The sequence below is a fragment of the Rhinolophus sinicus genome, chromosome 5, assembly GCF_057876585.1.
Source record: "Rhinolophus sinicus isolate RSI-liver-muscle chromosome 5, RSI-T2T, whole genome shotgun sequence".
Taxonomy (NCBI): Eukaryota; Metazoa; Chordata; class Mammalia; order Chiroptera; family Rhinolophidae; genus Rhinolophus; species Rhinolophus sinicus.
In genome coordinates, this window is record NC_142505.1 from 92,386,060 (window position 1) to 92,448,189 (window position 62,130).

General features: G+C 39.0%; 2 protein-coding genes across 4 annotated transcripts; one reads left to right on the forward strand and one right to left on the reverse strand.

Moving 5' to 3' along the window:
- Positions 1 to 9,600: 9,600 nt before the first annotated feature.
- FAM114A2 (family with sequence similarity 114 member A2) lies at positions 9,601 to 41,209 on the reverse strand. Of its 2 annotated transcripts, none has more exons than XM_019750395.3 (14): positions 41,121 to 41,209; positions 36,456 to 36,700; positions 36,022 to 36,121; positions 35,516 to 35,608; positions 29,770 to 29,861; positions 28,450 to 28,584; positions 27,222 to 27,380; positions 26,465 to 26,588; positions 21,524 to 21,603; positions 18,203 to 18,325; positions 17,585 to 17,724; positions 15,857 to 15,929; positions 12,801 to 12,854; positions 9,601 to 10,961 (listed from the first exon to the last, which is right to left on the reverse strand). In XM_019750395.3, exons 2-14 carry the CDS (start codon positions 36,684 to 36,686, stop codon positions 10,860 to 10,862), a joined length of 1,506 nt encoding a protein of 501 aa, XP_019605954.3. In that variant the 5' UTR covers positions 36,687 to 36,700; positions 41,121 to 41,209; the 3' UTR covers positions 9,601 to 10,859. The 2 variants fall into 2 exon arrangements, with proteins under 2 accessions (XP_019605954.3, XP_019605952.3); XM_019750393.3 differs by having other exon boundaries at positions 40,622 to 41,144.
- A 4-nt stretch (positions 41,210 to 41,213) lies between these two features.
- On the forward strand, positions 41,214 to 59,007 carry MFAP3 (microfibril associated protein 3). Of its 2 annotated transcripts, none has more exons than XM_019750397.3 (3): positions 41,214 to 41,254; positions 51,025 to 51,487; positions 54,618 to 59,007. In XM_019750397.3, exons 2-3 carry the CDS (start codon positions 51,193 to 51,195, stop codon positions 55,412 to 55,414), a joined length of 1,092 nt encoding a protein of 363 aa, XP_019605956.3. In that variant the 5' UTR covers positions 41,214 to 41,254; positions 51,025 to 51,192; the 3' UTR covers positions 55,415 to 59,007. The 2 variants fall into 2 exon arrangements, with proteins under 2 accessions (XP_019605956.3, XP_019605957.3); XM_019750398.3 differs by having other exon boundaries at positions 54,621 to 59,007.
- Positions 59,008 to 62,130: the final 3,123 nt, after the last annotated feature.

Genomic DNA, 62,130 nt, shown 5'->3' on the forward strand with positions numbered 1-62,130 from the left:
GGATGCCTCTAACACAGGGAGCACAGGCTCCAGGGCCCACAGCCCTGGACACCTTGCTTTGAAGAAGAAGCAAGGGTCACCAAGACCTACCCCTCCATTCATGACGCCATCCCCCTGCCCATCAAAGCCTGGAGGAACTGGACTTTCTCTGTGTGGCCTTAGTGGCTAGAACTAGAAACAGTGGGTAAAATTTATACAGAGACAGATTCCGGCTCCAGAGAAGGCAGAACTTTCTTAAAGTCAGAGCTGTCTAAAATGGAATAGGCTGTCTCCTGAAGTGGTGAGCTTCCCAACACTAGGGGCAACCAACCTGCTAGGGATACAATAGAACAGAGTTCCTCAAAGTGTAGCCCACCTACATCAGCATGAATCACCTAGCGGGATTCTTGAAGGGGCAGATTCCTGGGACCCACTCAGGACCCACTGAATCAGACACTGAGTGTGGGCCCAGGAATCTGCCTTTTGAACAAGCCACCAGGTGATTCTGATGTAGGATTCTGACTCACAAATGAATGTTTGAGATTTCTGCTCGAGAATACTGGATGGAATTTGTTCCCTTTCATCTCTGAAACTCTATGATTCTATCCTTCTATGAAATACAAGTCTTCCAGGGTTTATGGATATAAGGGGCATCCTGAAGACAAATTACTTTTAAGTTACAAAGTCACTGCTCCATGATGGAAGACACGTGACAGAGGAGATACTGGGGGCAGGCAGACCTCAAAGGCAGCTGTTAATCCTGCCTGTTCCTCTCCCCAGTGCTGGCCTAAAGTAACAGCCTAATATCCTAGATCCCTGGCTGTTTAAGACTCAGTGGTCCCATCTAATTCCATCTCACTTCCCTTGCATCCCAGCCCCAAATTCCATAGTCGCAGGAATCAAACTAAACAGAGGAAAATATCTATTTAACAACCCAAAGCTGGAGGGCAAACTGCTCTGCCTATGCTGGGCTAGCAAATGCTTTCTGGAGCCCTCTCTAAAGTTTTTGTACTCTCTCCCCTTCAGGTTTCAGCCCTGAAGTGGACAAACTGGTGGCCCAAATGTCCTCAGGCATCACGGTCAGCTCATGGCAAATGTTTCCAGCCAAAGCCTGGGGCTCAATCCCGCCCCACCGCCCATCTTCCTCCCTGATCCCTTGATCCCCCTGTCAGCTTCAGGCCATACTTTCCGAAAACTGTACACATTCTGCCAGCCTTAACAATGCTCTCCCCTCAGACCCAGTAATGCAACTTCTAGAAATAATCATTTATGTATTAAAAGATGTGTATAAAATGGTATCAACTATAGCATTAGCAAAGTCATAGAGAAAACAGAATATTAGCTGACACATAGATAGCACTTATTTGTTTCATTTCCTAAATACTATTCCTATATTAACTTATTAAATTAATTAAATCCTCACAATGACGGATGAGCCAGGTATTATGATTATCCCCAGATTAGAACTTGTACATTGCCTCTCAGTAATTGAAAAATAATTGGAAAAACCCTGAGTGTCTAAAGTTAGGGGATTCATCAAATAAGTTATGGAGCGTCCCTAAAATAGATTATGAAACTCTTATAAATAAGGTTAAAAATATTTAATGAGCCAAAAATATGCTTATAATGTTTGGTAATATAAAAAGCAAAGGAAGGGGGCAGCTGGTTAGCTCAGTTGGTTAGAGCACGATGCTCGTAACACCAGGGTTGCCGGTTCGATCCCCGCATGGGCCAGTGTGAGCTGTGCCCGCCACAACTAGATTGAAATAACTACTTGACTTGGAGCTGATGGGTCCTGGAAAAATACACTTCAGATAAATAAAAGTTTGAAAAAAAAAGCAAAGAAATAAAACTATATTGTATGTAATTAAGTTTTGAGTGAATGGAAATATGAAAGAAAAAATACTATGGGGAGGACCTTGGCAGGAAAGGCTTTTTGGAGGAGGCCGGCATTGAGCCAGGGTTTGAAAAACTAGGTAGGGGACTGGGGCAGGCTGCTCCCCCATGGAAGCTGTAAGAGCTGTTGTCACATTCCCAGGTCATGAGGCCCAGAGGGGGCATCTTGAGATACTCAGCACTGAATAGAAGTCTAAAGATCATTGTTAGCTTCTGACTGTTACAAACTACCGGGTGAACATAGCCAAGTCCTAGCCTCGCTCTGGGCCTGTTTCCCCATCTGTACAAAGATGGTGATAGCACCTTCCCTGACTCTCCCATTAGCTCAGCTGCAGATGCAATGCTGACGTGAAGGCCTGAGCTACGGGACTCCTAAGGGGACCAGTGAGCAAAGCGAGGGCTCTCTACTGACCATTTCCTGAGTCCTTACCACGGGCCAGAGACTATGCTAAAGGCTCCCAAGCACATTCAGGGCCAGCTTCATGGGTGTGCAACCGGTACAGTCACACGAGGCACATACGCAGAATGGCCTACACTTGGGGGTTTAATGCACTGTGGTCACCATCTTGAAACGCTTAATCATTTTATGTTTGAATTTAGCTCCTGTGAGCAAAGTCAGATGGGACAATGAAATGTGCTGGGTGGGGGTTTAGCGTCCCGGCTCACCCATGGCCTGTGCACTTAGACTCGAGGTAGGGGCTCGGGCACCTGTGCGGGTCTGCACTTGCCCACAAGTGTCCCTGGGCCTGAGGGAGCGCACCACTCAATAGCAAATAGAAAAACCAGAGACAGGCCAAGAGAGGGACCGTGGAAGAAGGTGCAAAGCTTTATTCTTGCCTTTTGAACAAGGACTCCACATTCTCGTTTTACACTGGAGTTTGCAAATGAAGTAGCCAACCCTGGGTATGTCTAAAACATCCCTATAAGAAAAAAATGCTCATTTTATTCCATTTCACAGGCAAGAAAGGTGGGCTTTACAGGGTACAGAATTTAAACCCAGATCAATTTGACCCCAGAGCCTGCAGGCAGTGAGGTGGCTGGATGGGTGGGGAGTCCCTCCAGAGCTGTAGCTACTCAACCACAGTCAATGTCACCATGATTCACACATCAAGGTCAGCCTCTTCCCCGGATATAGAAGGCAGATCCCACCTGGGGCTGGGAGGGGATTAGGAAAACCCTCACACTTCAAAACACTCTTCTATCAGCTGAGAGGTGCTTACCTGAGCCTCCAGGTTGAGGGCTTCATTAGGCTGTATGAGATTCCACTGTCTCAAGGAAGCCAAACAGGTCCTCCAAAAAAGCCCACAGGGAACTCATTTCAGTAGCGTCACCTACAAGTTGAGTGACTTTGGACACTCCTCTAGATTCCTCAGACCTCAGGTGCCCCATCTTAAAGTGGGAGTGGAAATATTTCTATGGAAGTTCGTTACAAATGGACGGTGGTACAGTTATCACTAGAGACTGCCCGACTTTGCCTGCATCGGCAAGCACTGGCCAGAAGTTGGCTGTTTTTACTTACTGATGTTTTGTCTATGCTAGAGCTCATGTGTTATGGGCACTGGGGAATAGAAATGTGAGCAACTGCATCTTCTGGGGACGGGGTGAGGGGTGGCCTCCAAATGCTTTGTTCAAGATCCCAGATATCTTCCTACCATTTTCTACACTGTATCTCTAAGCAAAACTTATTATTCACTAACTGGATCGGGGTGGGGCAGGGAACTGAAGTCCAACCAGCAGCTTTGACTCCAGGATGAAGGAAATAAGCAGAACCTGGCAGGTTTGAACTGGCTGGGTAGCCAGAAGGAAGCTTGGCCACAGTTTACTTCACCCGGCAACCATACTCCACTCCCCTTGCTGCCTCTCTCACTCACAAACTAGAAATTTAGGATTTCTTAACTAGGAAGCATGACTACAGATGGGGACATCAAGGGTGTAGGGCAGGAGGGGGACAGATTCTGAACTGGTATTGTTCCAAAGGCTTTCTCACCTTATCCGCACTCTGGAAGGTAGGTGTTACTATTTACACTCTCAGCGGAGCAAATAGTCTAGAGTGGTGATCATTTACTCGAGAGACTACCTTCTGACATTCTAGGCCTTATGGTGCCTATGCCCCTTAAAGTGCCATCATGTACATTATCTTAAGGGACAAACAAGATGTCACGCGGCAAACAGAGCCAGATGTTAGTATTCCCACCTTATGGGTGAGGAAACTGAGAGCCAAAAAGAAAAACTAAAGGACTAAGGCCAGAAGTCCAGTTTCTCCACTCTCAGCCTCCATGAGGTTCCAGAGCCTCCCATGAAGATGGAAACAAACTCAGCTTGCAGATTATCAGGAAGCTGTTTGGGCCTCATAATATCCTCTGACATGTTAGTCATAATCTCAGAGCTCACATTTATGGAGTGGTGACTATGGCCAAGCACATGTGGAAATCAGATCATCCAACTCTGTGAGGCAGGTGCCACCCCCATTTTCAGATTATGAAGCTGGGGTGCAGAGAGGTTAAACAACTCGCCAGGTCATGCAGCCAGTAAGAGGTAGAACCAGGATGTGAACTGAGGCTACCTGGCTTGAGATCTCACCCTCCCTCTTAAACATTTTGCTGTTCTGCTTCCGCAGGTGGAAGGAGTGGGGAAAGGATTGCAAGCCAAAGGGGATTTTAAATGGCCACTGACAGCTGATGGGTCTGCCTACTCTAGGTAGCAATGTTCCCTCACCCCAATTCCATTTGAGTGGCCCCTCTTTTAAGTCATGCCAACCCCAAAGATATAGGAGAACCAAGAACCACTCAAAACGGTCTCCTCCTTAAATTCTGAGGAAATACAAGATGCAGAAGACCTCATCAGCATTTTTTGTGTGTGTTTGTGCTGTTGTGTATTCTCCCTCCTCACGTTGGATCTTGGTCTCTCCCTTCCACCTTGCCATTAGTGCACCCTGTCCGGGATCCCCTCCTAGTTTCTTAACAGTACCAGGTGCTTTTCCAGGTCGGCTTTATGTGCACCTGGATGAGCCAGCACACAGACATTTTATCTATCCCCCTGCCTGTGTTTTAGGTAACCAAAAGAGACAGGTTATATGCATTCAACCAATAGGACTCTTTAGAGACCCAAATGCTATTGGAGAGAAATGGCTTATTTTCCACATTCAGTCAGGATATAATGGGAAGCCTAAGTCACATCCCTTTGAAGGGTGAAAAATCACTCAGTTACTTCTGTGTCCCTCAGCCTGCCCAAGCTTATCTCTTTCCCTGTAAGGTGAAATTGGTAGTTCTTGAATTATTTCTTTACTGCTTCATGTCAAGTTCAGGTCAGAATGAGCTCATTGGAGCCATGGAGAATCCAAACCCATTGTCCTGGTCTCCTCTTTTTATGGCTGAGAACCAAGACACAGGCAGTGCAGTGGTTATGAAAACAGGCAGAGCAGGTAGTGAGTCTGCTTCACTGTCTCACGCTGTGCAACCTCAGGCCAATGTCCTCACCTCTGCAGGCCACACCTGTCCTCATCTGCAGCTAGAGAGAACAGTTCCGACTTCGAGGGCGTGTTGTGAAGATAAATAACACTATGTATTTAAAACCGTCAGCACAGTGGCCTGGCACAAAATAACCACTCAATTAATATTAGTTATTATCATTAAGATTAATAGATTGAACGTGTCTTCATATAAATCCTGTGACGCGCTGAGCCAGAATTGGAACTCAAGCTGTCCTGGGTAGCTGTTGTCAAAACCTTTGTTTATAAATGGCTTTCATTTAATTTCTAATGCTTATTTCACCTGTTTGATACAGGATATGGCTTTAGTTATGCTGGAAACATAATTCTGTAAACATTTTTCCACTAAATTGATACATCTCAATGAAGTATGCTACATCAGAATTGTCCAGGAAATCTTCTCAAACCCCTGCATTCCTCTCATCCCACTTTGAAACCTGCTACCCAAGTACCTGATTATTAAGAGAAGCCAGATAGAGCCACGCTGGCCACCATTCCTGCTTCTGAGTGCCTGGGAAAGGGATATTGACTTGGGAGAGAGGACCCCTAGGTCTTTGTTAAATCCAGGCAGTGGGCAATGTGTCCTGACTCTTTGACTCCCTTGGCCCAAAGCCTTCCTCCATCAACACAAGGGATCTCTCCCGTGGCCCTTTTAAAACCGTATCTACCTACCTCCGCTCCCAGCCCCATTCCTAATCCCTGGCAACTATTAATCAGTTCTCCATTTCTCTAATTTTGTCATTTCACTGTTATATAAATGGACTGACAGTTTGGGATTGGATTTTTTTCACTCAGCATAATTCCTTTGAGTTTCATCCAAGGTCTTCCATGTATCAATAGTTTGTTCCTTCCCATTGCTGCACAGTAATCCACTGTGTGGATGCGCCACAGTTTGTTTAATCATTCACCTAGCTGAAGGACCTCTGCATAGTTTCCACAAAAAAGCTATGAACATTCATGTGCTCCTCTCTCCTTTTGATCACTAACTTATACAGATGCTCTTACTTCACTGAGATCTCTGTTCTCGCGGTTGCAAACATGACTTGTCACCACACTGTCCTTTCTATGCCAACTCCTAGTGGCTTTGGATAATCTGCCCAGATGCTCCCCTACAGATATTTATCACCAGACAGGCACCTCCAAGCTTTTCTCCTAGAAGAAATAAAATAGAACAAACATAAATTTGGAAGCCAGACAACCTCGGTTCACACTAGGTTCTACAGGGGCTCTGCCATTTATAGTTGTGAAATCTCAAGCAAGTCACTAAACTCTCTGAATCTGTTTCATAATCATCATAATAAAGTAGCTAACAGTTAAGTTTTCTTTACTGACAGCTGATGGCGGCAGTGTAATGTAATAGTTAAAAACAGGGAGTCTGATAACAAAGTGCCTGGGTTTGAATCCTGACTCTACTACTTGTTAGGTATGTGACCACAGGCAAGTTATTTAACGTCTCTGTGCCTCAGTCTTTCCATCTGTAAATGGGCATGCTAATAGTTCCTATCTCATGATGAGGGTTAAAGTAATACATGCAAAGTGTTCAGAATAATGCCTGGCACATAGTATCCACTAAGCATTGGCTTATATTGCTATGTGGCAGGCACTATTCTAAGCACTTAACACAGATTATTTTATTTAATCCTATCAATGACTTGATAATACAAGTGCTGTTATGAGATTGATTTTACAGATGACAAAACTGCAATTTAAGGGACTAAGTCACTTGCTCATGACCACTAGACCAGAAAATGAGGGAACTGAGATTCACTTTGAGTCTAGCTTTGCTCCTACTACTACACCATTCTGCAGGCCCATAAACGGGGTGTCATGGTCCTGCCTCACAGAGCACTTTTGAGGATTTACACAGAAAAGTGTATTCCACGGTGCTGGTATTGACATACTACTCCCATTCCAACTTCAAAATGTACTTTAAAAAATTAAGCATATTGTTGCATTCGTAGTCAAGTTATGAAAATGAGTTCCCCTTTAGAACTAGCGTGAGACCATAGCAACGGCCAGTGTGTACAAATAGAGACAAATATATGGGGGCTAACAAGTAAGAACATGATGATTTATCGTCTCTGTATCTGACCTTTACAAGAGTAGGCCAATCAGACACTAAAATGACCAGAAACTTCAACATTGAGATGCAAGGGGAGAGTGATCAGTAACTGTGGTTTTCCCCTTGTCTTTAGCTTAAAGGACAAATGAGTTCAGACAATATCCTGATTTAAAAAACAGGTTTTGTTTTTTTCCTGAAGAATTCATTGGGGACACGATAGTTACACATGAAGGGACTTTGGGATTTGGCCAGACAATGTAATAACAAGAAAGGATGTAATAACAAGGACCGCAAGTAAAACAGGGAGGACTGGGTGGACTGGCTCTTGAGGAACATCAGGGTATCGGTGAAAAGTGACACCAGTGGACAAGTTTTCAAAACGCTCATATATTATTAGCCAGAGACCTTGATGACATGCTAATTAAGAGGCTTGCTATTTTTAGAACTTCCTCGCTTTACACAAGCTTTAAGTCTATTATGAAAATGAGCATCACATTATGTTAAAATATAATCAGAGATTTCAACCTTTGACATTTTTTAAATATCATGCTTATTAAGTGCCCACTGTGGGTATAATTTTATTCTGGGTTTTTCCAACATGAAGAATATTCTCACCTTTAAAATTCAGAACGCATCTAAAAATATTGAAAAATGTCTTTCTCACATGATGCCATTGATATCAACTACTTATAAAAAACCTTTCTCTCAAATAGGTCTTTAGATAAAAACAAGTACAAAAGAGAGGGTCCTCAATTCAGGTGAACGAACCCAAAAGGTCTTGTTTCTTGATTGTAGGTAGGACTGAAAAATTCACATTTGTACATTGGCGCTGATTTCAGATTTGTAGTACTGCCACCTATAAGAATTACTATTTCACATTTCAGAGGCCTGTCAATCTGGGTATCTGTCCCTAAAAAAGGAGAAAATCTATCAAAAACAAGTAAGGAAACTATAGCTTGTCCTGAACGTGTTTCCAAGATACTGTATGAAGAAAAACAGGAACAAGTTCATGGAAGTTTCTATATCTTTTAGATCTAATTAATGAAGTTTCTTTTAATCACAGCCTTTAAAGATCCTGATAATAGGAAGAGGGGCATTTACTCCAGTAATAACTGAACATTTTACCTATCAAGGTGTTCAGTGAATTGGAAAGTAGGGAAGCAGGTATAAGGACATAGCGGTAAATCTTAGACACCAGAAAATTTAAAGGAAATAACACCTAAAGAGTAGGTGTCATCAAGAAACTACATCAACATTATGTACGCGTACCCACCCCAAATGGAATAATGAAGCACTTACCATCCAAAAACCGTCACCATCATCCAATAGGTTCCAAAGTGTCCCCTGAATTTATTTACTTATCTATGAATGAATGTTTATGTTCTTATTTCTCTATCTCTACTCAACCAAAGAACATTTTTTTTTTTTTAGTCTAGGTGAAAGGCAGGCAACTGTTACTCAAAATTAATTGGTCCTTTCATCATTTCACTGGTCATCTTCTAAACCCATTAAAAACCATTTGAGTGGGTGTGAACAAGCTGATGAGAGGAATGAGGGAGAAAGAGAAGAGGCAGTGAGTCACATTCAGCTTTTGTCAGGTCGAATTTTAAACTGGTCTAATTGAGAGCTGCAATCCAGATAGACACATAAGAAGAGTCACTATTCTGTCCCCACTTCTTAAAAGAAAAACCTTAGATATGTTTCTAGATCAAAGAGGAAAAACTGCAAACTGCCACTGTATAAGAGTCTGAGTAGGCAGTAGGCAGTGTGACCGGTTCTTAAACCTTCCTTAAGGAATCCCTTGTTCAGGGGATCCAGGTTCAGACACAACTGAGCTTGAGACAACAAATCAGGACTGGGACACCAGCTTTACCTACCACAAGGCAACCGCTTTTCTGAAATTTCAGAATTACTCACTTTGGGAAGGGAGAAATTTGTCTATAAAAAGAAATATTCAAAAAATTGTCTGATCATAAGCAGAGTACCATTTTAGTGCTGTAGGCATACATATTTAGCCAAATCTATTTATTTTCCTCCTTACAAATTGTCCCCTACCCCAAATAAGGTGAGTACATAGAAATAGTCTTGATATCGATCTATGTTATAGCTTCACTTTGCTCTTTCTTTGGTCTGAGAAAGATATTGGAGCTCATGTTTGGAAAAATAAAAAGATAAATTGACATGATTATTAACTTTTATTTTAAAATTTTAGATGAGTGGCAGAACTCACAAAAGTTAACCTGAATCATTGAAAACCACAAAGTCGGAGAACTTTTTCTAAAAAGAGTGAATACCAAAATAACTTTTCGGACGATGATACACTTTTAGTCTCTTAAACCGCTGAGGAGAGCAAAAAGAATGCTGAAAGATCTGAAGGATAAAAGTTGTATTTACAAATGTGCTAACAAATACACTGAAACAAACAAAAAGGAATGAGGAAAATATACTGTGTCTTACAGGTTAAATCCTGTTATCAATGAACATCTTTTCTATGGGACTCTACAGGCCATCTCAATATTCAAACAACAAAACCCCATTACTAAAAGCGCTTCAACACTCCTCTGGAGCTGGCTATTACAGAATTTATCCTGCACTTGGGGTATGCACGAAAGACATCCTGGAAAGACTCAGCATATCTGCAAACATGCCAACTATTTCTCTAAATTGCACTTACTGGTCTTGAACTCAATTGAGTATGGGTCAACTACAACTTGGAGCTTGTCATTTTGGGGTGGGAGAGCAACTTGAAGCCAAAGGGCACTTTGCTATAGTTAATTCATGTGGCTACAGTATATTCTGTAAGTTTCTCCTCAATGCCAAGTATCTGCTGAGAATTAAAGAGCAGATGAAACTTTCTAACCAATTCCAAGAATTCATGTCATAACGGGTAATCATTACAGAGTTTATATATACTCAGTTTTCTTAGAGCCATCGATTTTATTAGAAAGGAGAAAGTACATGGCATTAATAGATCAAGCATGTGAATTCTAATAGAATACTAAATTAAGTTCTTTTTCTCTTGCTTAACAACCAATTATATCCATGGGCTGCAAAATCATATCCATGACAAAAGTTAGCATTTTGCATCGATCGTCAAAGAAAGACCAATATTTTTGCCTGAGTGTACCACTAATCTTAACTTCGAACTATTATTTTTGAACTTTCTTATAAAAGCTTCCCTTTAAATAATTTATTAATTATAACCACGGGGAAGAGTAGTGTGAGAACCTTGGCTACTTCAGCCAAGCAGCAAAAGCAACAAACAACCTGTAAACCTGCTATCTTGCCTGAATTTTTATATACTAAAATAACCCTCTTCCCTCACTTCTGCAAGGGTACCCAGAATACAGTAGCATTTCCTGGCCATCGCAAGTCTCAGGTTGAATTTTCTCTGTTCTTCAATGTTCTGACAAAGGCCTCCAGACCTGCTGCAGCTCATGCCTTTGGTAGTTCAGACTTGCTCTCGATGAGCGAGATCTCCAGCACGGGTAAGAGTAGCTGAAAGGCATCCTGAATATAGGAAGCACTATTTGATGCCTGTCAGGATTGAGAAAAAAGAAAAACAAAACACCACAGTCACTTAAAAGAGAAAATGTAAGACGACAACAACAAAAAAAACAGATTAATTTTTAAAATCTAATTGAATCTGTAGCCTGGCAAATAAGGGTAAACTTAATAATTTTGGTAAAGTTATAGGGAAAAGAATGATCGAGCTCTTAAGATGATATGATAGCACCAAAACAGAATGTCAGTACTTTTGTTCAACTTGCCCATCAGAAATAAAAGCCATTCTTTGGCATCCTGCTCAAATTTGGCTTTCAAAACTTATTTATTCCTTGATTGAGTGGGTAGATCCTGTCACAGCATTTTAGTCAATTACTCAAAATGGATTTCAGAAGGATATGATCCTACACCAACAGGACTTCCTGTCATTGTGATAGATTTTCTTCCATAGACTTAATACAATCGGTGAACATGGGTACTCACAAATATGAACAAGGAATACTGCTGTCAAAGATTATACGGTATAGATATATTTCTATCTAGTACAACAAACATATTAATGAGGAGCGTTATGGAATTATGATGCTCGAGAGTTTGCCAGACTTCATTTATACTTCATACGTTCTGATTTCCAGAAGAACAACAGAGTTCATTACATTAAGATAAAAATTTATAATTTCAAGGACAAGTGTCTCAAATCTGTAAGCATGAACAACCACTAAGCAACAGGGATCCCTTATCAAGTGAGTTTACCTTCTTTGGATTTACCAAGGGTAAGTACGCAGTCTACATATTTAAACTTCCGTGTGACATTTGATACAGAATTTTCCAGCCAAAAGAGATCTCAGAGAGCATCTAGTTAATCTCGTATTTTGTACATAAAGAAAATGAGATTGCCAAGAAGATAAATGCCTGGTCTAGGGTCATAGAACAAGCCAGGGAAGATCCAGGACAGGACTGGCTCCTGGCTTGCAAATTTCTTTCACCGATACCACTTGCCATCTACTAAATCACAAACTAACTTTAAAAAAAAAAGTTTGCTTAAGTGATCAAAATAATTTCTCTGACTATTCAAGGAAAGCTGCGCATTTAAGGAATTAACAGCATTTCATTGGTGGTGATTTTAAAAGAATCTAAAACTAAAGAAGTAAGTCTACTAGCAAAACATTTTTTTCAAATCATTAAGAACCTAACCAATTACCAAATATATTTTCTGACCCCCAAACTTACGTAAATGTTTTAAACAGATCATCAAACATCTAAATTATTTGCACAATTAATTTACAAGGTGAGTTCTTAAAACATGGAATCCCGAGAGCATCACACCTGGAGGCAATATAATCCATCACGGGATCCTCTTGTAGCCCTCTTTTCCATGGACTTAAACCACCCATCCCTCCTTAAATCTAATGGACTAATGAGCATTACATAAACACAGGTACCTCTTTGACAAAACAAAGCAAATTGCTTGGCAAGGAAATGACAAAATGTTTTGTTTTGTAACAAATCTCTGCATACACGATAGTCCTTTAAGAAGCAGTGCTCGGCCTGGTTGTAATTTCCAACCCTTCATGTTTACTCACTGGTATCCAGAAGGTGTTTCATTACTGAGAATTGACCATTAACTGCTAAGGGTACTACTAAGTAATGACAGCCTACTGCTTCTTCCTTTGCACTTTAACCAGCAGCTTCATCTTTTATGTTTTCTACTTAATGAATAGGAATATGCATCAAACACACACCATTTTGTTCATGTATGCATCAACATGGCTAACCTACCAATCTGGTGATAAAAACAAAAGAGCCAATAAAGACTTAAGAAGAATTAATACAAAACACCTAGAAGGTAGAAACTTAAAAACAATTACTAACCTCTAAAAATACTGCAGTAATTAACGGATTAAGGATGTCTGCCTTTTCTTTGACCTAGAATAAAGGATACAGTGTTAAATGTGCACAGATTAAAAAAACCATAAGCATGGTACGATCCTACTTTGAAACACACACACACACACACACATACACACACACAGAGAGAGAGCATAGAAAAAGTCTGCACTGAGAGATAGCAAAATGTCATCTCTGGAAGTGCTTTAAATTTCTGTGCTATACAAACTAAGATTGTACTCCTTTGCAGTTTTTTATTGACTTTAAAAAGTATCTTCATTTTGGAAGAGGGAGATGGGTAGTAATAGTACACTTGACCAAAAAATTTTAGAAAAGTTTTAAAACAAAATATTGAGATAGGGAACATTTGCTCAAAACATTCAATGGTTTTTAAGATGGGAAGTTTGGAAAACATGGAACTAAATAATGCAAATGTAATACTCGCATATGTTAGCATCTTATAATTGACTTATTGGGTTAAAGTATCTTTATGAAACACATGAAAAGATTTGGCCTCAGAAGATTTACTTCAAGAAACCCAGAAGCTCTTTCAAAGAAAACATAAGAGGAAAAGAAAAGCTATATCACAGGATTATCCCTTTCAGGTACGATCTAAATTGAAAAGAAAAAGTAATTTGGGCCACACTCTTAAATAAACTTAAAGTCCCAGAATAATTTTGCTGCCACATTGATACTTACATACTTAATACAAAGTAATTTTTATTTTAATTGAGGCATAATTGACATATAACACTATAGTAGTTTCAAGTATATAACATAGTGGTTCGATATGTGCATATATTGCAAAATGATCACCACAATAAGTCTAGTTAACCTCCATCACCATACATAGCTAAAAAGATTTTTTCTGTGATGAGAACTTTTAAGATCTACTCTCATAGCAACTTTAAATGTGCAAATACGGTATTAGTCACCACGCTATACATTACATCCCCATGATTTATTTTACAACTGGAACTTTGTACCTTTTGACCCTCTTTACCCATTTTGTCCACCCCCCACCCTCTACCTCTGGTAACCACCCATCTGTTCTCTGTATCTATAAGCTTGGTTTACTACAAAGTAATTTTTTATCTGTTCATTAAAAACGTCCTTGATTTTATTTTATCCTAATTCATGATTACTGATTTCTGAATCATCTTCCATAGTTCACACACCTTCAGTAAATTTTTACAATTCCTTAAAAAAAAAAAAAAATCTTTAGCTTTAGCTACAACCTCCCTACTGGTTGGCAAGTACAAAATATCAGTTGCCAGAATCTGTAAGTAAGGTGGTACTCCTTAAAAATACGTCAAACTTTGGAGTTCTTATTTTATCAAGGTCTACATTTCTAACACAGGTCTTAGAGGACCGCACAAAATATACTGCAGACTTCATTAAAAAGAGAGAACAAAAATAAGTTGCAAAAATCAGATATAAACAAAGTGATCCTAAAATTCATATGGAAATGAATAGGGCCCCAAATAAACAAAAAAGCTTTGGAAAAATGTTGGAAGACTTACACTTCTTGATTTTAAAATTTACTACAAAGATACATTAATCAAGACAATATGGTACTGGCATAAGGCTAGAGATCAATGAAATAGAAATAAGAGCCTCCAAATAAACCCATGTCTATGGTCAATTGATTTTTGACAAAAAGGACAAGGCAATCCAATAGGGGAAAGCTTTCAACAAATGGTGCTGAGATATCCACATGCAAAAGAATGAAATTGGGCCCCCACTTAATACTCCATACAAAAACTAACTCAAAATGGATTATAGACATAAATGTAAGAGCGACAATATAAAACTATTAGAAAAAAACATAGGAGTAAATCTTCACAATCTTAGGTTAGGCAATAATTCTTTAGATATGATACCTAAAGTACAAGTGACTAAAAAAATATATTGACAATATGGACTTCGTCATTATGAAAAACTTTTGTGCAGAGACACTATCAAGAAAATGAAAAGATAACCCATGGACTGGTAGAAAAGACATGCACATCATATATTAATATCTGATAAGGAACTTGTATCCAAACTATATAAAAAACTCCTACAACTCAATAATAAACGGCAAATAGTAAAAAGTCAAATATTAAAATAATAATAAATAAATAAAATAACCCAATTTATAAAATAATGATAAAAAGATAAGTGACCCAGTTTAAAAACAGGCAAAGGATTCTAAAAAAGACATACAAATGGTCAACAAGCATATGAAAAGATGCTCAACATCTTTAGACATCAGGAAAAAGCAAATCAAAAAACACAATGAGATACCATGTTACAACTACTAGGATGGCTAAAATTTTTTTAAAAAATAGACAATAACAAGTGTGAGCAAGGATGTGGAGAAATTAGAACCCTCATCGCTGGCAAGAATGTGAAACAGTGCAGCCACTGTGGAAAAGTCTGGCAGTTCCTCAATGGTCCATATTAGCCATATGATCCAGCAATTCCACTCCTATCTATCCACCCAAGAGAAATGAAAACATACATGCATGTTCATAGTAACATTATTCATTAGAGCCAAAAAGTGGAAACAATCCAAGTATCTATCAACTGATGAACAGATAAATACAATATGATATACAAATATATGTATATCCATAAAAGAGTATTAGTTAGTAATAAAAAGGAAGTACTGATACAATGTGGATCTCAAAAACATTATACTATGTGAAAGAAATCAAACACAAAATACTACATATTATTGTACGATCCATATTAAAGATCCAGAATAAACAAATCTATAGACAGAAAGTAGGTTAGTGTTGCTTAGGGTTAGAAGAGTGTGAAGGAGAAGAGAATGGGGAGTGACTGCTAAGGTATGAGATTTTCTGGAGAATGATGAAAATGGTCTAAAATTGGATTACGGTGATGGTTGCACAACTCTGTAAATATACTAAAAAACCATTGAATTGTACACTTTAAATGGGCAAATTTTATGGTATATAAACTATATCTTAATAAAGCTGTTTTAAAAACAAAACAAAACCTACGTTAGCCCAATAAGAGGCATGAATTCTTACCCCGGCAGTTGTTAGGCAGGTGGTGAACTCTTTAGACAGAGAGGACAACTCTTTACACAATACAATTGTCATCCTAGAAAAGAAGGGAGAAAAGTCAGGAGGGTTCCTTTGTTTTTCTTTCTCTCTAGTTTTTAAAAATAAGCTATACTTAACAATTGTCAGAAGAAAATTAAATGTGAAACAAAGCTTTAAAAGGGAGTACATATGCCTAAGTCAACTACTTAATGTATTTGGGGACCCATCTGAGTAGGCATTCATGCTACAGGAAGAGGAGGTTCACTCCTTGGAAAAACATTATTCTACGAAATCCTCTAGAAAGCAATATACCTTCCAGTTAAATCAAAGGAAATAACTAAAATATATTTTAAGGGGGCAAGACAGTACTTAAAAGATATTACATTCCATTTAGAAATACTATAGTTAAAATAAATATGCATTCATTCATTCATTAAACAAATATGTACTGAAAGTCTCCTATGTGCCAGGTTCTAAGCACTGGGGTATCAGTAAACAAGCAAAGTCCCAGTTTTCATGGAGTCTATCTAACTTACGTATCAATTAAGGGAGAGCCTATATATGTATATATAGATGGATATGTGTATATGTGTTTACATACACATACATACATATATATTGTACATGTAGGCATATATGTACATTTATATACACAGATATATAAACATACAAACATACATACATCCATATCCATACATATACACTAGGTGGTGATATGAGCTAAGAAAATAAAGCAAGTAAAGGATTAGGAAATAGAAGATACTATTGTAGATTGGGAGGTGAAAGAAGGCAGCAGCATTTGGGAGGAAACCTGAATTCAGTGCGGGAGTGAGCCATAACTGGAAGAGCATTTCAAGCAATAGAAACAGCCACTTTCCCACAGAACGGGCTACTTTGGGGTTCTGAATCCTTCATCCTAAGGAAGTTCAAGACAAAATCAAATGCCCCTTGTGGAATGTTATAAAGGGCAGAGAAACTGTAGATGAAGAGGTCTGGAGAACATCGAAGGCCCCTCCCAATCCTAACACGCTGGACACTCTCACACATAATTTTTTCCAATGAAAATTCTCATTATTTAACTAAGAGATTTATTTCTAAAGTAATAGGTCTTTTTTTTTCCTCCTGTGACTACCTACATTCTATTATTTTTCAAACTTCTGTTCAAAATCAACAATATTATGGAAAAAAGGGATTTGGGGGCTCAGCCAGACCTAGGTTTAAATCCCAGTCTATACAACCTGGGTAGATTACTTAACTTCTCTTGAGTCTGTGTCTCCTCATTTTTAAAGCTGTACTAATCATTTACCTTTAGGGCTATTGTAAAAATTAGAAAGGATTCATGTAAATCCCTTAATGTGATGCCTGGCATATAACTATTATTAACAATTGAGGTTCTTAGAAGGATCTTCTGTTTTTACTTATGCAAAATTCTATTCCTATTAAGACCAATAACCGCTGAAGAACTAATTTTCAGAGTATGAGGTGGTTAATAAAAAAGGGCAGATTTATACTATAGACTTATGGCTCAATGAAAAGAAATACCACCCTTGGCTACTTATTAACTAAAAACTCCAAATGAAAAAGCCTCTAATATGTGATTGGTGCAGTATGAATAGCATCTTGCTGACAGGAAAGTTTCTAAAACTTTGGAAATAAGCCAAAAAAACCCTTTCAGCAATTCGCGTCACTTAGAGGGATACTCATTACACTTACTGGGAAAGGGTTCTGCTCCTCTCTATGGCTGTCACTTCCTCCTTCTCACCATGCAGAACCAGAGCAGCTGTTTTGTGAAACAGTTCAATTGAGCAGGCAGTCAGTTCTGCTAGGCTCCGGATTGCAAATGCATGGATATCCTGGAGGGAAAAACAAAACAAAGCATAACAAAACAAAGCACTGGCTGTTTTGTTGTTGTTTTTTTATCTCAGATGAAATGATACCACCTTGCTTCTCGCATACTGAAGGATTCAATATCTTGAAAGCAACAGAGACTAACAGCTCCCCTTCGGTAAACTTCTTCTTCCATGGTAGTAAAACAACTTTACAGCTAGACTCAAAGCTGCAAAAACAGAGGCTGCCCTGAAGTTAGGTGTGACCATGTAACTAACTTTTAGCCAAAAGATTTAAAGTGTCTTGTAGCATGACACCACACATGTACCTTCTGTCTCTATTTCTTCACTCCTTTCATCCTCTAGTCTGGAACTAAGATGTCACTCACAATCTTGGAACACAAGTAAAAATTATGGATGGCAGTGAAACAAAATACAAGGCACTTAAGGTCCCTGATTAGAAAGAAAGAAAAGGGAAAAAAAAAGCCTTATTTGCTTGGGTTACCTCTATTGAATGTTTATTGATTTGCTCCGTTTTTTCTCCTTCCAAATGGTTTTCTCCTTCTTCCTTCTCTTCTAATGGCTTGGCCAGAGATGTCCTGATCCATTCATAGGCTGTATTTCTTGCCTAAATAAGAAAAATATTACTGTCCATCAACAATTCAATTCAGCTCACCAGGGTTACTCTGCACCTACCCAGAACGTGTCAGCATCACAGAAGTTGGTGCTTTTGTTCTCGTCCGAATACAGTATGTACTGTTTTAGCATTTAACTCACTAGATTTCTCTACAACACTTAACACTGCTGCCCACTCATTCCCTCTTGAATTCTCTAATCCTTTGGTTTTCTTTAAACTGAGGTGTAATTTACATACAGTAAAGTGCACAGTCTTCCGAACACAATGCAAGAAATGGGTATGTTAACATTCGTATAAAAAGAAGAAAATATATCTGCTTATCTTTAAAATATATCTGCCTATCTAAAAATTAAACACAGGGAGGATGTGCAAGAAAATAAGAAAGTTTAATACTTAAAAGGAGCGGGGAGAATGGAATAAATGGGAACTGGGAGGGAGTGACCATTCTCTGAGTATGTTTTTTGTAGTTTTTATTTTTGGAAACATGCTAATATTCTATATATTCAAAAATTAACATAGAGAAACACCACATGAATCACAAATTCTTTTTGTAGGTTGGTTTTATAGTACTATGGGCAAAGCAATGCATTACAGGACTGAGAAAATAAGGAAATGTTCTAATGTTGGGAGACAGGGTTCTTATTATGGAAGAATAGAGATACAAACAGGTAATAGGGAAAGGCAAAAAAAAGCCCTGTAGGAGTGAACTGAAATTGAAGTTATCAGTGTGAACCCATGATCTCTAAATATGAATATGTGTACATGTACACATACATATATACATACTATATACACACATTTATATGTATATACATATAGGTATATGTATGGGTATATGTATGTGTTCCTGAATATATTCTCTGGCTCTGCCAATAGGGCCTAGAAGCAGAAATACCACAGAAGCAATGACCACATGTAACATCCAGGTTTTGGGCTATAATATCAAAAAGGAACCATGGTTCCTCAAACAAATGGCTGATTCCAGGGCTACAATATGGAAGGTACAAGATGAGTCTAGAATATCTTGTTATGACAGAAAATAACGAAATATTCAAAAAATGATGGGGGCATGTCACATAGAAGTCAGTTTGAAATAATTTGAACACAAAAATTATTAACAACAGTAATGAATTATAAACTAATGGGGAGAAAACAGAAATCCATGAAATCATACTAATAACAAATAGATAATAAATACAGAAATAGGGGAGAAAAGAGAGCTTGTCTTAACTACTGTAGAATGCGGACAACCAACTGGTAAATGTGGAGCATGAGTGGGGGTTAAAACAACTCATTCTGCAACCCTCACAGTAAAGACTGGTACAGCAAGAATCCCGAGTAGATGCTAAACCTAGGAGGGAAATTATAATGCGGAGCATGGTATTTGTACAGTTTTAAAATGTCTCCCCACAGAAAGCCTATTAGTAGCACAGGAAAAAGTCGTAACTATATGGTGAGAAGTCAGACAGCATCACCAACATGGGACCGAGGGACATCATGTGCCTCTAGGTGTGATACCCTGGGCAGGAGACATCCCTGATGAGATCTTTAGGCTGAATGTATAACCTGACTTTACGAGTAAACATCAGACAAACCCCAAATAAGAAATCCTCTGTTTTTATAAAGGAAGAAAGGAGCTCGTATTTCTCCAAAATGTAATACGGTTTCCTAAAAGACAAAGAAAAGCTGAGGAACTACTAATACCGGATTAAAAGAGACTAAAAGTATACAACTAAGTACAATCCATGATCCAGCTCTAATGTTAGAGGACAAAATTTAATATAAAGGACATTAGTGGGTCAGCTGACAAAACTGGAATGTGGACAAAACAAATTAAACAAAGTCTAGTATCAATATTCAATTTACTTCAGTTGGTTAACGACTGTGATAATGTAAGGGAATATCCATATTCTTAGGAGATACATATGCGTATTAAAATACTGAGGTGTAAAGTGCTGTGTTTATCATTTACTCTCAAAAATAGTCCCATTAATAATAATAATAATAATTGTGTGTGTGTGTGTGTGTGTGTGTGTGTGTGTGTGTGTGTAGTAGGGAAATGAGGGAGAAGGGACAGGGAGAGGGAAAGGGAATACATGGGCACGCATGAAAGATTAAGCAAGTGAAGTAAAGTATTAATAACAGGTACATTTCCATAAAAGGTATATGAATGTTGTTTGTCCTACTCTTGCTACTTTTCTCTAAGTTTGATATTATTTCCACAACAAAAAATTACTATGATACAAGCTAGAAAGTGCTGTAGTCAAGTGTTACAGCTGAGATGAGGGAGATAAACTGCAGGGAGGTGCTCTGAGAAGTTTCCGTGGAGAACGCAGCATTTTCACTGGGCGTGGGAGAACAGGCTAACACCACTGACGGAGCAGATTCCTTACCCTGGGGAACGCAGGGGAAGGTGATCACTGTGATGACTACACACGAGCTTTCAGCTCTCCCTGACTAGGAAGCAATGTGAGTCTGCTAACTGGCTCTGAAATGGTTCTCGAGATTGGGAGAGGAGAATGAAGAGGCAGCAAGCAGCCCAAGACCAGTGAATAGTGAGTGTCCCCTGAGCTGGCACTGGCATGTACGCTCTGTGGGTGTTTCACTAGAAACAGGCTCTCTCTACCCACTCTGAGCTTTCACTAAAGTCCGTCCATGTTCCAGATGTGTAAAGACACCTCAGGCATCACCACCTAAGACCAAGGCCTAGGCCATGGGACTGTCATTTCTACAAGCTAAACAAACGCTCATTATCGGAATCACTGGGCTCTAGGAAATGGCACCCTCCAGCTTCCTAAGATGGGGCCGCATCCTATTATCTCTGAAACATTCAGAGCCCTTAGAACAGTAGGACCTCAATAGAGGCGAGCCCACTGGTATGAAGGCTGGTGAGCACGTCCGACTTTAGTCGACCAACTCTGTGGCCTAATTTAAGCTTTCAGACAAGCAAAGCATTCCAAATGAAAACAGGTGAGGATGGCAGATGTGTGTGTTCCAGGAAAGGGTGAGGGGTGCAGATGTGAGTTTAGCATGTCAACCAGTGAGAGCAGGAGGCAGGCAGAAGGTGTGGAACCCAGAATATATCCTCAATTCTGGTGACATCACTGTCAGGAATTTACAATCTTACCTTCTTTATCCACTAAATCCAACTAAAAAAAACATGAAAATCACCAAGAAGTAATAACTTACTCTGGCAAGTTTCCCTGGTTTGGAGGAGACATGCAGCTGGGAAAAGAGCTCTGTTATCTCTTTGATAAAGTCTTCATCCCCTAAAAAAAAACAAGTCCAATGTAAAACACTACAGAAAGACCGCTGAGGATCATGGGGGCAGGAGGGGAGGGGGCAAGAGGAGGACAAGGGGAGGAGTGGCAGTAGCAGTGGCCGTAGTAATAGTAACAGCAGCAGCAAGTTATATGAGTATGGTGCTTTAGTGCTTACAGAACCATGTTAGGTGTATCAATGAATTCTTTCAATGGGCTTATAAAAAGAGGGTCATTATCTCATTTTAGAGATGAAGACACTAGGGCTTGAAGAGGTTAGTTCATTTCCCCCAAATCTCGTAACAAATTAGGAGTCAAGCCTTGGCCTTTCCACCTCCAGTCCAAATCCTGTGCTCTTTGTATTACATCCCAGAAGTATAAATGGAGAACTGGTAGCGTCCTAAGCTGATACTATGCATGTACTTCCAAGAAGAATTTAAGTTGGGACATACATGAATATAAGACAGTCAGGAGAATGGGAAGAGTTTCAGGCAGAGAAAACAAGTACAAAGATCCAAGGTGAAAGAAAGCATGGCAAGAAATTTAATATGGTTGGGAGTGTCTGACTATAAGGGAAAGAAGAGGGGTAAAATGAAGCTAGGAAGGTAAGTAGGATCCAGGTAATACAGGGCCTTGTAAACCATGGTGAGGCATTCAAACTTTTTATTAAGGGAATGAGGAACTGTTGAATGATTTTAAACAGAGACAGCTATGTCCGATTTCAATTTTAGAAATATCACTTTGGCTCCTGGGTGGGGTGGATGGAAATGGGAACAAGAAGGGAGGGAGGAAGGCGAAGGCAACAATCCAGGATCCAGGTAAAATATAATGGTGGATAAGAAGAAAGAGGACAAGGGATTCCAGAATGTTGGAAGGATGATACGGAATAAGCCTGGTGTGAAGCAATAGGGAAAACGAATACTCATACTTGAGAAACATACATGCAAACAGGTGAGTCAAGATCAAAAAAACAATCAACACATATAAACAAATGGCAGAAAATGCTCTCTCTTCCTCTCGACTCATCTAAATCCTATCCAACATCCCCTTTGAAGCCCAGCCCAAGGCCGGCTTCTCTGCACCACAGAAGGCAGGGAGAACTTGTACACGGAAATCTTTGTAGCACTAACAATCTGTATGAGTACTTCTTAGTCACCACTTCATGGTTTATGAGGGCAAATCGTTATTGCTTCATACCTGCTTTCTCCCCAAAATCGTTAGAAAAAGATTCTATCTGGGCTGTTCTCTCTCCATCTGCTATTTTTTGTCCTTCTCTTTTGGTATTCAAGGCAGAGAATTCAAATAGTTTAGTGACCCCAGGTATCCTATGGTTTGGGGAAAGCTGATCTCACTAAATGATACAACTGTAACTGATACAACTCATCTAAACAACTCCTAATCATAGCCTACTGTCTATAAATCTAAAACCTGACTCTTAGGCAGGCATTTTGCTTTCCCAGCTAAGCTCAAAATTATGTGGGTGCAAGGGATGAATCTGAATGAATCCATACTGGGATGCATGCACCCCAAGGGGTTCACAAAATAATCCAATAGAGTGTGGGGGGGGAATGGAACTTTAATTTACATTTATCTCATTCTTTAAAAAATTCTATTTTACGGTATATTTTATAAAGTAAGTATTATTATAGTAGTGAATGTGTATAATTTACAAATATTCAAATATAGATAAACTAGGCCTAAGTGCTCAAAAACTCTTACTGCTAAAGGTTGACCGAAACATGTGTGGAAATTGCTGTCATGTATTCCCCACAGACCTGAGTATAAAAGTAGTTGCTGCATAAAAGTGTGTGAGGATGGAAAGGAGACATGGCTGGTGCCTTGGAGGGACTCAGTAGAGAGCCTGGCATCTCCCCAACTAGAAAGTCTCCTTCCAAAGCAAAGGGATCACATAGAGGAGCAAGGGCTAAGGATGCTGATAGAAAATGAAGATGACCAATGTCACCAGAACCAGGTTCTGTGGTTTTTCTCTCCCCTTTGCTACGGTACCACCACATTTTTTTTCACCAAGATTCTTGAGATATAATTAAATACCAAGGTCAGTATTGCATTCTCAACCGAAATCACTGGGGAGGGCTGTTAGGAAGGGGGGCATGCAGCACTCCAGTGCTGTATTTGCAGAGTCCTGATCTCTGGCAAACAGCAGAGAGAAATATCACAGACACTAATCCATGTGTTTAGAATCTCCCTTAGAATCTTCTGAATAGAATTTAAAGATCAGGATTTTTGATTACTATCCAAAGCCAGATGTTGACTAAATTGAACAAATACTGTTAATGGCATTATGTACAAATAAGTTAAATTAAGTTTATAAATAACTGGGGATTGTCACACCAGGGCGTGGTTAGGAACAACAGAGCAACTTAAGCAAATCAAAACTAATTTATGGATTTCCTGCTAAGTGAGACTTTTTTTTTTAATTAAAGTTTATTGGGGTGCCAATTGCTAGTAAAGTTACATGTGCTTTTAGGTGTACAATTCTGTAATACATCATCTATAAATCACATTGTGTGTTCACCACCCAGAGTCAGTTCTCCTTCCATCACCATATATTGGATCCCTTTTACCCTCATCTACCACCCTCCTCCCCACTTGCCCTCTGGTGACCACTAAACTATTGTCTGTGTCTATGAGTTTTTGTTTCTTCATTTGTTAAAATGCGGATCTTTATCTATTTACTTTCTCCATTCTAATAATGAAAATAATAGTTGAGTGCTTAGTGTGTGCCACAAATTACATGTATTATTTCATTTAGTCCCTAAAACCACCTGAGAGGAATTAGCATGCTCTTCTCATAGTTAAGGAAACAGAAGCTCAGTGTTAACTTCCCAACGTAGGAAGCATGGCTTAGTAAATGGCAGGAAGATCTGGATTCTGAACTCAGGTCTAACTCCAAAATCCATCCTTTTATCCACCATGCTACACTGCCTTCTCAATACCTCAAGACAGCTTTAAAAACTTACATTCAAGAATCATTTCATCTCAGGACTCTTTATATAGAGTTAAGATGTCATTTAGCAAGATGTTATATAACCAGCCAATTTGACTTCTTAGATCACAGTGCAGAACACAAATGAGAACAAAACAGAAAAATCCATCTCAGTCCAGAATCCATATTCAACTTTACTTCCTTCTCTCACAAGAAAGACTCGCCGATTCTCATTCAGAGCACTCAATTTAAATAAGATGAGTTATCTGGTTTTCCACCCATAGCAGGTTAGAAATAGAAAATAAGATGCAGAGAATATGGGAAGCAAGCTCAATGACAGTGAAGAGAATTTCAAAATGGGCAGATAAATGCACAAAAGGAAATAAAGATGCACAACTGTAAAAAGAGACATTTCTAAAAGTACAACAGTTTAGGATAACTTAATCTAGCAGTTCTCGAACATTTTGGTCTCAGGACCCCTTTACACTCTTGAAACTTTTTGAGAACCCCAAAGAGTCTTTTTTTAATGTAAGTTATATATCAATCAATTTTACATTAAAAATTAAAACTGAAATGTTTGAGGTATTTATTAATTCATTAAAAACAATAATAAACCCACTAAACATAAATAACATACGTTTAAAAAAAACCACAGTAGTTTCCAAAAATGAAAAATATTAGTGATACAAGTGCCATTGTTTTAGATCTTTGCAAAACTCGTTAATGCCTAGCTTAAAGACAGCTGGATGATTTTATCTGTTTTTACATTCTATCTGTTATGACACGTTGTTTTGTTTAAGTACATGAAGAAAATCCAAGCTCACAAAGATATATAGTTGAAAAAGGGAGAACTATTTTAATAGCCTTTTCAAAGGATCTGCAGACCACATTTTTCAAACCACTGATTTAATGTACCACATGGGTGATTGTTCCTACGGTGTTTCCCAGAAAATAAGACCTAGCCGGACAATCAGCTCTAGTGCATCTTTTGGAGCAAAAATTAATGTAAGACTCGGTCTTATTTTACTATAAGACCCAGTTTATAACATAACACAACATAACATAACACCGCGTCTTACATTAATTTTTGCTCCAAAAGACACATTAGAGCTTACTGTCCAGCTAGGTCTTATTTTCAGGGAAACACGATCTATATCTTGATGGACTTTGACAAAATTTTTCAATTCACTTTTAATGTTTACAACTGACTGTTTCATCAAAAAAAAAAAAAAGCAAAGCTGTATTCACTATGTTCTACTAAAAAAAAAAAAATTCCAGTTAGTGTGTTTATATTAGAAATATTTCTGTTAAAATGTTAACATAAAATAACTCACAGCTTAAGATCCAGTTATTATTCAGAAATTAAGCTTCATGTGAACTACCTCATTCCTGATAACTTTGCAAAAATGAGTAGTTACTACTTACATTTTCTGAGGGATGCAGATATTAAAAACATGGCATTAAAAAAAAAGTTTTGAAAATGAAGAAAGATCACCTATCACCCACATTTTGGATAACTGCCACCCTGCTTGCTTCAATACAAGATGAGGACGGGGTCACCGGAGCCAGAGAGGCATGGGAGCAGTATCCAGGGATACAGAAGCTCACAGGGATGACCAGCCAGACAGAGGCAGGAATCTGTCAAGGGCTGCTCTCTAACTGAAACAGCAAGCAGAGATGGAGGTTGCAAGATTAGACTTTGACAAGCCACAAAGAGAGTGGGGGACGGGAGAGAAGACATGCACATAAGGCCAACTGTTCACACCTAGTTAGGTGGAAGGCCACAGAGAATTGTGCATGAACATCCTCAATGAAAAAAGTAAAATCAGGCTAGTGTATTTGGAGAGAAAATAATTTAAAGGGCAATACACTGCGTATAAACACACTACATCTTCCCACTCAGATGCTGGGTTGTCATATTACCTTTTGCCTCTTCTTCCTCTTCCTCACAGAACTCTGCTAGTGAAAATGCTTCTTTCAGTTGCTCCAATTCAAGTTTTAGAGTCTCTAATTCTTCTCCACTTAGAGAATTAAGGATGGATTTCACCTATATCAACATAATATAAAATAATTTTTAGAAGTTGTGGGAGTATAAAAGAAAACAAAAAACATTCTCACATGGAGAAAGGCTATATAGATCCAATTAAAAACAAAATTACGAGCTCACCAGCCAACACAAGCTACTCTTAAGAACCTTAACACAACAGGTTGCTCATTACAGAAAGGTAGAATTTTTACATCTAAAAATAATACGAGCCAGAAATGTCTGGAAATTATTAGCGCTTAACAACAGCTTAGAAATTAAGGGGGAAATGAAGTAGTCTTGAATCTATTAAAAGCTAACAGGTAACTGTATCTAAATTGAAAGGTTAAGCCAAAGAAACTATTAATAAAAAAATACCAAGGTGAAGAAAAAATAACAAATGTGCTATTAGGCTCTCTTTGTTACTTGCTCCTTTTGTGTTTAAATTTAGAGAAGTAACACCTGTCTCATTCTATTTCTACCAATTAGTTCAAACATTAGTTTCTCTGTTTGTTTGTTTTGGCATAGTATTTTCAGAGTCTCACACCTTCATCTGAAATGCATTTCACCTTTCAACTGTACAAAAAGAAAAGAAAGTAGGCAGCATTCCTTTGCTTACAGACTGTTCCAGTTGAAATTTTTTTTTTTTGGAATCACCTTTATTTCACTTTCTCGGGAAAGCATCTCCAGAGCTTCTAGATGTGAAAGGCCTTGAAATTCATCAAAGAGTAGTCCATAATGATTTTTCTTGTCCCTTTCCATGGTGACCTCATTGGAGGTCCACTGCTCTTCTTTCTCCTTCGCCTCTCGTAAAACCTGAAAAAGAGATGGAGGCATTACACTGCAGCAAGTAATGAGAGCTCAAGGGTGAATTTTGAAAGTTGAGGGAAGCAAAGCTGAGATGGATAACAGTACAGAGCTTTGCCGTTTAATTCTTGGCATTGCAATTCAAATGTGATAGGCTCAGGAGCCTCAGGAAAAAAATGATCAGACATATTTTGATCCTAGACAGGGTAAATAACACACAAGGAACTGAAAGTTGTTTAAACATCAATCTAATAAACAACTCTGAAGGGGCTTGGCATCTTGTCCTGTACTTACAGGAGGCTCCTGCAGAAATGAAAACAGAGAGAAAAAAGAACTGGCATTTTTATAAATATTAGAGCTCTCACTGCTCCTCCCCTACCCCATACCCCTCAAAAAACCCCTTGGTTAAAAAAATCATTTGAGCCGGCCCGGTGGCTCAGGTGGTTGGAGCGCTGTGCTCCTATCACCGAGGTCGTCAGTTCGATTCCCACATGGGCCAGTGAGCTGCGCCCTCTACAGCTAAGATTGTGAACAAAGCTCTCCCTGGAGCTGGGCTTCCGAAAAGAGCAGGAGGTTGGCGTGAGCTGCTGTGTGCTGCCATGGGCTACCGTGTGCTGCTGTGGACTACCATGTGCCGCCATGAGCAGCCAGCAACCAGTGTGAGTGGCCGGCAACCATCGTGAGCTGCCGTATGCTGCTATGGGCTGCTGTGTGCTGCCGTGTGCTGCCATGAGCAGCCGGTGGCCAGGGTGAGTGGCCGGCAGCCAGCGTGAGTGGCTGGCAGCTGGCGAGAGCTGCCCTGACCTGCTGTGAGCGGCCGACCCACAACTGGTGACCAACTGCCTCAGACGGGGGAGCGCAAGGCTCATAATACCAGAATGAGCCAGGGAGCTGTGTCCTACACAACTAGACTGAGAAACAATGGTTTGAACCGGAGTGGGAAGGGGAGGCAGAAGAAAGCAGGGGGAAATCATTTAAAAATGTTCAAAAGGAAATAATAACAAGGTCCAAAGTTACAACAGGCAAAAATAAAGATCAAACCAGAAATAGGAAGTAAACAGGAAAAGATAAACAGTACCTGTGACAGCGTAGAATTCCGGTTCATCAGACCCTTGGTTCTTTTAAATCCAGGATCCCCTTCTGCTATTACATCCATTGTCTTTTTCCCAATGAATTCTAAGGCATCCAAACCCCCACTGATAACGCTCTTTCCCTAGGAAACACATGCAACCTCATTACAATAATATTGAAAAAAGACACCTGCATGTTTTGATTATACAAAATAGTGGCTTATAATACCAAGCACTGGCAAGAATGTGCAGCAACTGAAACAATTACACACTGCTTGTGAGCATGTAAACTGGTATAACCACTTTGGAAAACTGTCAGTATCTACGACAGCTGAATGAACCTAGGAATATCTTACAATCCAGCAACTCCACAAATGGTTACATACTCAACAGGAATTTGTACTGAGGTTTCATCAGAAGATGTACAAGAATGCTCATAGCAGCACTATTTGTAAAAGCTCAAAACTGCAAACTACCCCAGCACTTACAAACTGTGGAATGCATTTACCTATTTTAAATTGACACAGTCATGCAATGGAATACAGAAAAAAATAAAAAGGAATACACCACACAAATTTCACCATGGATAAATCATAAAAACATAATGTTGAGTGAAAGAAGCTAGACACAAGAGAGTACATTCTGTATGAGTGCATTTATATAAAGTTCAACAGCAGGTGAAGTTAATCTATGATGGTAGAAGTCAGGATGGTGGCTATCTTGGTAGGCAAGAAGCGGAGGCACAGATGACTGGGAGATGGCACGGGGAGACATCTGATGTACCATCAGGTTGTTTCTTAGTCTGAATGTGTTCACAATGTGAAAATTCAAACTGAGCACTTAGGATTTTACTTTTCTGTGTATATGTTATACTACAATAAAAAAGTTAAAAGTACTAGCTATCTATCCTCATATAGGAAATGTATTAAGCTTTGTATAACACTTTTTAAAATGTTTCTAATCATCCAGTTTTACAAGCATCTATCATTTATATCATATTTCCCCTTTGCCTAAAAAATGAAATTATGAGAAAAATATTTTTATAAAGCAAAAGTTTTCTAGAGTCACCAAACTAAGAACTCCTAGTCCATAAAATATTATGTACACTGCCTCTGTTACTCTTCACCTCCTGTTCCCTCCTTCACTTCTTTAAAGAAAGTTTTCAAGTAGCTCTCACTCTACTCCTAAGATTAAAGTGATTGATCTTCAGTGATCTGGACTGCCATAAGAGTCATCAGTCTCCATGGCTTTTCAAAGAAAAGAGAGAAAGAGACAAAAAACCATAATAATCATGGAAGGGAACAGGCCACCTTAGACATTTTACTCACTGTGCTATGAACAGCAGTAGAGATGGTTGAGAATACACCAAACGGTCCAGTCATCGGGGAGGAGTTTTCATTCTCTTTGGCATTTGTCTCTCCTACAGGAGGGAGGGGAAGTGTAAACATGAAGAGATGGTCCATAAATAACTTTGCATTATTAACATCTATGTGAATTTTTAAAAAATGAGACCATGCTTCCCACACACAAAGCCTTAGCTCTTTTTATTTTAAACTGTTGAACAAACTACTGATATATATTAAAACAGACTATACATATACTATATGATTCCATTTCCATGATCTTCTGGACAAAGTATACGGTCAAGAACTGAGAGTAGGTAAAGGGGAGTAACTACAAAGGGGCATGAAGAGACTTTTGGAGGGATAATGAAAATATTTTTGTATCTTGATTGTCTATATAGTAGATACTGGAAATAGTCTCTATTTGTATAATCACAATGGACTGTGATTACACAATGTAAACAGGACTGTGTATTTGTCAAAACATGTAAAACTATATTTACCTGAAAAGTGTAAACTTTACTGTATGTAAATTATACCTCAATAAACCTGACTTTAAAATCCAGCCTATTTTCAATTTTATCCTTAAAAAATTACGCTTATTCGTAGGAATCAGACATGCATTACAAAGATGAGTATGTTTCATCGAAAAAAGTCTGTTCTATTTTATTAACTTTGAAATCTCTTATGGGAGATCAACAAAGAAATCTCTCATAGGAGATCAACAAATAATTAATTATTATTGGAAGGACTTCTACTTCCAGCTATGACGAATTAAATGGTATTGGACTTACCCTTCCACCATAGAAAAACTGGGCAAAATGTAAGAAACAACTGCCTTCAGGCATTGGTCAACAGATAGCACAGGACTATGATCCAGGAGAGAAGAGAAACAAATCAAGGGAACCCTATGATTGGCTTGGCTTTCCAGCCACAGCACAAGCAGAGCATGGCAGTTTACTGAGGGAAGAGACAAGAGACCGGAGTCCAGGAACGATGAAGCACCTGGAATTTGCAGGTAAGAGTACTAGAGAGGAGGGAGCTACAGAGGTAAAGAGTTCCAGGTATCTACATGGAAGTGCCCTTGAGTCTTTGGCTTATTACTAAACTGCTCATGCACTGGGAGATGATACTGGACAAAGAACTACCATGGAGCTGTAAACTAAACAATGCCCAAAGCTCATGCTAGGCTGAAAGACATTTGACTTCAGACCAGTCAAGTAGAGAAACCTAGTTAAACACCTGGGAATTAGGTGGAAACTTTAGAAGGGTCAGAGGCCTTAGTAGTAGGGCTAAACTAGCACTTGAGAGTAAAGGCTCTTCTAGATTCACCCTAATGACGCTTAAAAATAAGCCTTAAAAGGATCAATCTAAGCTACCAATATCTTAATTGTCTGCCGAACAAAACTCACGATCTTTAATAGACAACAATATCCACTCAACAGTGTAATGTTCTTAATGTCCAGCATCCAAGTAAAGAAATGAAAAATGTGACCTATAACCAAGAAAAAAATTGGTCAATAGAAACAGATTCAAGTAACAAAGATGATTGATAGAATTAGCAGACAGGACACTAAAATACGTGCATAGATAGGTGAGAAATGTAAGATATGAAAAAGAAACAAATGGAATTTCTAGAGTTGAAAAATACAATATCTGATATTAAAAAGTCATTGAATGGACTTAACAGGATAAGGCACAGCAGAAGAAAAGACCAGTGAACTTGAAGATACAACAATAAAAACTATCTAAACTGAAGCACAGAGAAAATAGGCTTAAAAATGCACCAAACCTCAGTGACTATGGGACACCACCAAGCTGTTTAAGACACGTGTAACTGGAATACCAGGGGGGAAAGGGGGGAAGACAGAAAAACTATATGAAGAAACAATAGCTGAACATTTTCATATTTGATTAAACCCATGAAGTCCAATGAATCTCCAGTATAAAAAACACAAGGAAGACTACATCAGAATCAAAACTTCTGAAGAGCAGTAACAACAAGAAATTGTAAAAGCAGACAGTTCCCAACAGAAAGAATCCAACCCAGAACACAAAGGGATAAAATTCTTAAAGTAATAAAAGGGGGAGAAATTTGTCATTCTGGAATTCTATATCCAAAAAAATATCTTCAAAAATGAAAATAAAAACATTTCCAAACAAACAAAATCTGAGAGAATTCACTGTCACCAAATCTGAACTAACAAAAAATATTAAAGGAAATTCTTAAGGCTGAAGGAAAATTGTATCAGCGGAAAACTTAGATCTACACAAAAGAATGGTGAGCATCAGAAATGGTACTTCTGTGGATAAACATAAAACACATCTCCCCTACACACATTTTAACACTCATGGAGTAGAAATGGGAGACAGGTCTTCCTTTTTCTCTCTTCAAAGAATGTTGTTTAGACAGTAATTTGGCAAGTTGTATCTGTGAGTACCCCCTAACTCAGCAATTCCATGTTTAGGATTTTCTATTAAAGAAATAATTTCACAAAGACATGTGAATTTCACATAAGAATGTTAAGTATAACATTGTTCATGATGCTTAAAAAAAAGTGATTAACTAAACATATATTTAAAATATTTAAATATATTTAAAACATACCTACATGAATGGAATTCCCTGCAGCCATTAAAAATGATGATGTAGGCATATTACTGACATAGAATGTGATGGTTTTAAACAAAGGTAGGTTATAAAAAAATAGAAAGTACGATTAGTTTTCTAAATATATATGGTCATAGTCACAGAAAAATATGGAATAATATATACCAAAATATTATTTCTGGATGGAATCAGAAGATTTCTCACTTACTTATTTATAGCTTTCTATTTTTTCGCTAAGTTTTCCTATAGTGAGCATTATTATTTTCCAAACAAAAAAAAATAAAGTGGTTTTTTGCTTTGAAAACAAAAATCTCAATGACATGTAACCCACAGGCATATCTCTCCCTTTATCACTACAGAAATCTCTCTTCCCTAAACACCCTCACGCCCTCTCACTTTGTTTTAGTTCCTCCTATTAACCTTAACCTCAAAATCCCTGCACCACAGCTTTTCCTTTTGTCAAAACCATACCCATTCTCAAGATCTAACTCAAGATCTAACTTAAAAAAATATTTTCCTTCATGAAAACATAAATTAATTGCTCAAAGTTACCACAGTCCTTTGCTTGAACCTCCACCAAAACATTTGACTTCACCTGATTTGTGCTCTGGTTAGTTCTTTCAATAATGGGTTTATCCATTAGATTCAAAAGAGAGGGTAGGTTCTATGTCTAACTCATTCCAAATTCTCGCAACACCAAGCACAGTGCTTTGCCCAACAGGCACTCTTCCCCTCACCTTATTTTTCTTCATTTCACTTTAGCATTGAGGTATAGATCTTGTTTGTTCACTGATATCTCCCCAGCACTTAGAACAGTGCCTGCCACTGAATAGCCACTCAATAAATTTTTGTTGAATGAATTAATCTGTGGAGGGAGTTTAGAAAAATAATCTTCCTATTATATCTAATGTCTGAAGCCAGAGACAACGCTTAACAACACTAATAAGGAAATGAGCATTTGATGCAAATGCAAGCATAAAACATGCTTTATTCCTCAACCCCCGATGTAAGCATTTGGCATTTTCCCCCAGGTTTACAAATAGCAAAGGACTGGGGGGCTTAAAAGCATAAAAGAACAAACATAAGACACTTGCAGGGTACACCCTCAACCAATACTTCTGTGTAGTACCCGCCTGAATCTTGGTTCACACCATTTATTTCTTCTTATTCCCTCAATTACTGGTCTTTCCTGTCACTATCAAGCACATTCAAACACAGTCTTTGGATCAAACACCCCACCCCTGCCCCATCCCTAAGAGATGACTGAAAATGATTTCCATTGCTGGTGGCCTCTTGCTGACTTCAAAGTTCTGAAAAGACACGTTCCAGCTACAACATCCTTGGCAGAAGAATTAACCCCCCTCCTCAGGAACTTTAGAAGATGGGAGGAGTTTATTATCATAAGGCTTTCCAATCCAATTTTGGAAAGTTCTCTTTATTAACTTTTAACCCTTTCAAAACTCTGTATTAAACTAAAATCTAAGTGCATGTAACTTGCAATGTTCTCTCTTCATGAACCACAAATAAACCTACGCCTTCTTCTCCATGGTGGTTTGCAGAGACCTGAAAAGAACCAACATATTCTCCCAATCTCCTTTTCCCAGATTTCCAGATTTAATATCCATGATGCCTTCAACTTTCCCTTGTAAAACATTAATTCTTGGTATTTCACTATCTAGCTGACTCTTTTCAGGATTCACTCCAGTTTTTCAATGCCCTTCTTAAAATATGGCTTGTGTGGTAGACATCTTTTAGGTCTTGGGGGAGACACTGCTGTTTACCTATTCAAAGCCACTTCTAATCCCTTTTTCCTTGCCTGCTAAACCCACTTCCTGATAAAGAGGTTTATCATAATGCCCCAAATTCACTCTCCCAGCATCTCTTGCTGCTATAGCATGAACAAAACCTCGCTCTAACAATGAAATTTGAGAGATCTGTGGGGGGCTGCTGGGAAAACTTTTCCTCACTTTAAAGGGTGAGAGATACCTGAGGAGAAATGACACTTCCCATCCACTTAATTCCTGACTTTGAGCACAGCTGCATCACTCGTAAAACACTATACTTGGAGCTGCAGAATTATTTGGCCACCATCAAGAGACGACTAAGAAGACTGCAGTGAAGCCAACACAGAACTCTGACATCAATGAGCCACTAAACTAACTCTGGAACCGTCTCCTTCTGGAGTTCCTCTAAGTGAGAAGAATAAACTCACTTTTAGTCACATGCTCTGTTACTTGCAGCCAAAGTAGTCTGATGCAGCTATCACTAAGAAGAGTGTTCCCAACTCATTCATATGGTCCTTTACAGTCATGTTACATAATGTCATCTTGTCTCCTGGCCATAGCTGACCCAAGTTTAGGCTGATATAATTCTCTCTCTGGGGAATTTAAAAGTGGAAATAACCGACACCAAATAGTCTCTGATGGGTTCTTATACTAGAACTCGATATAAAGCTGGAGCAGTGGGCAAGAAGCAGAGACTCCAAGTCAGCCTGATTCAAGAGAAAAATGATGCAGATGAGCAGAGAGAAGCAAGAGTGGGAGACAATAAAGCCCCTGAAAGATGGAGAAAGCAAACTCAGGCCCTGAAAAGCTTTCTATTTTGTGGTCCAGGCTCTCTTGATCCCTTATTATAGCTCTGTCCTTTATGGCTTAAGTGAGAGAAGGTTTCTACTAGATCAAGGCAGGTCTCCAGAATTAAACTTCACTTTCATAAAAATCCAAATACAAAAAAAATACATTCCCAAAACTAACACATTAAAATAGTTTTTCTTACCATGACAGATTCAAATTCATCTAACTCTTACTGGACTCTTACACAATTATGCCAAGCAAAATGATAGGCAATTTTTACATGCTACGTTCATGGTCTTATTTATTTAATGTTTATAATAGTCATTTGAGATATAAAATATCATCCCATTTCATAAATGAGAAAAATGGAGAGATACATGAGTGTTTAAAGGACACAGACCTCTGTCAGCCAAAGATTCTAAACTTCCTTTCTCACCAGTCCCATCATGCCCTGAGTATCACACATTCAATAAATATCTACTGAAAAATGAACTCACCCTTTCCATTTGGTCCATAATTCTAGGTCTTAATGTTTCCATATACTAACCTGTTGCATATTGGACTTCCGTTGAAATTTCAGTAGGACTAGGGATTCCAAGGGAAGTCTCTGCCTTCTCAATGACATTTGAAATACCTTGTCCTAATGAGAAAAATAACATTTTTACATTTGAATATTATTTGCTATTAGTCACCAAAATTGGAGGAAAAAAACAAAAATCAAACCCACAGATTTTTTATTTCATTACAGCCACAGGACATGTTATTTTGACCATACATAATCTTTGGGAATGCATCCTTACCAAAAGAAAAAAAAAAAAAGATTCATTATCACTAAAGAATAGTTTTATATTACCAATTCCTAAATATCAACCTTCTAAGGAGGAAATGCTGTGAACTCTAGTGGCAGGATAAATCATCCTCTCATTACTAATGCATCCTCAAACGATAAAGTCTTTGAGTAAATATGGAAGTTGAATTATTAACAAAATCACTTTTAACACATATCTGTAGCAAAATACACATAAAAATTAATAAAATACCTGACGACCTTACCTACTGTGGCGACTGTAGCTGAAGCTGAAGAGAGTAAGGACTTGCCCCAGCTGCCCCAATAGCCCCATCCGGTCTGGGGTTCATCTTTGGAAACAGTCTCCTATTTTTCCCAGTAGCCAGAAAACCAAAAAGCAAAGGAAAAATTAAAAAATTAGAGAAAAATAAGAGTATATGGACAAGGTATCTAATTATTAGCCAAAAATATGGGTGAACAAATACATATGATTTAGCTAATTGCTTGACTGATATACGTATGTAAACTACATGTAAGCACCATATAGCAAAGGCAACTACTCATAAAAGCATTTACAGAACTGAGAAAATTAAGTTTTGTGGTTATGAAAGAAAGAAATAGGTACAATCCTAAACTGGTATTGATTCCAAATTCTTTTCAACGCTAACTTTTTAATCTCAATTTTTAACAGATACTCTACTTTGTCTGCAGCCTGTGATGCCTGAACAGGGGGAACTTCTGAAGTCTCAAGGTCACTGGAAGGTTTGGTCTCTGGTCTTTTCCGAGTAGAAACTACAGGTTCTGGTTTATTCTCCGGCTTGGCACTTTGGTCAACACACTCAGAATTCTTGGCTGGCTCAGAGTTCCCATTTTCAAGGGTGGGGGTTGCTTCCGTTATCACTGGAGTCTCAATATCATCTTTATCCGACATGATTAGATCATCACCTGGTAAAATAAAAGCCCCCAAAAAAAATTTATTGTATAGGCTCTTTGGTATGTTATTTGTTTCAACTTTTCATTTTGAGATTATCATAGCTTCACACGCAGGTGTAAGAAATAAAAGAAACAACACAGAGAAATCTGATATATCCTTCACTTCAGTTTCCCCAATGGTAACAATCTGTATAACTATAGTAATAATATCACAACCAGGATATTGATATTAGGTTGGTGCAAAAGTAATTGCAGTTTTTACAATTACTTTTAACCTTTAAATCACATTTACTTTTGCACCAACCTAATACAATCCACCGACCCCATTCTGATTTCATCCGTTTTCCACGCGCTCAGTTGTTATGCGTGTAGTTAGTTCTATGAAAATGTATCGTATGTGTAGGTTTCTGTGACCATTACCACAGTCAGGATACAGAACACTTCAATCACAAGGATCCCGAGTTATCCTTTCTGGAGTTGCATCCTATCCTCCTCCCAACCCATGGCAACCACTGATCTGTCCTCCATCTCTATAATTTTGTCATTTTAAGATGTTAGGGGCCAGCCCAGTAGCTCAGGAGGTTGGAGCACCGTGCTCCTAACGCCAAGGTTGCCAGTTCGATTCCTACATGGGCCAGTGAGCTGTGCCCTCTACAGTTAAGATTGTGAACAACAGCTCTCCCTGGAGCTGGGCTGCCATGGGCTACCGTGTGCTGCCAGGAGTGGCCGGTGGCCAGCAGCCGGCAAGGGCTACCATGAGCTGCTGTGAGCGGCCGACCGAGGACTGGCTGGCAACCAACTGCCTCGGCCGGGGAAAGCGCAAGGCTCATAATACCAGCATGGGCCAGGGAGCTGTGTCCTACACAACTAGACAACTAGACTGAGAAACAACAGCTTGAACCTAAAGACAGGGGTGGGGGGGGGGGTGAGAAAGTTACTTAGTATATAAGACCATTGAAAGCAAAATAAATATTAAAAAAAAAGATGTTAGATAACTGCAATCAGAGTATGTAACCTTTGAGATCGACTCTTTTCACTCAGCATAAGTCCCTCACGATCCATCCAAGTTGTATGTATCAATAGCTTCTCTTTTTTCATTGCTGAGTATTATAGTATTCCTTGGTATGGATGTATCTGTTTGTTTAACTATTTAGCTGTTGAAGAATCCCGAGCTGTTTCCAGTTTGGGCTATTACAAATAAAACAGCTATGAACACTCATGTGCAAGTTTTAATGGGAACATAAACTTTCCTTTATCTGGAATAAATGACCAAGTGTACAATCACTGGTACTTATTTGTTGTACTTTGTAAGAAACTGCCATGCTCTTTTCCAAAGTAGCTATACCATTTTACATTCCAACCAGCAATGAGTGATTAAGTTTCTCTGTATTCTTAGCAGCATTTGGTGGTGTTATTTTTTATTTGAGCCATTCAGATAGGTGTGTGATATTTCATTGTGGCTTTAAGTTTCATTTCTCTAATGGCTAATGATACTGAACATCTTTTCATGTGCTCATTTGCCATCTGTATATCCACTTCAGTGAAATACCTATTTGTATCTCTTGCTCATTTTCTAATTGAATTTTTTTACTGTTGAGTTTTGACAGCTCCTTTTACATTCTAGATTCGAGTCCTTTGTCAGATATGTGGTTTGCAAATATTTTATCCCAGTTTGTAGTTTATCTTTTTATGCTCTTCATTGGGTCTTTCACAGAGCAAACGTTTTTAATTTCAATGAGGTCCATCTTATCAATTTTTCCTTTTATTGGCTGTCATTTTAAAAAATCTTATTAGTCATTAATCATTTCTACCTCAATTTTTCAGAGATTATGAAATTTAAGCCATCAGGCAGAATTTATATCAGACTAGCTTTTGAAAAGCAATGTTAACCAATTCGATTTCTTCCAGATGTACCACAATTAAAGCTAAGATACTATTGGTGTTTTTACAGAGCAGATACTGGTTTCCAGGATAACCAATCACCAGGGGAGAAATAAATGTACCTTATACATACACACAGATACACACAGTGAGACCTTAGGTATGTATAAGCAAGTATTTTGTACTGATCTATACTAAGTGCAGAATTACACCCAATCCATGACATCAAGACATTTCTAAACTACTAGAGAAAATTTATATTAACAACTAAGGCAGCTTGGAAGGAGCACTATAATTGAGGTATACACAAAATGCTGAAAGAACAGAGAAGAAGTCTGCCAGAAACGGAATAATATTCATGGACAAAGTATCTGAAATAAGCATAAAATAGTGGCCACAAACTGGGGTTTTGAGTGCCAAATCCAGCCTACAGATGTTTTATTTGATCTGCACAGTGTTTAAACATTTTAAAATATTAATTGCTAACATTAAAAAACCTAAAATTCAGATTTAATCTACAAATATAGATTTTCAAATTCCCTTGTAAAATTGAAAGATCTTGCAACACTGGGCCCACATTTGACTTGATAATAACTAGCTCATGCCAAATAGTTGCTGGGCTATTTTAGACAGGCTAGTGTTCTCTAGTTTCCCACCATCTCCACCAAAATCAACTTGACTGCTTATGTTACCTGATTAGCCCCTATAAGCATCTGAGCTTGTAACCCCTGTCTTAAAGGGCACTTAGGATTTTGACAGATGAAGATGCCAATTAGAGAATTCAAGGGTGTGGAAACAACACACGGGGAAGCTCAAAGGCCTGAGGTGTGACGGTATGGAATATGGATACTAGCAGTAGTACGTAAGGCAGGGAGAAGAATGGCGTGAAGGCATAGGCTAGAAAGGTGGATTTGTACAATACCATGGATATAGGTCATATGGTTATATGACATACGTACATCATACATTCCCAAAACTCAGAAAAAAACAATCTAGAGATAACTACTCATAGACATACAAACCAACTCTGAAATATCCATTAATTCATTCACTTGCAAACATTTTTTGAGTACCTACTGGATACCAAGCTCTGGAGATTGAGAACTAATTTAAGATACAATTTCTGCCCCACATACTCCAAGAACCTATCTAATAGGAAAGACTACACAGTTCTTATACAAAGTTTAATCTACATTTGTGTAGTTGAATTTGTATTTTTTTTACTATCTTTTTACTCTCCTATGCTCTCTCCAAGTTACAACTCATAGTAATGTGTATGCATTTTATATATAGCATACCTACTACATAAATAACATATAATTTTATAAAAGACTGGAAGGGCATACTCTAAAATACTAAACACTGGTTATCTCTATTCTTTCATTTGCGTAACAAAGATTTAATGAGCAACTAGAACGCGCTAGACATGTGAGCTAGGTGGGAAGAGAATTTTTTGTGGTGGTGGCTATTTATATTATCATTACCATCATTATCATTACTGTCATTGTTCAAATGTCTGTACCATCCCTGTTCTCAACAGATTCTTAATCTAGCAGGAAAAGCAAAAAAAAAAAAAAAAAAAGGAATAAATACCAAATACGTGGACAAGTACACAGATTTACACTATTTAATATTTTGTAAATTTTCCAGGTATCCTGTATAAGTGTGTGTTATTTTTATAACTGGAGGAGAAAGACTCCACGAACTGGACCATTACACACAAAACTAAATGGCTAAGTAATATTTTTAAAAAATAAAATTGTATACACTAAACAAATATATATATAGATATATAGATATATATATATGCACGCACGCACACACACACACACACACACACACACACACACTCTTTCCCTTATTTTCTTTGGGAACTTCCAGCCACAGTTACCAAAATGGAAGGCGGTGTAGTTTAGCTACTAAGAGCAGGGCCTCTGGAGTTAAAATGACTTTCTTCCAACTCTGTCTGTACTGCAGTGATTGTGGGAAGTTAGTTCACTGCCATCTGCGTCTCCGTTTCCTCATCTGTAAAATGGGGCTAGCGATACCTACTTGACGAGGTTCCTATGAAGATGAAACGACACGATGCACGTGAGGGGCTTGGAAAAGAGAATGGCACAGAACTGCTCTTGGGTAACAGCTGCTGATCGTACTCGTGGCGGTGGTTGTTTATGTCATTACTATTGTTATTAATACGGCTATCTCGTATTAATAAGGTTATTAATACGGCTAATATGTTATCTAGACGGACAAACATGCGCTCTCACTTCTCCCCACATACAAGAACAGGTCCCAAACAGGAGATCTAGTGTAAACATGCGCTCCTAAGTTGTCAACAACGAGAATGCCTCACACAAACGTAGCGCTTCCATAACCAAAGCACTTTTACAGCCTCAGCCCCCAGCCGTGAGGTGTCAGCCGCCCCACCGCAGACCGCTTCCTCCCCCATCCACTCCCCAGCGGCCCGGGCCGTCGGGGTCTGGCCCCGGGACCCCGCACCCAGCCAGCCTCCTCCCTGGAAGCCCCGCAGCCAGCAGGCTGCCACCCTCACCGCCGCCACAGCCGCCGCCGAGCTGCTCCTACAATCCCGGAAGTGCTCCTTCACCGTAGAGGTGGTGGCGTCTGCCCGAGAGAACTTCCGGGTCAAGCTGCGGCTCCGGCCGGAAGAAGCTCGGCGCGGCTCTGGTGAGTGAGGGTTCGGTGAGGGTCGCTGCTTGGGAGGTCCTGGGGGGCTGCCAAGCCTTGGGTTCGCGCCGGTGGGTTGGGGTACGACATGTAGGAAGCTAGAGTATCGTGGTTTGTTTGAACCCTGGCCTGGGCTGCAGGAGTTCGGCCATCGTATGTTTACTGAGCGCCAGCTACCTGCCAGGCACTACTCTGGGTGCTGGGGACGGACACTGCTTTACGAGCCAACTATGGCCTTGCTCAAGTAGTTGACATCCTACTGTACAAGGCCGACCATAAACATGTCAACAAACAAACACGATTATCTAAGATGGTAGTGAGTGCTTTAAAAAAAACATTTAAACAGGATGCTATGACTGAACGAAGTGAGGGAGTGAGCCTTATGAAGTTCTGGAGAAGAGCATTTGACGTGCAAGAAATAATAGCAAATGGAAAGGCCTTCTAGTGGGAACAAGTTTAGCGAGGTCAAGGAAAAGAAAAAAAGCTGCTGTGATGGAAGCAAAAAGAGGAAGATGCAGCTAGAGACCTCAACGGGTCTATGAGCCAAGACAAAGATTTTCACTATTTATTTGGAAAGCAGTGGAAAATGATCGAAGGTTTATGCAGAATAGTGACATGCTCTGATTTGTGACAAGTGACCCCTCCTCAGAAAGATGCCTCTCCCATTGCCCTTGAGCAGTGTGAATGCATGAAACCCAGACTGACAGCCAGAAAGACATTGGAGACACTCTCCTTGTACAGATGTGAAAAACCAAGTCCCAGAGACATAAAAGGACTTGGCCTTTCAAGTCTCCAACTCCATGTAATGTCTTAAGAATCATCTTTTTAATGTCCTTATATGTAATTGTCACTTCCTAAAACCCTTCAGATAGTTCCTTCTGCTTTTCAGGGTAGTTCTCTAAATTTAGGGGCATCAGTATCACCTGGGAGCTTGTTAAAAATGCCTATTACAAAAAAACAAAACGACTGTTTAGGTGTAAAATAGGTAATTTCCTCTGATTTTCTGTTGTAATGGAAAGTGCCTAGAATTTGGGGTTTAAGTATGGAATCTCAGTGAGCAACTTAATTGTGTCTTAATCTTATCTGTAAAGTGCTGTAGATAATATAGGAAAAAGTTGTCAAACTTTTCGGTTTTAGGATCCTTTTATACTTTTGAAACTTATTGAGAACGTCAAGGAGTTTTTGCTTATGTGGGTTATAGCTATCAATATTTACCATTTTAGGTATCAAAACTGAGCTTTCAGAAAAGTTACGGATTTATTTAAAATAGTAGGATCATTATATGTTAAGGTAAATAGCATTTCTATGAAGAATAATTTCCAAAACACACAAAATTATTGACAAGAATGGGATTGCTTCACATTTTTACTAGTCTTAATGCTTAATAGAAGACAGTTAGATTCTCATCTTCTGCATTCGTTCTCTTGTGATTGTCACTCATCATGTAGCCTCTGGGAAAATTGCACCATGTGTGAGAATGAGAGTGAAAAAGGCAAATAATGTCCTAGTATTATTATGAAAATTGTTTTGAAAAATTGTTTTGAAAAAGTCTCAGGGACCACTAGAGGCCTCTGTACCACACTTTGAGAATCGCCAAATTACAATATTGATATACAGTTAAAAGAAATATGGACTTGATTTGTAAGTCATTAAAACTATATGCACATTAAAAATGCTAATGCCCAGGCCTCACCCTTAGAGATGCCAAATCAGTAAGTCTGAGTGGGGCCAAGAAATCTGTATCTTTAACAAGCACCACAAATTAATTTGAGGTAAATGGTCTAAGAACTGCAGTTTGAGAAAACCAGTTATAGATCAGGTTCACTCTAGAGTGTTCTGCCCCCTAGAGAGCAAAGAAAACTATGTTTGTATATCTTCAAATCTCTCCATTAAGAGTTACGAGAAATATTTTCAAATCTCTCCATTAAGAGTTACGAGAACCTGAGATGCAAAGTCAGTGAAGTTTGTAGCAAGTACCTTTCTGACTACCAAGTTACTGAATGTCTGAACTTAGAATGTTGAATCCATTCCTATGCCAAGAACTGACAAGGTTTTTAACTCATCTGTAAGCTTACAGATGTTTGGACAGATCGATCACTGATAGAAGAGGGAAAGTGATGTCTTGCAGTCGAGTGCTCTCAGTGAACTAGGAGACTGACAGAGCAAAGGAAATCTATCTAAAATTAGGAGGATGGAGGTGAGAGTATAGGTGAGAAGGCTTCTTGAATAAGGTGAAATTAGAAATGGCTATAGTAAAGTGAGTTGAATTTCCACAGGAGGATATTGGTGGGTAGGGGCTGGAAGTTTCAAGCAAAAGGAACAACTAGAACCAGAACTTTAAAGTGAAAAGTTATTTGGAGAGAATAGAGAGTAAAACAAAAGTGTATTTAAGGCTGAACCATACCAGGGAGACTGGGAAGATTATAGGATTTAAGCAAAGTAAGGAATGATAATGATAATCAGCTTTTAGATGAGGAAACGAAGACCACTGGAGATTATAGCTAACTAGTGACAGGTGTAACTAAAAACCAGAGTTGATTTCTACATTCATTCCTTCAACAAGCAATTACTTTGCGTGCAGGTACTGCTGGGTTTATTCTAGCTACTTCTATTCTGCCACCTGAATCTATTACTGGGGAATTAATGGGTGCCAGACTAGAATTTGAAGCTTATCGCATGGGCCATGAAAAATCACCAATACATTTAAAATTTTCCTTGACTTACCTGGATTTGTGTTTAGAAGCAATTCTGAGAGGGGCAGTGTTTGGGACATCAAAGGGGTATAGTTGGAATTAAGGAGACCCACTTAGAAATTGAAAGACTTTTGTGGTACCCAGGTAAGGTAAAAGAACTATGACCTAGGTTGAGGACAGAGGATTTAATTGAAAATCATCTAGGAGGTGAAATAATAACAATAGCATGTATTTATAATGTACCCACATTAGTTTACCTCGGAGGGTAGCTCACAACTACCTTATGAGGTGGTTACTGTTAGCAACCTTATTCAATAAATGTGAAAACTAAGGCCTCGAAAGCCCATAGCTTCACCCAAGGATAGGGTCAGGCACTCTTAACTCCAGAGCCCGTGCTCCTAACCACTGGGCCATGACGGTCCTGTAACTTTGATGTTGCAAAACTGGAAGAATTATATTGTGTAGCTATCATTCAAGCTATATACAGATCCAAGGGTGAGAGTGAGGAGTTCTGTTTCAGTCTGTCTGAGTTTGAAATACTGGGGGATTTTTCAGACTCTAGAGAAAAGAAAATTGGATAAGGAGATCATAAATCTAAGCCTATAACATCAATGACTTTGTCATTTGTATCCAATATCTTCAGCAAATGCTTTCAGCAAAAAGGATAAAAGTCATATGTATAACAAATAATCCTCGGTTTAAAGCGAAGTTCAAATAAATACAGAAGATGTTTCTCAGTGTGCCAGAAAATATGTAGAAGTTTCAGCTGAGTGCCCAAATGCCATGTATGAGGTATGTGATGTCTCCAAGATGCTGGGAGCATAAGGGCTATTTTAATCAGTAACTTTTTAGAAAGTGGCTCTCAAAATGGTGATTTCTGTGTGAATATTACTAACCCTTTTATGTTACAGATCCCTAAAATGATGTTTCACTATAAACAGAACAGCTTTCTGTTTGTTCTTTGCAAAGGATAGAGGAGTGCTAACAATCTGCTCTTCCTTTGCTTTTTCTACCCTTTGCCAATTCAGAATGCCACTTGGACCATTTGTGTGCCAGGGGTAGGGAGACCTCCATTTTTCAAGTGCAGCAGTGCAGGCAGAAAAGAGTGGATGAGCTGTAAACACAGCCTAGAACGCATTTCATTACGGAGAATGAGGCATTAATATCCCAGTACACATGGAGCCAAAGCCAGTACCATCTGGGCATCAGTTTTTTTCCTCCCTTTGAGTTATCCCAGAACTATTTCTGCAAACAGCAATTTCCTCAGCCAACTTAATATTGAGCCACAAGAAACGGAAATCAGCCACGTTACTTCCTTATTTACTTCTGTTGAGAATTGGAACAGAATGGAAATATTTCATAGAAGTTGGCAGGAACAGCAACAAGGCAATCTGTTAGGGATGGCAGTTTAGGCACATTTCTTTCATTCCTTTTTTTTTCTTTCTTTCTGTTTTTAATGATAAGCCAATATTCAGAATGGTTCTGTAGGTTAAAATCATCTATATTTCTGATGATCCTAGAAAAACTTACATTTTACTGTACCTAAAAGATGAAAAAGGACTTGGGTTAAACTTGAGTATTACACTTTGCTGTTTTCCTTGTTCATGTTGAAACAAGGTAATAAAAAATTCTGCCAAGTAACTTCATCCACAAGCATAGCATAGCCCTTTTTAGCTGTTTATAGGAAGGTGGCACTTTGATTTTTCCTTTTTGAACTCTTTCTTCTTTGCCTCCAAATGTCCGCTGCTGCATTGAGATAGCAGACATGATATTATGGGAAGTCCCTAACTTACAAGTGCTTTGCATTCCTATGATTCGTGAAGTCCTCCTTTCTCTTTTGTGTTCACAGCACAATTATACTTCTCTTCAGTATTTCTCACACTGTCTTGTATCTAGTCAGCTGTTTGTGCCCCTGCCCTCCAGACGAGTTTGTAAATTCCTGAGGGTCTGGGACAGTATCCTAATTCACCTGAGCATCCCTTGCAGCACCCAGGACTTCGTCTTGTGCATGATCAGCCCCTGATTTAGCTGAGCTGTTCTAAAATCATTACTCCAGACTGAATAGAATGGTTTTAGTCAATGTAGTTTTTGTTGCAAGTAGCAGAAACCAATTCACACAGACTTAAGTAAAAGGAAATTTAGTATGAGGAGATAAGTCAAGGGTATCCTGATCCCAAGGGTGATTTTCTGCTGTGTAACCTTGGACACACACTTTGCCAGTGTTTTCTCTCCCAACTGCTCACCAGCCTCATGTCTCCAAATGGGTTGTGACTCTTAGTAGGTGAGAAGAGAAGTGCTTTGTGTTCAGGATAACCATGCTATGAGTATGAAGTGCCCAGACTAAGCCCGTCTTTACTGACTGGACATATGAGGATGTTATGGGACTTATTGCTCTCCTGGCATAAAATCAGTGCACGAGGTTCCTTCTGCCACCCTTGACCTAAGAGCAAAGTTTAAGGGTGTTCATAGTATTTTTTTAGACCTTGTCTTGTAGGTTTCTCTAAATGTCCAGTAGAGGCAAATGGCTGGACAGGAACCACAACTCTTGAGAGCCTGGGCAGTTTGTGTTGCACACTCCAGTGTGTAAGGAGGAGATCCATGATGGAGATTGCCTGGTAGCTGTAGCCGCCGTTTAGTTACTTTTGCTGAACTTACTTTTCTCCTACCTTGCTATTTATCCATTTCTGTACTTGTTTTCACATTCAGTCTTTATTTTTGTGCTTTTAATTTTGAATAAAATTGAATAAAGATGTATATTTCTTTGGGGGGGGGCAGTCATATTGGAACCAGGAGGTAGAATTCTGTCAGGAGCCAGAGCAGTACGTGTGTGTCTTTCTCTTCTCCTCTGCTCCTCTCTGACCACTCTCTTTCCCTTCTCCATTCCTGTTGTCCTTCCTCTCTGCTTCTCTGTATGTGGCCCAAGCTTGCCTACCTCCGCTCCCTATACTAATCTTCCTCAAACAGCCCTAACCCACAGTATCTCAATTCCAAATGCAAAGAACGAAGATTCTATTAGGTTGGTGCAAAAATAATTGCAGTTTAGAAGGTTGAAGATAATTGCAAAACCACAATTACTGTTGCACCAACCTAATAATTAGTTCAGTGAGCCAATAGGTTGGCTTCCTCCTGGGCCTGAGAGGGTGGGGCTCAAAAAGGGGAAACATAGTCTCCCTTGCTCACAACAAAAGTTGTCTACCACAAACTCAGGACACATAAAAACAATGTAATAGATCATGGTTGGGGTCCAAGCTCAGTTTACAATGCCTGTTTGATCCATATTATTGCAAAATATTTACTTGTAATGAGAAAAGAAAAATGTGAAATGTAAAAATTAAAGATTGAAATTACATAATGGAATTCTCCCTCTCCTCCCCAAGGTTTTTAAATGGTTGTATAGTATTCTGAGTAAAAGTATTGTATTTATCTTAAATAATGATTTTGCTATAAGGTGTAGATTTAAGCACAGTATCTAAAAGGACCATCGACAATAATAATAACTAGAGCTTATTCAGTGATTACTGTTGCTAGACTTTGTGTTTTATATATACTCTTTCATTCAGAACTTGCAATAGTCCTGTGAGACTAGGTACTATTATTTTTCCTATTTTAAAGATGAGAAGATTGAGGCACAGCGAGAGTGTCACAGAATCTGGGAAATCTGGTTCCAGAGCCTGTACTCTGAACCTCTCTGCTACCCTGTCTTTGTCAGAGGCCTGCAATTACGATATTCCAGGGTAATCTTACTCCAGAATGGAATGTGAGTGTAGTTCTCTCATATTAGAAGTGTTCAAACAGTCTGGAGCACCGTGAGACAGGGCTGTTGCAGAGGAAATGAGGAAGTTTATTAGTGATCTCTGGGTGAAGTCCATGGACCCTCAGCCTCAGAATCTCCCAGGGAGCTAATTAAAAACAGTCAGTTCCAAGGTCCAAACCAGAGATTCTTAGTAGGTCTAGGCTGGGTACCAGTAATCTACATTTTAACAAGCTCTCTAGGTGTTTGTGATATTCTACGTGGTTTGGAAACTCTGGACTTGGTAAACTTTTATTGCCACCGTTATCTTCTAGGACAAGATGGTAAATGAAGACTGGCGGTTGGTTCAAAGAATTCTTTGTGGTCATTATGCCTTTAAGTTCTTTCAAGATTGTCTGCATTGGCTCTTTTTTATGTGTCAGAATATAAGTACTAGTAAATGCGTGTCAGTTTGAATAATTATGATTCCTGTTGCATAACATACTTGATGAAATTTAAACTAATCTCTGTCAATAAATATTTATTGAGCGTGTGCTATTTATGAAGCATGGTAATGCAGAACATAGTCCCTGTGCTTCCAGGGCTCATGGGTGAGATGGGTAGACTGCCTAGCAGGACAGGGCAGCATGTAGTAGAGCCAGGGGAGTGGTGTAACGATGAGGGCTGTAGGGGATCTGGGAAGAGCCAGCCTGCATCCAGATACACGCTGGATCCAAGTGGGAGGAAAAGCCAGGCCTTGAGAGGAGGCTCAAGGAGGCTGCATGAAGAAAGGATTCCGCACAGCAGTGACACTGCCAGGACACTGCTGGGCCCACAGTCCTCTCCTGTGCAGGCTGTTCATTCCTCCAAAGCTTCTGCAGGGAGAGTGAGTCCTTTTCTTCTGTTTCCAGTGTCTTCTACCCTAACTGCCTTGACCTGGGGGGACATCATTGTTCGCACAGGTGATCTACCCCACTCTTGAGCCTCTCAATTCTTTGGCCTCTTCACCTTGGACACGTGTCTTTTTCACTCACTTCAGCCTCCCACTCCAGTTCCCAGAGTCCACCTCTAATTTTGCTGTTGTCTCAGACTGCTCCCCTCCAGAATCAGGAACCCAACCCAGTACTCTCCAGCCCCCGCCTCTCATTACCACACCTTGTAGCTCATTTCCTGAATACCTCCTAACCAGTGGTCCTTCTGCTTTTTCCCTGCCCCGTCCCTTTACCTACACACTTCTCTTCCGTTCTCAAATCCTGGCTATCCTTCAGGTCCTATTGCACATATCACTTTCTCAGAGAGGCTTCTGGAATGAGGTTAGCTCCCTGTGTTGGATGCTCCTTTAGCATCCTGTACTTTCCCTTGGGTAGTGTTTAGCATATTTTATATGTATTTAGTTAGTGTCTATGGCTTCTAGCAGACTGAGCTCCATGACGGCAGAGACAGTGTACCATAGGTTGTCATATAGTAGGTGCTCAATAGATGCTGTTGAATAGATGAAAATGTATATCTCTAGTCTCAAATATTTTAGTTTTATATCATTTCCAAAACTAAAGTAGTGGTTCTAAATTCAGTGATGGGCAAGACTGTGGAGAAAGGGAAAGGCTAGATAAGAAATGCAGTGATAGTAGAATAAAACAGAGTTGTGGGGGGGTTATTTGTTTTTGTTTTCCCCACAGAAAGGGCAGGCCTGCAGCTCAGCAGACGGCAATATCTCTGACAGTTAATAATACTGCTTTGCTTTCAGTGTGTTTATGTGTACAGTTACTTTCAGCCACAGATGGGGTACACACTTTCCTTCTGAAATAAATTATGAAAGTAAAATAATGAATTGATTTAAAGGAAAAGCATAAATAATAATAATTTGGTACACGGATATAGCAAAAAAAAAATTATGATAGTAGTAGAATAAATGAAATTTGGAAAGTGCTTACTTGGATGAAGCCACAGGAACTCCTTATCAAAGTCCTGGGGAACACCTGAGCCCAAGTACTTTAGTGTCGTTTTAGTGGAGTTTGGAGAGGAAATGGAAGTGAGCACATGTGTTCAATTATTATGTATAACAGTGTGAAGTTCTTTGTTTTACTCATAATTACCCATCCTTAAGTTTGAAATATATAGAAACTAGATATAGAAAATTATTGTCATCGTTCAGCTATCCTTTCAAGGGCTAAGGAAAATTAAATGACATTTACAGCTTATTATAATTCAGACTTTGAGGAGCTTAATGGCAAAATACAATGATCCATTGCTTTTTATATTACGTTATTAAGCAACTCTCATGTAAGTATAAAGGGAAGTAAATGTCATTTCAAAAACTAATTATTTTGGGCCCTTCTCAGAAATAAAGCTAGGGGTTTCATTTCATATTTTATAGAAATAAAAGTTGAAATTTTTCTTTGAGAGTCAGTGATTTCAAAGAGGAATCAAATTACCAGGAAGATGATCGTAATTATAAGACTCTTAGACTGGGATATCATTATGCTTTTTAGTCATGATATTTTACTCTTCTTTTAAATATGTCTGGTAATAATCCCTGTAGCTTATATTTGCATTTCTACCAACTAGACATTTAGGATGTCATTTCCTCCCTTAGCTGATTTTGTAGACTTTGAGCTAGAAATTTGGTATTCTTACAAAACTGTTAAACGTATTGTATTTTGTCTCTTGATATTGAAGAAACTATTAAAGGAAAATTATTTTTTCTAACAATTTTGCCCAAAACGGAGGTTCTGTAGCCTCAGAAGTTAGTATACGTATATTTATGTATATTTATCTATATGCAATAGTGCAATTTTCTTTCTGATGTTAAAACAAGAGAACTACTTCATCTATCTCTGCATTATTTATATCTACTATGTCTGTGTGCTTGAACTACTCAAATTTTGAGCATGATTATGATTACAATGTACCAGTTGATTTACATTATTGATATAACAACAGATGATGTTGGTGCAGGTTGAAATAAAAGATCATTAAGCTAAATATTTTAACCTTCCTTGGCTCCCTGTTGCATATAATTCAAAGTGAAATAGAATCATAGAATTTCAGAACCAGAATAGTCCTTAAAAATTGCCTTATCCAGTCCCTCAATTGACAGATGATTAAACAAACCCAGCTACTTGCCAAGGTCATACAGCCAGTTAGTAGCAAAGCTAGGACCAGAATCTAGGTCTGCCATTTCCCAATTCAGTGCTCTTTCTACCATCTTGTGTGAGATTTTTAGGTGGTGTTCTATTTCACTCCCTGATGTTTGTGCCAATTAGTCTAATTAATTTTATGTCATTTCTAGAACATAGAGTTTCTCCCCATTATGAGTTATTTAATCTTCCTATCTGGCTTTCTTTTAGGTTGGTCTCCACTCACAACTTTTAATCTTGAAGACTTCAAAATACACGTGGACCTACCACTTTTTTGGAAAACTCCAGTACCAAGCAGTAAATTACCCACTGTAATCTTGTTATAGTATAGAAGCTTTGAGTTCTCCAAATCTAAACAAGATTTCCTCCCATTTTTCCATGAAGCCATATTGTTTTTTATTCACTTTAGCGGTGAATGTTATTATGCCAGCTGCTCTTGTTTTGGAAGATGCAGGCTTCAAGCAAATAGACCCACTGGGAGCAAATCATAGTTCCTTCAATGTATCATTGCCCCCAAGCTCTGAACTCTCAGCAGGCTCCCACTCAGGTGATGGTGTCATCATAGCCAAAGAGGGAGCTAGTGTTTCAATCGAGTGTCTTCTCACTGTCGACCACTATGAAGATGTCAGTTGGTACAACTCAAAAGGACAGCAGCTGGATGACAGAGGCAGAGGTAACTATCCCAGGGTAAAATGAATCAAAATTACTCATTTCCTATTACTTCTCTCTTCTTGGTTTTATGGCATATTCCACCAGAAATCTCAAAGATGAGGTACCAGGGTAAATAGTCAAAACTTTTGAAAGGCCTGGAGTATTACACCTATCAGAAAAAGCAAAATAATTATAATTACTTAACCAGAAGAAATGAAAAATAAGGAATAGTTATAAACTTAAAAGGTGTTCACGTGATGACTGAGCTATTTCATCTCCTCTTAGTGAGTTGGTTTCCTTTTTCATTGACGGTGGACTACATCAGGGCTGCTGCGTGCAGCTGTGCAGGTCATACACAATTCCAGGGGCACTGTCCCCCTAGCCTGTGATGTGAGTAGTACAGTGTGGTGCTCCTGTGTGGGCATAGCAAGAAGGATTCAGGCTAGACTGGAGGAAATATGTCATAAGTAAAAAGCTGTTTGCTCAGAAAGGAGTTACTGAAAATGTTAGAGGAAATCAGGGTGTTCTTTAAAATGATGACAGATCTGCATAAAACTTTTAATACCTCTGAGAATTAGAAGGGTGCTGAGGAGGAGCTCTGTAAGCCCTTCCAGCTCCTTTTTTTTTTTTTTTTTTTTTTTTCTATTCTATACCTTAATTTACTTGAAAACAGGAGAGTTTCTCTTTTTTTGCGCTCAGTCTTAAAAATCACAAAGCTATAATAATGTGGCCATGGTCTACTTTTTGACAGGCTTTTATTTGATTTTTCTGTTTGTGGACCTGTGAACACATCTTAATCAGAATTAATGTTCTGTTAGAAAGTGTTGTGTTTTTTTTTGATGACTACTTGTGTTAAAGCACCTCAAAAAGAAATCAATAGAAAATATCAACGGGATAAAGATTAAATTCTGGGATCCTCACAAGCTACACTTTCAGAAAAGTCCCCTTGTTATTATTTAATTATTTATTTGTTGCTAGAAAGATAGTCTAATCTCTTGAAATATAAAGGATATTTAGTTATCCATATTAGAGTAGAAAACAGGAAAGGAGACAGATGGTGTTTCCTTCTAAAGTGTATGCTAAACATTTTAACCTTCTACGAACTGAGTAACTGGTCTCCAAGGGATTGAAGAGTTTGAATTGTTAGAATAGTGTTTTTTAATTAGCTTCTTAAAACTATAGAGCTATTAAAGCAAAATCTGTAGAATGATGCCCAGAGTGTGTGTTTTGAACATGATACAGAATTCCACATTTGGACCCACTGAACTAGACTCTTACCACCTTTGGGCTATAAGATCTGGACCAAACACATCTAAGATTTCAATTATGCAATTAATGTGATCATTACAGACTGACTGCATAAATAAAGCTTAGGTTAGGTTGAGACCAGCCAATTGGAGTGGTAGTTTCATTTTCCTATTTGCCTTTACTTTGAAAACCACTAACATCTACCATTGATGCTTTCAACAGCAGGGCACTTGTATTAAATTTTATGACTCTCAAGTGAGAGGAGTTTAAAGAGCATGTCAGTCTAGTATAAGGTTCATAAATCTTGAGCTATTATCGGCAAGTGAGCTAGAGTTTAGATTGTGGTCGTAACATAGTGGTTGATGAATGGAGTCTATGTAGTTCATCATACCTTAGATCCATAGGGTATCCTTTTCATAGCTCCAAGTTCGTAGGACAGAAGCTTGTGGAATAATGACTGTATTCATAGCTTCATATTTTTCTTCTCTTTTTACATTGGTGAAGTGGTGATGGCTCTTAAATATAACTATAGAACTTGGATAGATTTTGATGATGATGAAAATGGGCACAATCCAGAGAGCTTACTAATTGATATGCCACTAAAGTAATCCAGAACCACAGAATCTCAGGGATGAAAAAGGTCTTGAAAAGTAGGCATTCAAAGTGGTGCTTAAGAAGCAGTCACCCAGCCTCCTTGGACACCATCTCTAGTCATTGGGCCTCACACTTACACCGCCCGTTGGCCCATTCATCCCATCTTTGAATGGCTGCCATAGTTAAAGCACTGAGTACACCGAGAATTTACCACAATGTGGGAATTATGCAGACAGAGCCAAGTTTTTAAAGGATGATGCTGAATCAAGGTGGGTGGTCAGTATGCTTTGCTTTTCATACTCTTTTATACTTTTGTATACATGTTTCCTGAATGAAGGTACCTTCATGTACGGGAGAGAATTGGCATGTTTTAGGTTAAAAACAGAAGCCTAGGCATCTTAAAGGGAACTTTATTCTGTTTACCAAGCTGTTCATTTACTTGATTTGTGAGCTATGTCTTTTGGCTTGTGCTTCAGTTACTCTTGCCAGAAAAATCAAGATGTGATCATCTACAAACGTTTTCTAACAAAACAAATTAACATGTGCAAGACAGGCCAGATTAGCTAGTTAGTAATTGAACAAATTCATTAAATCGTTAGAGTTTTTTTAAAAAAACAACTTTTTCTCTAGTTTTATGTCATTCTCAAAAGTAAACACAGTTAAATAAAAAGAAAATAAAAATTACTCATAACCCATCACCCCAGAAATGATCATTGTTTTATGTTTCTGAGGCAGATTTTAGTGTATGAAAATGGATAGCTAGAGATTGTGGTGTAGACACACATACAGACATACCTTGTTTTATCACTCTTCACTTTATTGCACTTCATAAATGTTGCCTTTTTTTTTTTTTAACAAATTAAAGGCAAGACTGTCCACCAGCAAAAAGCTTATGACTTGCTTCACTGCAATACTCACTTTGTCGAGGTAGTCTGTAATCAAACCCGTAATATTTCTGAGGTATGCCTGTATACATACATTCTTTTAAAGATTCATCATTTAGCATTAGATAAACAGACCTGTCTCCCTGAAAGGCTTGTTACATTTGGTAGTGAAAAAATTGATATGATAATCATTACTGTCTGAAAAGAAGATCTTGATTCTTCTTTTTAAGTGCCAGGCTACTTAAATTCTGGCTCGACATAACAGCCTGCCCTTTTTTTATATGATTTGAACAAATCGCAGAACCTCATAGATGAGTTGAGTTAAAGTACTCTCATGAAGAAGTAGAATATGGATAAGGCAGTCGGCATATTTAGTGATAATATTCTTTATGCTGTAATTTTTTATTTTTTTTTCTGTTGGGTTAGCAGGCGGAAAATGGTTGGTTTCTGATAACTTCCTGAATATCACCAACGTAGCCTTTGATGACCGTGGGCTCTATACATGTATCGTCAACTCTCCAATTCGTGCCTCCTACTCTGTCACTCTGCGCGTTATCTTCACCTCGGGAGACATGAGTATCTACTACATGGTTGTCTGCCTCATTGCCTTTACAATCACTCTCATTTTGAATGTCACACGGCTGTGCATGATGAGCAGCCATCTTCGTAAGACCGAGAAGGCTATCAATGAATTCTTCAGAACTGAAGGGGCTGAGAAACTTCAGAAGGCCTTTGAGATTGCAAAACGCATCCCCATCATCACCTCGGCCAAGACTCTGGAGCTCGCCAAGGTCACACAATTTAAGACCATGGAGTTTGCTCGTTATATTGAAGAACTGGCAAGAAGTGTCCCTCTTCCACCCCTGATTCTAAACTGCAGGGCCTTTGTTGAGGAGATGTTTGAGGCTGTGCGAATGGATGACCCCGATGACATGGGAGAAAGAATTAAAGAGAGACCTGCCTTGAATGCTCAAGGTGGCATCTATGTCATTAACCCAGAGATGGGGCGGAGTCACTCACCAGGAGGCGATTCGGATGATGCTTCTCTGAATGAACAAGGCCAGGAGATAGCAGTTCAAGTTTCTGTCCACCTTCAGTCAGAGACCAAAAGTATTGGTACAGATTCTCAAGACAGCAGTCATTTCAGCCCGCCTGACGATATGGGATCTACCGAGTTGAACTCTAACTACAAAGATGAGGCATATGAAAACTGCCAGCTGTGAGGTATCCCAGTACCTACAGAAACAATTCTCAGAAAAGGAACCTGTGTCATGCAGGAAATAACATTTTTACCAAAAGATGACTGGCATCTTCCCCTTGTTAATATTAAGCACATCAGAACATGGATTATTGCCAAAATCTGTAAACATGCAGCATTTGTTCCTATCTGATAGTTCTCAGCCATTTTCCTCAAGCTTGATTAGATGACACACGTTAAGATTTAAAGGAGCCTGACAGATAAACATAATGGACACAGTACAGGACTGAGAGCTCCATGGCTTCTCATTCTGATCATGGTTTTATCATGGCTTAGGACTGACACTTATCTTGAGGACTCAGTTTTCCCACCAACAAGATGAGGGATTTGTACTAAATGATATCTAAAGTTGTTAGCCCTATAACATCTTACTGGTCACTTTTAAACCGCCAAGATCTTCAGCATATCACTAAATAAGCCCTTTCCTAGACTTTTAGTCCATTTTTGTTGAGAGGACCAAACTGAGACTTTATCCCGTTTTTAGATTTCTGCATCAATGCCATAGTGCGTGAAAGTGTGGGTATTTTTTGGGCATTTTACCTTGTGGTATGTGCTAGGTTGAATCTTTTCTGTGTAGTCCATGTCTGTATTGTTATACAGACATCAGGGAGCCAACTGCTCATTAGTAAACTCCTTCCCATGAGTACACTGGTCCTTTGAGGGATATATCATGTCTTTTTAACTTACTGAGGTGTCATTTAGTTCATTGAGTCGGCAGTGATTTCTCAACTAATCTCCATAAGTGAGTAATTTGTTCCTAAGGAATGATGTCTTCAGTGCTTTTAGAATAAGAAATAATGTCAAATCAGCTGTCTCTGGTAAACATAGATTTTGACATTCCTGTTAATAGAGTTTCTCAGGCTTTCTCTTCTTAAAAGTACTGGACTCTACAATAGGGTTCTGTGTTTGGGTTCCCATTCCTGGGAGAAACCCAAAGCTGGATTCCTCTTTAGACCTCTGTCAACCCTCTTGCCCTCTGTGGTCTTAAATATGGTGCTAAAAGTTGCATGACTCCTTATCTTGTTTGTTTTGTTTATATTTTATTGTTAAGGTTTTTATTTTTGTGTACTTCAGATATAGAATTCTGATCTAGGGCTGATTTTGTGGCCTTTCTGAGAAGCACTAACCTGAAATAAGATGAGATAATGCTGTGTGGTGTGTTACTGTATTAAACATATGAAATAGACAGATTTACTATATTAACTATATTAGATAGATACATAGATATATACACATACATACAAATTATCTCGATGTAAAGAGGGAGAAAAATTATGGATGATGCCACCTGATTCAACTGTGTATAATAAACACTTAAGACAGTATATCTTGCCTGGCTGAGATCTGATATAATGGAATTGTAAATACTCTTCAGAATAATTTCTTCAGCTACAAGAAGCTTGATGTCATATAATTTTAAGAACTTGGCAGTGGAGCTCCATTTGCTACTTCATGTTTCTTCACTTGGCTTCTGATTATTGAAGCATTACTTGGACTGGCGGGTCCTAAGGGAAATGTTCAGAGGGAGTTTTCTCAGGATTTTAACTTAAGGTTTCAGATGAGGGCAGTAGGAAATTCAAAGTGTGACCAGCTGGAACTCTCGCCTCCCTTTGTCCAGGCTAATCAGAAATAACAGATCTGCTCTGGATCGCATAAATGAGTCAATATGCAGTTTTATCAGATGGCATTATGGATAAAGATGATAATGATCCCTTTTCTGTCTCTCAGGCTGTTTCTATGGAAACCTCCAGAGCCAAACAGAAGCTACCAATCGTTTAGCCAAAGCTTACCTTGGCTCATAGACCTGTGTTTCTTTAAGGAAAACTGTTTTCATACATTGGGTTATGAGAGCAATGGCTCTTGAACATACCCTAGACCACAGAACACTTTTTCCTTTCCCAGAATGTTTCTCTTGGAAAATTAAAACTTCTAAAAATCCATTGTCTGAGGCCTGTCCCCTGAACATTCCTCAGAACTTCAGATAGTACCTCCAACCCTGTCCCAAAGTAGCATCTCTGGGGTCATTTCTTAGAATGTAGCTTGTCACAGTAAAGAGAATGGATTTACCCGTACATGTTCTCATAATGCCATGAGTGTTTGGACCCCTAAGGTAGACATATTTAATGATCAAAGTCATGGGAAACAGGACTTTGGAAAAATATAGGAAATATTGAAAACAAAACAAAAACTAAGTTTACACAGTGCTATATAGTAACTATAGGCTACTCCAGTCTATCCTAGATAAATTATTTTAGAAGCATGATGGTGACTTAATTTGGTGGCCAGCGTAACTGGATTACTTTGACTATTCCAGGTTATGGTGCCATCGATAAGGAATTAAAGTAGGCCAAATTTACTCAGAATTGGTATTACTTTCTAAAGCTAATTTTCAAGAAGAAAATTGTTCTTGCTGATATTTTCTGTATTTAATCAAATACTCTTCATATATAATTAATAGTCGCATGTTATCTTTTTGTAAAATCTTTAACCTTTTAAACTACCATGTTTCCCCAAAAATAAGATCTAACTGGAAAATAAGCCCTAGCATGATTTTTCAGGATGACATCCCCTGAACATAAGCCCTAATGCGTCTTTTGGAACAAACCTTAATATAAAAGACCCAGTCTTATTTTCAGGGAAACACGGTATCGTCTAAAAGTCTTTCGATAATAACTGTGGTGTAATCATCCTTTTGTCCCATTGGTTTTTATAGAAAATGCCTTTACTCAAAATGTATTTGAAATAGTTATCTCATTTATAAATTGTGTCTTGTATTTAATGAGCCTTATTGTTTTTAGGAAATAGTGGTTTTGTGAAATAAATTTACCAAAAATAGACGTGTAAACATTTTTATAGATACCAGCTGAAACCAGACAGAGAGGCATCTTTTGAGCTGATACCCACCCAACTTAGGGTTTAGAATCAGTTTGATAAGTCTGTCCTCAAAGCTGCATCTGTTATGATAGTTTAATTCTTGAGTCAGGCCCAGTGAGCATTTGTATTTCCAACCAACTACCTGATATATAAATATCTGGGGAGTTGCTGACCTGGACTGGTTGTGAGAAGGCTCCTGGCTTCTTTGCCTCACTGAACTTGTATTTGAAAGTCAGAGCTTTTCCTTTGGTCCTCCAGCCTACGTGAAGCCCTTGGGACAGTCCTCTCCACACCCTGCGTAGTCTCACCGTAGGTCAGTCGTTGTCTCCTGCGTGCCCGAGCGGCATGGGAGATGCCATGCTTGTTTTCTGGAGTCCAGCCAGTCATGGGTGCTAGCCTTGTCTGCACACACCAGCAGTTGGAACACAAGGATCTCATATTCCCCGCGTGAGCAGGAAGAGCACAACCTGCTCTCATCTAGGCCAGTAATGCTGGGAATGCTCACCCTTATCCATAAACTGCTAGGTTCTCAACACATTCCATAAAAGTAAATGAGTATTATTTGGTATGGTTCAGATGATGTTTAAATGGTCACCATTTCAATGAATACTTACATTATAATTTTGTCCTTTATAAAAAAAAGTCATCCTTGAATGTAATGTATTAAACGTTCAGTGGAGTATATTTCATTTGTCTGAAATCTTCTATAGAGCATATATATATATATATATATATATATATATATATATATATATATAAATTTTTGTGTGTGATGGAATTTGATGTTAATGATTTTAAGCAGGAGTAAATTTGGATTCAACTTGGATGCCATCGTGGCTGCCCATTTCAGTTTTACAAGTACTAAGCATTTATGTTTTTGGTGCAATGAGCCTTACACGAGTGTCCTGCCCAGTTACCATGAGGATGTAGTTACCAGACCATTCCCTCCGGGCCCAAATGTAGCGGTTTCCCACTTCTGAAGTAAGGCATTCCTGGCAATGGCAAGAGCTTGAGCAAAGGCTTACAGATACGAGGGTTTAGCACATGTTTTGGAGAACATGTGTTTAGTATGTAAAGTTTGTGATGAGATTTTGCAGGTGGGAGGGGTGGCTTTGGTTGAAGCAAGGAACTGCAGTCCCCTGGGAGTGAAGGGTGATGATGGAGAAGCGCAGGGTCTCAGAAGACAGGCAAAGAGAATAGGTGGAAGGCGGTGCGGCTCATTGCTCAAACGGCAGACTCCTTAGAATGAAAACCTAGCCCGATCTCCTTATTGCAGAAGATCACTGGACGTGGAGTTCTCATTCCCCCACTAGTCATGTAACCATGGGACTTGGCCTCTCTGGGCTTCAATAAAATGGCGTTGATAATACCTCACAGAATTAACCTGAGGATTAAATACAAGCATGGTGCTAGCTGTAACAGGCCATGCAGTGTACGACTGGTAATCAGAGTGTCAGCTTTGTTAGCAGCCATGTCCAGCCGATGACGGTGCCTTGTACCCAACTGAAAATTCCTCGGGCTCTCTCAGTTCCAAGAGCATGTGGCTGCGTACCACAGAAACCCAATTGTGGTGGCTTACACAAATAAGTTTATTTTTCTCACAGAACAAGTCCAGAGGAAAGCAGAACAAGGCTGGTACACGGGCTCAGGTCTGGCATCAGAGACTCAGGCTCCGTGTAGATTCTTCTCCACCCTTAGCACGTAGCTCTCATCCACATGCCGCAAGATGTCTGAGGTTGAGTTCTTCCAGGAGTCCCTGAGAGAAGGATTCACGTGCAAGTAGTTTATCTGGAAGGTGATCCCAGGAAAGTAGGGGAAAAGGGAATTGAAACGGGGAAAAGAAGAAAGCCAATACAGGATGCATTAATAAGTGGGTTACTGCTATGGGCGGCTGGTTGTCATTGGGCTAGGGGCTACTGGCGACTTCAGGGAGCTCTGTCTGCCCCCAGTGTATGTAGCTCATGCCTCAAAGTTCTCCCACCCTAAGGCCAAGGAACTGGGATATTCATACACGATTCCCATTTGTCATTGAGGGCCATTCCCAGGGTCGCTCCTCTGACCCTGCCAGCCTGCCCCACGCAGGCAAGCATGGTCCTGTAGCCAGCAGAAGCCCTCAGGTAGTCACAGGAGCTTACAGTAGGAAGCCTGTGGGGAATATAGGAGTGGTGTCCAGGGTTTACGGGCAGGTTTACTGACAGTACCTGCTACACGTGGACAACTTCACCTCTAGCATCATGTCTGCGTTGCAGGCAGGGAGAAGGGTAGAAGGTCAAAGGACAAAAGACACATAGTTGCTGAACCTGTACCTTTTTATCAAGAAGGTGATCGCTTTCCTGAAGCCTCACCCAATTACTGCTGCTTAGCTGCCAGAACTGGGCTACATGGCTACCCACAATAGCTGTAAGAAAGCCTGGGTAGGTGAGTATGTGTAATTTCAACTGGGCATATTGCCCCAAAGTGTGCTATTAAGAAAGGAGGGCAGAATGGAGGCAACTGGTAATATGTGACAAGGTCATCTTCACACGAACTACAGGAGCAAAATGTGGTTCTATCGTGGATAAAATTGCAAAGCATTTTCTTTGAAGATAATTACGTGCATGAACAAAGCAAGAATCAGAAGCAATAAATCTTAGACTAAATAAATCTCCAAGTCATCACTTATATTGTCTGCAATACATGTGACTCAAACTGCAGACAGATAAGTTGTGGGATTCTCCTGGGGCATAATTGGCTTATCTTAGCCTATTTATTCATTAACATATTTACTGACCACCTGCCAAGAACAAGCAATGACAAAATTCCTAGAGGAGAACAAGATTGGCCTGATAGACAAATAGGCCTGTGTGGCTGGTGAGGGAAGATAGAAGCAGACAGGGGCCAGAAGTACAGTTAAAAGATTTCAAAGCTCTCTCTGACTGGCCCAAGGAGTTCATTTCTTAGAAGAAACACTAGAAGTGCCTAATTTGGAAGAGGAGATTTATATATTAAAGGAAGAAAATTTGATCATTCAAATAATGCTATTTGTTTTCTCCTGTAGTTGTCTGCAGCAAAAATAAAATAAAATAAAATAAACCGCGATAGTGCTAATTTTCTTTAAGGAATTAAGCTCCTTCAGAGCCACTTAAATTCCAATCATGTTCTTGAGTTTTCATGTTTTCACTGGAAACTATTGATTAGGAAATATATATGTAAAAATACATATGTTGCTCCATCTGCCTAGAAGAGCAGTGGCTGCTGCCAGCGTGCTTATTCTTCGTGACAGTTGGGAACAATCTGCTTTGCCTCCTGCTCAGCTGTGCGAAAGGGAGGACTCAAGTGTCCTAAGTGATGATCAAGTAGCCTTCAAGGGGCCTCCTTCCCGTAGAAGAGCCACCCCGCTGGGAAATCGTTCCTGAGCAGAAGGGGAGTACATCAGGCGGAATTCCCTTTATGAGAGAGTTTTGCTGTGTGACTCTCACTGCTCTTTCAGAAACCTTTGGCAGACAGTTGGACCACGTTGGAGGCTACTCCACTTAAGCCCTTTGACCTTGAACACCTAGGGCCACACCTAGTCATTCAATGTTTCAACAAATGTTTGTTATACGCAAACTAGGGATACTACCATGAACAAAATCAGAGGTGGCCGCTGCTCTCTGGGAATTTACAGCCTCTGGGAATACATATCCCATTCAAATAGTCACGTATAGGGTGTATCGTTAAATATGGAAAAATGTGCTAGAAAATGATTCTATGAGAGCCTAGAACAAAGGAACCTGATCTAATTGGAGGTCAGAGAAGAATTCCTATAGAAGTGACACTTGAAGAAAC

Bases quoted from the DNA above. Each gene is read 5' to 3' on its own strand.
- FAM114A2 (XM_019750393.3), bottom strand. From the start codon at position 40,826: ATGTTTGTCCGTCTAGATAACATATTAGCCGTATTAATAACCTTATTA. The intron at 27,381-28,449 runs GTACTGTTTATC...TCTCTTTTTCAG, and splicing joins GGAATTCTACGCTGTCACAG to GTTTTACGAGAGGCGAAGGA. The intron at 15,930-17,584 runs GTAAGTGTAATG...CTTCTTTTCTAG, and splicing joins AGGAGCAGAACCCTTTCCCA to GATGACAATTGTATTGTGTA.
- MFAP3 (XM_019750397.3), top strand. From the start codon at position 51,193: ATGAAGCCATATTGTTTTTTATTCACTTTAGCGGTGAATGTTATTATG. The intron at 51,488-54,617 runs GTAACTATCCCA...CTGTTGGGTTAG, and splicing joins GCTGGATGACAGAGGCAGAG to CAGGCGGAAAATGGTTGGTT.